Genomic DNA, 54,920 nt, shown 5'->3' on the forward strand with positions numbered 1-54,920 from the left:
AGGTATATAGAGATTAGAAATGCATGTGCAAACATCTTAGTGTCAATTGCATTGAAAATGAATTTTTCGGTATGAAACTGTGTATTTTAATAATGAAATTGAGTTCTTTTTTAAGAGTTAAAACCTCATTTAATTTCATGTCTTATAGGGTTTATACTGAGTACAATATTGTATAACTGTAATAATTCAATTGTAAACCTAAAAATTAGAGCTAATTTTGAAAAGGACGCATCTTAGCTCAGAAAAGTGTTGTTGAATATGTCAATGCTGTTGTAATGAAATGCGTCTTCTAAAAAATTTTTATTATTTTTATTTGATGTGTAAGAGTGTACTGCCTGCATGTGTGAAAGTGCATGCACCCATGTCATGCACTGTGTACAAAGGTCAGAGGAGGATGCCAGATCCCCTGGAACTGGAATTACGGATTGTTGTTAGCCGCCATGTGGGTGCTGGGAATCAAACCTGAGTCCTCTAAAAGAGCAGCCAGTGCATGTCTTCAGCCCCAAGATAAAATTCCTTAAACAATTATTTTCTTTTTCCAAATTTAGACTACACATGACTCCATGCTAGCCTTTTTAAAAAAGCAGATTCCTGGGTGTTAGCACCATTAGATTAGAGCATAAGCTTAAAGATGGGGTTCAAGCACCACATTTTAAAGCAACACCATTCACAATTCTGATGTAGGTGTTTGCAACAACATGTATTTAGAATCACCAATTTATACTAATATATTAATTTAAAAATAATGTGGAATTTAGTTGATATAATACAAAACTTGTGTTTTCAAGCTACTGTCTACTAACCCTAATTATAAGAATTATATCACAAAGTAAAACTAAACACTTAAAAAGTTGTTCAACTCTATTATGCTGAGAAATTAGGTACATTATAAAGTGGCATTCTCTGGTTTGGTGAGTCACTAATGCAAATATTTATTGCATACATATTACATTTGTTCTGAACTGAACATGAAAACAATAGACACAAAGATAGATCCTGTTCAGCGGGGCTTTAGATTCTATTTGGGGAGGCAAAACATAACCACAGAGAAGTAAAGTCATGTTACTTAGAGTGAATAATAAAGAGAAATTTGACAGGTGACTGATGTGGAACAGAAGAAAAGGGGGCTCAGAGACGGAGGAGAGACAGACGTGTGTCTGAGTGATTATAGTCATGGGCTGTCAGAAACACACGATGACTCAGCTATAATTAAACCCAGATGCCTATATAAAATCAGCACTTGATATAAAAGGGAAAAACTCTATTTTCAGTTTTGAAGCTCAAGCTATCCATTCTTATAACATTAAAAATGGAAGAAAATAGAAGCAAACCTTAGCCATAGTAAATAGTTATCAGAAAATGACTAAACTTGAGAAAAGACAAACAAAAAGAATCTAACACTGAGGTACACTGTTAAGAAAAGTGATAAGCAAGATTATTAATTAACTTGTCTTATACTGGAAAAGTGCAGGAATTGAAGGGAGATAAATATGCTGAACCCTGTAGCATAGAACAGGAAAGCTGGGGGCAGGAATGGCACAGTAACCAAGCATGCAAAGGTAGGAGCGTCAGGCAGTGCTGGAAACTGCGGCTAAAAGAACTCTAAACCCTGGAAAAATGGTGTTTGCTCAATGTATCAGCATTGCTGTGGCCATTGTTATGCAATGGAATACTACTCAGCAATAAAAAGGTTGAAATTCTGTCACGTTACAATGTGGATGAACCTTGAAAAGACTATGATAAGTGAAAGATGCTGGAGACCAGAGGTTGCATATTGCCTGATTCTATTTGCATGAAATACCCAGAAGCCTAGGCAGAAATCAGATTGGTGGCTAGGGAGTCCAGGCAATTAGAGCTTGGAGAGAATGGAAAGTATTGTTAGTGTGAAACTTTATTTTGGGGAGATGAGAAGTTTGGAAGTAGATGAAGGGATTGTTTGTACAACTTTACAAGTATTGGAGGCCTCATCAAGTGTTGCCCTGTAAGGTTGGTGCTGCCCGCTGTGTGTGTGTGTGTGTGTGTGTGTGTGTGTGTGTGTGTGTGTGCGCGCTCGTGTGTGTGTGTTGGTACAGGCACATGAATGTGCAGGTCAGAGGACAATCTTGGGTTGTTGGTCCTAGACACCTTCTACCCTTTTGAAACAGGTTTCTTGTGTACCCGTGTAAACACCCTGCTAGCTAGCCTGTGAGGTTCTAGGAATTTTCCTGTGTCTGCCTCCATCTCGCTGCAGGAGAGCTGGGATTACTGGTATGCACCACCCTGTTCAGCTTTACATAGGTTCACATGGTTAAGTGTTTTACCCACTGAGCCATCTCTTCAGCTCCTAAACAAGCTCTTATTGTTCAAGAAAGAATGGGAACTCAAAGTCAGGGCTCTATGTAAAGACTCACTGCTTTAAATACTGTCAGCTAATTCAAAAGATTTAGAATTGTGTCAGAAACTGAAAACATATAGCAGGGCTAAACGCAGTCCATGGTCCCTGATTCTTAAGTTCTGGCATGGCAAATAGTTTTGGTAGTCTATAAGTTCATTTACACCGTTCCATGATTTCACATTTTTAGATATGAATTCAATAAAACTGCAGTTTCTTTTGCCTAAACACACATACACATACATAAGCCACTGTTCAGTTAGTCTGGTTTTCATTTTTGTTTTTGCAAAGGTTTAGGAAATTAAACCCAAGTCCCAGTTACTACTACTGTTGGATCAACCAAACATCTTCTGAATCCCAAGGCAACTTCCCAGAACGTCCATTTTGACTCTCTATAGTCATTGTAAAATCATTTAAATTCTAAGGCAAAGAAGATAAAATCAGAAAAATTGGTACAAAAAATTGCACATTATACACCACAAATGTAGTAATTTTAAAATTATTATTCAATGCTTTGAACTTCCTAAGATTGACAAAAGCCAACTACTTCTGAATCCAGAGTGTTTTCATTACTTTCTGAATTTGAAAAGGAAATAAATGAAGGTGAGTAAATTAAAAGAGTCAAACTCAGCACAGGTGGATGAGACAGCTGTATTTCTGGCTACGGTTATGAAGAAAGCCTTTTCATCAGACATGGCTTGAAACAGAAGAGCGGCCAGCAGGCTAGCAGGCCTCAGTAACTTGGTTAGTCCTCAGAAAGAAATTTTCAAAAGACAGAGTGTCAACAAAGCTACCAACTATTTGGGTTTAGGCTATGGTTTAGGTTTAGGCTATGGCTGAAGGGCTTAGATCTCCCTGAGCACCTCGGCTTTAGATTCCTCTTTGGTAGATGCTACTCCAGGGGTTGTATCAGAGAGGCCTTGGTGTCACAGCCTCTCCTGCAGTGCCACTCACAGAGCCACCCCTGGTCTCCTGTGACTATGGTTTTGTCTTGCCTTATGAGCCAAGTTCTTTGTAGCTCAGCCTGGCTTTGGACTCACAATGCTCTCTATCTTCCACCTCCTTTGGTCTGGGTATTATAGGCCTATATATCACCAGGCCAGGCTACTTCCCTGCTTCTTGGAACATTCCGTTCTCTGGTTTTATGACACTGTGCTGGTTGTCCTGCTGCAGAGATTCTTTTTTTTTTTTTTTTAAATAGAGAAAAGGTCTTCTTGTAGCCCCAGCTGGCCTGGAACTCACTGTATAGACCACCCTGGACTTGAATTCACAGAGATCTGCCTGCCTCTGCCTTCCGAGTGCTTCCCAAGTGCTGGGACTAAAGGCGTGGGCCACCACACCCAGTGGAGAGATTCTGTCTTCTTAAATGACTTCATTTCTTATTTCCTGAAGGCCAATCTCATGATGAGTCTCTGACTTTTCCTCACATACATTTTCCCTTGGAAGCTTCAACTCCATTTTCTTTTTCTTGTTGTTCTTTACATAATGAATGTTAGTCATTTTCAGCCCCATTCCCCTCTCTCATCTTGCTCCCTCTCCTGCTGAAACCCTTCCCAAGTCCTCCGCAATGTTCATGCTTTCTTTTTGTGTGTGACCCACTGAGTTTAATTAGTTTCTTGCCTGAGTGCAGATGAGAAGTTATTTACTAAATCAAGGGCAACATATCAGTGACTACACCACAGTACAAAGTGATAACACCTCCCCCAACAACCCTTGACTGCCAGCAGTCCCTCAGGGTGGCAGTGGGGCCTCGTGGACCCCTCCCCCATCGATGGCGAAACATTAATGTGTCCAAACATGTGAAAGACCTGTGCAGATAACCACATTGGGCACGTTTTCTATTAAGGCCTCCAGCTGTAATACAGTACTGTATTTGTACTCCTATTTAAGGCATGATGGAATAGCTCTCATATTTGAATAGATGGTATCCTCAAATTCAGTGTTAATAAAATGAAGTTGTACTGTGCCTTTGTATAGAAGGATGACCATAGATAACAATAATGTAGATTTCAAAATTTAGGAGGATTTTTACTTTTCTCATCATAAAGACATAATAAATGATTAAGGAAATCGATACACCTATCCTGATTTAAACATGATACAATGAACACATGCAGCAGTATATCACATGGTACCCCAAGATGCGTATGAAGTGGGATTTTGAAGGGGGGGGTTGTTTGAGACAGGATCTCCCAGTAGCTCCTGTTGGCTTGGAACACACTATGTAGTACAAGCTGGCCTCAATCTTACCTGCCTCTGTCTCCCAAGTGCTTGGATTTAAAAGGCCTGTTGCCACCATGCCTGGCTCACCTGTATGAGTTTTGTGTATGAGTTAAAATTTTTAAAAATCAAAGCCACTTCTAATATTGAAGTTTCATGATGCTAGCTTCTGAATTAGTTGGGTTCAGAAGTTGAAAGTGAGGGACAAGAGAAGATAATGGGAATGAAAATTACTAAATTCACTATACAAATGTATGAAACTGTCAGAGAATTTTTTAAAGTGCTCAAAGAAAAAAGAAAAGTCCAAGTATGATTAAAAAAGTAAAGGCAAGAAATGTAAAGAATAGCAAATACGACCTATTTAAAAAGCTAATTCTAGTACAATATAACAAGATTAATGAGTAAAACATCTAAGAAGCTGAAGAGTGAAGAGCTACATATCAGCAGAAAAAGGATGAAAGAAAGCTTCATGAAAGGCCTGCCTGATTTGAGACTTACTAGTTGCTTTCAAAACTTCAAGTTAGTTTAAAAGTCAGCTTTGGAGGCAAGGGTAACAGAAAGAGACAGAACTAAGCAAAAGCATAAAATATAGAAGCAATATGGCTTATAGTAGCAACTTTCAAAAGTTTGGGAGAGATGTAGCAAAACTAATAAGTAAGGATTCCTGAAGAAGAGATACTGTTAGATCAAATGTATTTCATTTTAAGGGCTGAGCCCCTTAGTAAAAGATGACATGTATCAGAATGGGGGAGGGGCTGAGGAAGAAAGGAGTAGTTAAGAGAATGTATTTTCAAGTTGTACAAGCTTTGCAGTATGCTGACACCATTCCCTGAGGAGGAACAGGTTACACATGGCTGTGTACGGCACTCAGTCAGGGATCTGTGTCACACTGGCGAATGTGCAGATACAGAGAGGAAAGAAGAGGTTGAGGGATTTGGAAAAATTGGAAGCAGAGCAGTGTGCAATGGTTAGATTTGTGTTTCTGAGAAGTCACCAGGCTGCAGGGGACACATGCTTAAGGGGATTAGATGAGAAGCACAGTGACAGGAAGCTGGTGTCATAAAGTAAGTGAGAAAGGCCTGGGTAGGGGAGTCAGAGGGAGAAGTCCTCTGTGAAAACACTTGGTCATTTCTGAACTTATCTGCACATTGGAATCATTTGAGAAGCTTCAAAATAACCTTGGGATTTATCTGATCTAGGGTATAGAATCTGGCTTTTGGACTCTTACCTGGACAGTTACAGCGTGGAAGTAATCACTGCTTAAGGGTGTAAAATCAGAAATGTTTCTAACCAATGGAGATAAGAATGTGGGTCAGGGCACCAAGAATGTATGAATCCCAGGTTTCTAGGAAGGAACACCTTGGCAGAGCTGGGCCAGTGACTAAGTGATCAGGACCTCCTAAGGCTCCTGGCCCACAGTAGACACTGTACACATCTGTTGAAAGATTGGCTACATGAACAAGATGAGGCAGAGTACATTTTTGCAAGGGAAGACCAGTATTTTAGCCAGATACACACTGAACTTGAGATAGGAGTTTCTTTCCTAGATCTTGGGCTGATTTTTTTCTAAACCTGCCCTTGTTTCCTGGTACATGTCCTCTGAACCAACCTGCAAGCAGTTCCATGCTGTAAGTCAGTGTCAGATTAATTTAAGATACAGCTTTAATACTGCTTGACTCAAAAAACTAGTCATATTTATTGCTTAGACTGACATTCAAAACTCCTAGCATTCTGTTTTTTTCTTTTTTTCAGGTTTTTTTCACTCGTACCCTATGTAAAGCCAATAAATTTTTGCCTTGTCATAGTTCTCCAAATTGTATTAGGTACCTTAAGGACTCAGCGTCATTAAGCCTATTTTTCAGAAAAGTAAACTGAGGCTTAGAGGGCTTAAGAGACTTGCCCAAGTTCCCCACACTTCTACCAACACAGGTGAGTCTCTGTTGCTGTCCTAAATCTAGCTACCTCCAAGGAGCTGGGCATGACTGTAAGACAACTCTGCAGGCAGCTGTTCCTACATCATGCCCACACTTCTGAAAGTGTCGTGCCACCTACCCTCACTGTCCTTCCTGAAGAAAGTGGTGACGTGCTCCACAAATAAAAGCAGACAGGAGAACCTTAAGGGAGAACAAGGCCTTCAAGATCAGTCCAGTATAGGGTTTTCATTGGGCAGACGAATTGGTGAGCATTTCCTCTATTTTATCAGAGACACCTAAGATTTACATGTGTTGGCATTTTTATCTCAGCCTGCATCTTGGGAGGAAGGCCCTTGGCTGAAAGAACACAAGTTGCAGACAGGTGGTTATTTTGGTAAATCATTAAAATGAAAACATCCCACTCCCACACCCCCTGTGCCACCACCAAGCGACAGTGGCAGCTTCCGTCTCCCTTTGGCCTGCAGGTGGTTCCCAGAGCTATGAGAAGGGTGAGGGAGAAGGGCTCCTTCTTCCAAGTCCAAGTGCAGTTCTGTGAGTAGGGGGATGGGAACATGGAGATGAAAAGAGGCACAGGGTTTCCAGGGAAGAGGAGGGGATGTTCCCTGCTGACTTCTCTACATTATGCATGGCTTTCTCCTGATTAGATGGTTATTATTTTCCCCCTCAATTTTAAGAGGAAAAGCACAATTCCACTACTCATTCTGAAATTTGTTTTCTCCCAGGTACACTGCCATCATTAATAGTAATAGGTAAATATTCACTGTAAAGTAACTTTGTAGTTTTTTTTTCCTCAAGCAAGCATATGAATTTAATTTAGGATATTAATAGTACAGTAAGCACACAATATTTGCTCTGTTTCTTTTTTTGGATTAAGGAAAAAATATTTTTAGTCACAAAATGTGGTGTGCTAGGGTAGTTGCTCTGTACCTGGTTATTCTCCTGGGCTGCCAGGATCATAATAAGCAAGTCCACAGAAGTGCAAGCTTTGAACTGCCAGTCACGGCACTAGTAATTTATTACTTTTTTAGATGAATCACCCTGTCCATATCACTTCAGACTTTTGAGGCCATGGATGGTGTATTTTTGCCATCAAAAGTCAAAGTATATTTTTCTATGAAATTCTAAAGGCTTTCTTTGCGAATGACTAAGAATTTAAAAATTGCTTCTAACTTTGTAGCAACGTATGTATACAAGTTGTCTTAAAGTCCCTTTGATGATCAAAAGCTGACCTATCACCTACCACGGTCTTTGAACCAAAGAAAGTTTGTGCGTGGTACCCTCAGTGTTCTAAACTCATTCCTTTACTCCTCAGCCTGCAAAATGATTACATTCTAAGTTTTGCTTATTTGTAGGTCTCCAGTCTACACCTCAGCTGAATCACTTCTTCCTGAGGGCTTATCCTGACCCCAAAGGCTAAAACTACAAATGCCCCCATAGCTTGAACTTTAGGTAAGTACTGCTTTAACTCTCACCACTGCCAGAATGTAAGCTCTCAGATTGGGTCAGCCTTTTAAATCCAGAATCTAACACAATGCTTAGAATTTGGTAAATGCTAGGCGGCTTCATTCTTTCACCCAAGCCATGAGTATGCTACAGAGACCCCTTCATTGGCCCCTCCTGCAAGCTGCCCTCCTCCACAAGGACACACTCTCCTCTAGTCCTCCCACCACTTCTGTTGCTCCTCCAGTGGCTGTCCTCTGCCTTACCTTATACTTCCCCTGCAATCCATCCTAGCCCATCTTCTTGAAAGTACATGGAGGCACTTGATAAGACATGAATGAATAAAAGAATATCATGCTTCAGGATTTCAATGGGAAATTCTAGTCACCTCTACAGCTTCAATAATTATGTTAGATTAACTAGTAAGGTCTAAGTATCTATCATTAAACTAAATTTCTTACCTGGGCAACTAGCTGTATTTCTACAAGTGCCTTTATGTGGTTATGTTCATAATTAAACTTGGGGTGTCAAGTTAAATAAAGCAGATTATTCATGCACAGATGACTCTGTATGAAAACAAAAGAATTTTTTTTTTTTCGGTCAGAAAAAGAGTCCAAAAGTCTTTTGAAAGGTGAAAAGTGGACAGAGGTGAAATAACTGAGTTAGGAGAGAGCATGGAGGTAATTTTTTCCCCCCTCATCTTTCAGGACATTATGATGGCTGCATTTTTTTCCCTTCTTTTTTAATTGGCTGTGGTTCCTCTGGGCGCCTTTCTATTCTTAATCACATCCAAAGGTTTCTAAATACTGAAATAGATACTTTAAAAAGGGAATGGGGATGTCAGTGGCTCAGTTGGTAATGTGTTTATTGTACAGGCAAAAGGACCTGAGTTTGGATCCCCTGCACCCAGGTAAAGCCAGGCATGGAGGCATAATCCCTGTAGTGTGAGGTGGAAACAGGTGAATCCCAGGTTTCACTAGCCAGGCCAGTTTAAACCAATTGGTAAGCTCCAGGTATAGGGAGAGGCTCTGCCTCAAAAAGTGGAAGACAGCAAAATGCCTCAGAGAGTAAAGGCCTTAGCCACTAAGCCTGGTGACCTGAGTTTGATCCCAGGACCCACACAATCCAAAGAGAGAATAAACTTCCTCAGGATGTCCTCCTACCTCTACACATTCACAATGGTACACACACACACACACACAATTCAAGGAAAAATATAAGGTGGAGAACAATAAACAACCAATATTGAGATTACACACCTGTGCATAATCACACACACACACACACACACACACACACACACACACACAAAAGAAATAAAAATAAAACAAACTGGGCTGGGCGTGGTGGCACATGCCTTTAATCCCAGCATTTGGGAGGCAGACACAGGCAGATCTTTGTGAGTTCGAGGCCAGCCTGGTCTACATAGTGAGCTCCAGGACAGCTGGGGCTATAAGGAGACCCTGTCTCAAAAAAGACAAAAATAAAGAAAATAATAATAATAATAATAATAATAATAATAATAATAATAAACTGAGCCTATGGAACCTGAAAGGACTCTACTCAGCATATGGATACCTGCCCTAGGTACTGAGTGCACAGCTTATGAAGCTAGATGGAAACCCAGGTGGAGACTGTTGGTATAATGAGCTATGACACACAGAAGCATCTTCCCAGGCAGCCAGGCTTCCATCAGCCCAGACACTGGACAGTCTCCTGAGGAAGTGAACAACCTCAGGACAAAAGGCTTTCAAGTGCTGGAGGATCCCCGCCATAACCAGAAAGCCACTGTCAACAAATTTTTCCTCTGCTGACACAACTTCTATCCAGCTTTAGGATCCTTAGATACTACTTTACATCCATAAAGTAAGCCTAAGATATAACATGAATGAAAAATAAAAGTGCCTGGGATTTAAAATATGGTACCATTAAAAATTATTCAAGAGTTAGAATGTCCAATCTCACAGAAAGACATCTCCCTAAGCACACCAGGGTAGAGGACGGGGGAGTAAAGTAGGAAGGAAACACTACTTTTAAGAAGATAATTAGGGGCTGGAGAGTTGGCTCAGTAGTTAAGAGCACTGACTGCTTACAGAGGGCCCAGGTTAAAATCCCAGCTATTTTGACTTTTAAATTATTTAATTACTTTGATAACTTAAATGGAGAATAAAAATAAAGCTAGCTTCTCACCTTGAAATGTGCCCCTTCCTTTCTGCATTTCCTTCCTCTGCTAAAATTATTAACCCCTCAGTTCTACCTTTGATGGAGCTTTCTCAAATTTCTTCTCTCCAGCTCTTCATTACCAATGCTGGCTGTGGTCTCTACCCTTCCATGCCATACTGCTTTCTAAAGCTTTTGTGTCTGCAACCTCTGACAAGTGTTTTCCCAGTGTAGCCTCCTGTCTCCTCTTCTTAGATGCTTGGGGTTGGTAGGTAGGAACCTTCCAGCTAGCCTGCTCCAATTGCTCCTTCCAATGTCATCCTCCTCCTTCAAAACTGCCAGCTGTGTGAAGGTTACTTCACATCACTGTACTAACCACCTCTTACCCTGCTTCACTAAATTTCTAATACCTTGCTCACCATCTTTCTCTCTACTATAACTAGGCATATTCTTGGCAACTTCAATACACATTTTAAAAAATTCGCATACTCTGGCTTCTAGGACTCATTTCCTCAACACCACCAATGTATTCTATCTGGGCCACCCACTACTATGGGTCCTGTCATCACCACCTCCTACCACAAGCTCCTACCTCTCTATCTTCACGTCTTCAAGTGTCACCATCCAACTTTGCAGCATCTCTGTGAACAGGCTTCTCAAGGCCTCACTGTACATTCTTTGTGAACCTGCACGTTTCACTCCCTGAGTAACTGCTCTGCTCCCTTTCTTGTATCTAACTTATCTGTCCAATCCTAATTAAACCTTCCTTTGGCTCTTAAACCCAAGTAGCTAAAATTTTCTCCAGAAATGGAGAAAACTATGACAGAACACTGCTAACCAGTAGTTTGTTTCCTCCTTTTTCTTTTCCTCCAAATTTTAAATTTTGTATTGGCCATGGTGATTGAACACAGTGCCTTGCAAATACCCTTCAAAGATTCTACTAGTATTTTCTTTTTTTTAAAAGTATTTTATTTATTATTTTCATTTTATGTGTATGAGAATATTACCTGCATGTGTGTAAGTACACAACACACAATGCCCATGGAGGAGAGAAGAGGGCATCGAATCCCCTGGAAGTGGAGTTAAGGACTGTTGTTAGCTATCATGTGGGTGTGGGGAATTGAACCCAGGTCTTCTGCAAGAATAGCCAGTGCTCTTAACCAATGAGCTATGTCTCTAGTCCCTACTAGTATTTTCTTACCAGATACTACTACCAGTCACCAGAAGCTTGATATTATGAATCTATTAAAAACACAGAATACATTCCAAATAGAAAACATTTATTTATTTTATTTATTATTTTATTTATTTACTTATTGAGATAGGGTCTCCCTGTAGCCCCAGGTGGCCTGGAATTCTCTATGTAGACCAGGCTGGCCTCAATCTCACAGAGTTCCCCATCTCTGCTTCTTGAGTGCTGGGATTAAAGGCATGCACCAACACCCTTGGTGAAATCACTTTTAAATTAGTAAATCTTCATTTCTTGATCATCTCCTAAGAAAGATACAGATTTCTAAAAATAGGATATAGAATTTAAAATTTTAGGCCAGGTGTGGAGGCAGAGGAAGGTGTATCTCTGTGAGTTCAAGGCCAGCCTGGTCTACATAGTGAATTCTAGGTCAGTGGGGACTACATAGAGACCTTGTCTGAAAACAAAAAACAAAACACAATACAACAAAACAAATCTAAGAGAGAAAAGGCACAGCAGTTAAGAGCATTGACTGCTCTTGCAGAGTACCCAGGTTCAATTCCCAGCACCCACATGATGACTAACAACTACCTATAACTCCAGTTCCAGGGGAATTTGACGCCTTTTCCTGACCTCCACAGGCACTGTACAACACAGGAGGACTTACATAAGCACGCAGGCAGTACATTCATACAAATAAAATGCCTGTGGAGGCCAGAAGAGGGCATCAGATTCCCCTGGAACTGGAGTCATAGATGATGTGTGAGATGACTCAGCTGGTAAAAACACTCGCTGTACAAGCCTGACAACCTGAGTTCAATTCCTAGATCCCACATGGTGGAAGGAGAGATGTGACTCCCACAAGGTGTCTTCTGATCTCCTATTTGTGCTGTAGCACATGTAAGTGCTCTCTCTCTCTCTCTCTCTCTTTCTCTCTCTCTCTCTCTCACACACACACACACACATACACACACACACACACACACACACACACACACTCACACTAAATAAATGTAAAAACAAGAAGAAAAAAATTTAAATATCTTCATGGCAAACTGTACTAAAAAACATTAACAAAGACAAGTTTATTACTCTTGGGTTTCTAACCCATTTAGGTAAGTATGCAATTCAGAAGTAGTTATTTGAACAAATTCATCTTATTATGTTCATAAACCTAAACAAAGCAAATAATATAGAGTACAAAAGAACATAAGAAAAATTGTTGGTTTATTGATATTATAACTAGTTTTGATAAAAACTAAATTACAAACACAATCATTAGCTCAATCTTGAACAGTTTATAAAACTAAAATGCAGAAATTATCTTAAACTCTTAAGGATTTCATACAAAAACTCAAAAATTTGGTATTTCAATAATCACATCAAATGTTGACTTACTGATTGAGAAGTGTAAAAAAAAAAAAAATCTGAGATTAAACTTAGCGGATTCCAGGTTAAGAAAGTATGCTGTTTTCTACATATACTATCTCTGTATTCTGCACAGAGTTCCAAGGCAAAGATTGCCTCTGGCTTTATGAACTGCCAGAGATGGTGTGTGTGGCTGACTTATTACAGGTTTTTTGCTCTTCCTTCCTGATAAGTTCTTTGCTTCTTTGGAAGGGGGCATATGAATTGGCTTCCATGGAATTGGATTACAGAAGGCTGGTTCTGGATAGGAATTCCCACTGTAAAAACCTGTAACCATTAAAAAAATCAGAATAAACAAGAGAAAAAATTCTTAGATCAAAAAATAATCAATTATTTTTAATTTCTCGAAAAATGTTAAAATGTCAACAGGGCAAACACCATTAATCAGATCAACTTACTGAAATCTTTAAGTATTTTCAAAGAAATAACATTGTCCAAATACAGTAAGCATTGCTAACAAACACTAAAAGATAAAACAATTTTGAGAATTCTAGTAATACTGTTATATAAAATAAAATGCCCACAAAAGTTTTACTATGCAAGTTATTATGGAACTCAGACAAAACCTTTATGATCTTCACTCAGAAATGACTAATTGTATATTAATTTCCCCTTATCTGATACTAAAGTTTATTTTTAAAAAAACTTTATACAAAGTCAAGATTCTTGTGTAGAAGCACTGAAATTCTGAATTACTGTCAGATCAGTAAGATTTTACAATATCACAGCAATTCTCATCACTTATTAGTCGTCTTCTACCAATGTATATGAAGTGTTTAAAGAACTGTGATTTCTGACAACTAGTAACTGTGGAGGAAGAACATTTTATAAATGGGCTCTAAGTCCTTTACTCACTGTACAGACAAATTTATTTCACAAATAAATGAGCATTAAAAAAAAATGAAGACTTAAAACACAGCATTTTTCAGAAAAATAGGCTGCTTCTAAGAATTATTTAAATCCAAAAAATTTAATAATCCATTACTTTAGTACTTAACTTCTAATCAATACACCTATTCTCAAAGTTTTAGTTTTGCTAACTGATCATTAGGTTAAAGTAACTGCTTATTACCATTTTTGTAAACAAGAAATAAAAATATAGAAATTTAAAAAAAAAAAAAAAGAACATGCCATGCCAGTGCTCAGTAGCCATAATGGATGACCCTGTGACAAGTAAGAGAGGCCTAATCCTGCCAGCAGGAATGTGTCTTTCAGACACTCCCAGTCTACTTTGACTACAAAGATATGTCAACACACACTTCACCAAGATGGTCAAAACAAAGTCTGGAGTATGTTCTAGTGTGTGAAAAAAACAGAATGGGAGTATTTTTAATAATATATCACTTAAACGAGTGAAGGCAGCTGTCAGCAAGCTAGAGTTTCCAACACAAAGCACAAAGAAAAACATGCATTGCCATTTATAATCAAACCAAGCCTAAGGCCAACTGGGTATGTTTGGTCATAGACTATCTAGTATTCCACCCTTTAAAAGGAATGTGCTTACACTGGAGGCTCTGCCTTAGAGAATGTTAGAAGGGTAAACCAAAATGACCTCCATAAACATATCCTAATTAAGGTTTTATCACACAATAAATGTAAAAAAATTTTTTGGAGTCCTGGGGACTGAGCTCAGAATCTGGCACATGCTAATCTATGTTCTACCACTGAGCTACACTGTCAACCATGAGAATTTTGTTTGCTTATATTAGAAATCATTGCTTTAGCATGTAATTTTGCAGCCTCTTTAATGAACGGCACTGGGAAAACTGGAATTCTACATATAGAAGAATAAAATTAGACCCCTATTTGTCACCTTTAACAAAAATAAATTCAAAATGCATAATAGAGCTTAATAGAAACTTTGAACTGCTAGAAGTAGAACGAGTGAAAGAAATCAAAATATAGACATACGCAGCTCTTTCTGAAAAGACTCCAAAAGCACGGGTAACATGAAATTAAGACGCTTTCCATGGCCCAGGAAACAATCACCAGAGTGAAGAGACAGCCTACCGATAGAGAAAAAAATCTATGGCAACAGAGGATTAATAATCTAGAAACCAAAGAACTGCAAAAATGAAACAAAGAAGAAATCATCCAATCAAAAACTGGGCCAAAGAACTGAACAAGCATTTCTCAAAACAAATATAAATGGCCAATAAATACTTGAAAAAGCTGCAGGGCTATGGTGCAGCATGCTTTCAATCCCAGCATTCCTGAGGCAAAAGCCAGCAAATCTCTGTGAGTTTGAGGCCAGTCTGGTCTATCCAGCAAGTTCCAGACTAGCCAAGGCTACAAATTGAGACCTGTCTCCAAACAAAACAAAGTTAAGAAAAAGAAGTGTTCAACATCCTCAGCCTTAAGGCAAATACAAACTCAAACAACTTTGAGATTCAATCTTACCTTATGTCAGAAAGGCTGTCATCAAGGGGAAAAAATGCCAGCAAGAATGTGGAACAAGTACACTGCTGGTGGTAAGCAAACTGGTGCAGCCACTATGGAAGTCAGCTTGGCGGTTTCTCAAAAAGCTAAAAATAGAACTATCTACTACACTTGGGTCTATACCCAAAGGACATCAGTCAACAGACCATAGAGATACTTGTACATCCATGCTGACTGCTGCACTATTCACAACAGCTGGAACCAGCCGAGATGTTAATGAAAAGATGAATGGAGAATAAAAATATGGTTCATATGCACAGTGGAATTTTTATTCCTGCATAAAGTTATAAGAAACCATATTTTCAGGAAAATGGATAGAACCAGAAATACAAGCTAGACTAAGAAAGTCAAATACCATGTTACCTCTTGTATGTGGAACCTAGATTTAAAATTAAATAGATGGTATGTATGTCTCTATATATGTATATGTTTGTATGTATAGCTCATGAAACTTACAAAAGGGATCATGAGAGGGAAGGAATAGATTTTAAGGAGTGGGGTGAAGAGATGACATGGGACACAAAAGCAGAAGAGGGAAATGGGGTGGGGGGGGAAGGAACCAGTCAGAGGGAAGACAGTACCACGGGGGATTAAAAGGGAGAAAGACAAATTAGAACAAGATATAACAACTTGTATGTATGAAAATGGCATAATGAACCCATTACCCTACATGCTAACTTAAAAAAAAAAATTTAAGTTTCAAGATGGGTGTGTTCGCTCATGCCAGTAATCACAGTACTCATACTGAGGCAGAAGGATTATGAATTCGAGTTTAGCCTAGGCAACATAAGAACCAAAAATAAAGGAATAAGTAAATAAAGCCAAAAATAAATGAATAAATAAATAAAATTTAAGTTTATAGTTTCACAACTATTGCCTTTAAAAACAGATGTATTTTATATGTGAAATGCATAAATGCATGGAGAATAAATTTATAAATCTTCCTTAGCAATGCAGCATATTAAAATTTTCTAGAGAAAATTAATTTGAAAAAAAATAATTTTTACACATTCCTATCAAAAGAAAAAATATCTAGATCTAAATCTAGTTCTAGAAAAATAGATAAGTATTACCTGCTTCTGCAAACCACACCTATGTAGCCATATAACAGGAAGACTAACCTGTGAGCCTCCCATTGGCATAACCATAGCTCTTCACAGCTGGACGAGGTTTATGTTTTGCCTTTTCCAACCATTCCTTAAACTTTTTTTCTGCTATTTCCTTTTTCTCCTGTAATTCTGCTTGCCGTTGCTTTTCTTTTTCCTAAAAATGACAAGACCAAAGAATTTTCTGGGATATTCTGCAACTAAACATTGCCATCAAACCTCACTACATTTGTTCATGTCTGTTTTCCCCCATTTGATTCCTGCCCCAATGACATACTGGCTGTAATATTGAATTATATTTCTGCAATTAGAGAGTACAAGTAAACATGATCAAGGATGTGATATCCAAATGTCTACCACTGAGCAACAGTAAAATATAGAATCTACAAAGATAACCTTCTGTTTTAAAATGACAACAATACAATGTCTACATGAAATCACTGAAAATATATACAAGCATTAAAACAAAAATTTTGAACCTGACAAAAATAACAGGCTTATTTATAATTCTCAAACAAAGAAAAACACAAATACATACTCACTTTGAAGCTTAAATGCAAAATAACAGAAATAAGGAAAGTTCTGTGTATTTTATACTAAAATAGTACCAACTGTCTGAGTATATGTCAATGTTATACATTAACACCAAGGTATGTATTCTGACTGGTCACATCAGTAAAATACCTTCTCTCTTTTCTTCTTCTCACAATCTTCAGCATTTTTTTTCTTTAACCATTCTTGATATTTTTCTTTTGCTTTTTCTTGCAAGTATTCTTTCTCCAGTTTCTTTGCTGCTTTTTCCTCCATTTCTTTATTAATTTTTTGTTCCCTTTCTTTCCTTTCCTTAAATAAAAATGGAGGAATTTTAATTGAAGTATCTGTAATTATCCTTATAGAAAGAAGGCTTGCAAAAGAAAAGAAAAAGAAAGAAGGCTTGTGACATAAAATCATTTTTTGAACTTCAATAATTTCTTAAATTAGTGGTACCAGGGGGCTGGAGAGATGGCTCAACGGTTAAGAACACTGGCTGTTCTTGCAGAAGACCTGGGTTCTAATCCCAGCACCCACATGGCAGCTAACAACTGTCAGTAACTCCAGTCCCACGGGATCCAACAGCTTCTTCTGACCTCCACAGGCATTGCACGACATGGGTACACTTACCTACATGCAGGCAATACACACATACACATAAAATAAAAATAAGTAAAATGTTTACAAAAAATTAGTGGTACCATAGTAGCTGGCACAAAAATATTTGACATACCTATCATTACCTGTTTGATGTTAGTCCACTGACTGGGATATACATTTCATTAGGGCAGTGATAAAGACCCTGCTCATCAAAGCATACTCAGTACTAGAAACTGTGCTGAGTAAACAGTAGGTGCTCAAGAAAGACTTGATGAACTGATACATAAAGACTATAATCTGAGACCGGGTGTGGTGTTGCATACCTGTAGTTCCAGCACTTGGAAGGCAGAGGTAGGTGGAGTTCTGTGAGTTCAAGGCCAGCGTGGTCTACATAATTAGTTCCAGGCCAGCTGAAGCTATAGGGAGACCCTGTTTCAAAAAGAATCCTCCCCCGCCAAAGACTATAATCTGACAAAAAAGCAAAACAAAAACAAGCATGGTGGCATACACCTTTAGTCCCAGCACTCAGCATGCTAAGGCATGCGTATCTCTATGAGATCAAGACCAGTCTGGCTTACAGAGTAAGTTCGAGGGAAACCTTGTCTCAAAAAACAAAACCAAACTAACTCACTAAAGGTTATAATTTGTTGAGTTCTCCTGAATCTTAGTATGGTTTAATGGATATTCCTTACACTCTAAACATGAATCACAGATGAACACATTTGCTAGAAAGTTTGCAAACACAAATACTTGGATAAATCATCACCATCAATAGTTATAGAGGACAAATGCACAATAGGCAAATATTTGTCCCCAGAATTCTTACACAGATCCAAGGTTAGTAGCTTTGCACAGTGGCTCACACCTGTGATCCCAGAATGTAGGAAGCTTACGTAGGAGGATTGCTACGAATTTGATGCCAGCCTGGGCTACATAGTAAGTTTTAGCATATCCTGGGCTACAGAGTGAGATGGGGAGAGAAGGAGTGAGGAGGGGAGGAAAGAAAAGGTTGGCAAATAAAGGTATGAAGGTCAAATCTGGTCCACTAGCCTCTAATATTTTGTTTACATATTTATTGTTTATGTTGCTTCTGTCTTATAATAGCAAAGTTGACAGATTGCAACAGAGACTGTATGGACATAAAGACCTAAAATATCTACTATTTGGACATCTATAAAAATAAATTATGGACCTTTGACACAAAATATAAATCAGTATTTCTTCTTTCTTATTAAAATTATAAACCTCCAGCTTCAGCTAAGTTATAAATAAACTATGACACAGCTAGTTCTTTATATATATGTGCTCTCAATATTAATTCTCATAACCACAACATGAAATAGCTATTATTATCCTGCTTTACAAAGAAAGAACGAACACACAGGATTAGTAATCTGCGTAAGGTTACATAGTGAGTATCAGATCACTAAGTTGATACAGTTATAAAGTAAGATAAAAGGTAAAAACAATTTTATGCCAAAAACTTTAAACAAGTTCAGTAAAATATTAATATATCGCTTCCCAAAACTAATTCAGAATGAAATACAGTCTGAATTATCATCTACTTGTAAAAACAATTCAAAAATTAAAATCTTTCCCACAAAAAAGAAAAAGCGCAAAAAAACAAAAACAACTCTAGCCTCTACTTAAGTAGATTCTATCTGGCAGAGTCTTTATGCATTTAAGGGGGAAATAATTCTAAATAACTACAAATTAGAGAAGAAAAAAATTCAAAATCATTTTAGACCCAAAAATTATTGACACCCAAATCAGACATGGAAATTATAAGAATAAGGTAGGAAAATTGCTCTCATAACAAAAAGCATGAAGTACTTCGTAGTACATTTAATAAGAGATAGACAATACCAACATGAATTAAAAAGTAAAAGTTACTGCTGAGAGAGATTAAATAAGACATATAGGAATAAAAATAAAACTCACAGGGTCTCCTTAAAACTCATAGATTTTTAATTTGACACTAAAAATAGCAATTTTCTCCAAAACTATCTGTGTTTTATGCAAACCCCCAAATAGTGCCAGATATTACCAGTAAGGCATTTTCACAAAGTTGATTAGTTCCAGGTATTATGGAAAACAAAGTAACTAAGATTGAACAGTTGGTTGATTTATATTGTCTAACTCTCAGAACTATAAAGTCACTAATTCTAAAGTCTGATCTTTATACCATATATTAGAATTAAAATACACATACAGGAAAAGCTCATTATAAAATTTCTAGTAGAAAACAATGATTTTTTTTCTTGGAGGTGAACAAGTGGCACAAAAACGATGAACTATATGTAAAAAAAGGGAGTGTGCTAGAATAGAGCTCATTTGACAAAGTTCAAGCCTACCATGCACAAGGCCTCAGGTTCAATCCCTAGCACAGCATAAATTGTGTGTGGAAATTTGCAGTTCCAGTATTTAGTGGAAGCAAGACGACCATAAGTTCTGGGTCAACCTTGGCTTCATAGTGAGTTTAAGGAGCCTGGGCTGTGTAAGAAAAAAAATACATAGTGTTATAAAAAATGTTAATTCTGTTCTTTTTTTATTTTTATTTTATGTGTATGAGTATTATGCCTGCATCGGTGTCAGTGTACCCATGTCACAGTGCCCACAGAGGACAGAAGAGGGTGTTGTATCCCCTGGAACTGGAGTATTGGATGGTTGTTAGCCACCATGTGGGTGCTGGGATTCAAATCCCGATCTTCTACAAGAAAAGCCAGTGCTCTTAAACACCAAGTCATCTCTCCAGTCCCTAAATTCTGTTCTTCAAATAAATATGCCATTAAGAAAAATTAAACGAGGGCTTCTCAGTAAGATGGCATGTTAGAAGCTGCCTCCATGTGACCCAGTGAAAGAGGGAGTCAGAATAAGATGCAGACTCTCTTCCAAAGACAGACAGAAACCAAGAGCTTCAGAAAAACACAAAGGAAATTAAAGATGCCTGAAAAGCATGGGGAAAAAGACAGAGGACATAGTGATAAGTAACTTGAATTTAGCTGCAGCCATGCAGCTCTCTGCTGAAGGAGAGGAAGCAGAAGGCACTGCCAGAAGTTAGGCCAGGTGAAACAAGGCAGTCCTACCCTCCAGGGTAAGTCCATATGTGTAACAAGACTCAATAGATTTTGGTGAGAGAAGAAAATTCCACTGTCTTATTGCAACTTAGGGGGCAGTAGCTGGGCACCATTTTGAAAAAGAACCTACTGGGTCTATGGGCATGCCACCCTGAAGGCCCTTGACCTTAGAAGCTACGCACAATACAAAAACTCACTGTGCCTGAGAACAGGGGACAACCACAGGTCGGGGAGCTTCAAATTAGCCTGCCATAGCCCATGGGTGACAGAAGAACCAGGGGGGCAGTTGTAGAGAACAGATGAGCAAGACACTGACAAGTCAAAGAGTGCAGACTGCAGGAACCTGTCTCTGGAAAGGAAGTGTGTAGAGCAAGATGGCCCTGTCCTTGGTGGGCAGGAGCAGATCACAACTGAGAAGAACCCTGGAGCTTGATAGTTTTGATCCTGGGATAGACTCAACCTTTGTAGCCACAAATGTTCTGTTCACAGCTATGGAGCAGTTAAGTCCCACTCTTAAATTCTAGCAGTGGATTTGATATATACAGTGGATGCCTCAGTAAACACTTAGGAGATCCTGAAAGTAAAAAAGACAAGTCCTTTGCCTGTAGAGGTAATCAGGGGTACTGGTAATCAGGGAGAAGCCATCACCTGCCCAGAACATTAGTGACATCAGGACATAGGATCTGGGGAGACTTGGGAGGGGAAGAGAACTTACCCAGCCCATAGATTGCAAAGTTAAACGTGGTCAGCAGCGAGCTCTGGTAACCAAAGAAGAAAAGCTACTAAAGTGAAGACATCTCTGGAAGATAGGGGACATTAGTCCAAAACAGATACAGAAGCAGAATAAGCCTAAGAAAGGACAAGAGTCCATAGTCCATCTGACCTTCCCATCTCCATCCATTTCATTGCCAGTCTGCAATTTCCAAGATCCCAAAGGAAGCTTCTCTGACACTTTTGTTTTGTTTTGTTTTGTTTTGTTTTGTTTTGTTTTGTTTTGTTTTGAGACAGGGTCTCCCTATAGCTCCAGCTGACCTGGAACTCACTATGTAGACCAGGCTGGCCTTGAACTCAGAGATCTGCCTGCCTCTGCCTCCTGTGTGCTGGGATTAAAGTCATGCACCACCACACACAGCCACTTTAGCCTTTTTTCTCATTATTTTTGATTCTTGATTTATTTACTATACTTTTAAGTATTTTCAAATTATGTTTTTGTTATTATCCTGCATACAGTTAACTATTTGTTTATACATTTTTTTCATTATTGGGCAATATTTTTTCTTTTCCTTAATTATCTTTTTGTGCGTGTACCCTGTGTTTCCTCCTTCTCTAGTTTTGCCTACCTGCTTTACCTAATTTTATCAAATACACTTATGTTTTTATATTTTACTTCTGTGCTTATATTTATCTAATTTTTTTGGAATTTTTTCATTATTGAAAAATATATATTAATAATTTTTGATTTCATAGCACCTTCTACCATACTTCATCATTTTCTTTTATATGCTCACTGGTGATGTACTGGTGGGCTTTAATAGTTTGTGTTTCTATCATTTGTGGTTTGGTGGTGTTGCTGTTACAGAAAGTTTTTTCTTTGCTGAGCAGTACTGGGGACTAAGCCTTCAAGTGCAGGCTGCTCACTGAGATTCCTAATTTAAGCTGAAAGAGATATTCAAACCAACTGATGTGTAAATTGCAACAAAGAAACCCAAGAAACATGAAAAACTGAGACATATGGTGCCCCAAAGATCATAGCTCCCTCATAAATGAATTCAAAGATCCTGAAAGAGTCAAAATGCCACATAAGACTTCCAAAGTTCACTGTCAAAAATGATCAAATAGCAGATTAATTCAACCCAGCATTTGGAAAGTTAGAAACACAGAGGGAAAAGACAGCAAAATAGATATGAAAATCAGAAATATCATCAGCAATATGGAAAAAAAATTCAGAATGGAAAGATGCTCAAAAAACAAACAAAGCAAACACAGCAACACAAAAATAAAAAACACACAAATGAAATGATGAAAATGAAAAACTCAATGAATCAAATAAAAAAACTTAATGGAATGAATCACCGCAGACTAGACCAAGCAAAGCAAAGTATCAGTAATAGAGTACAAGAATATCAAAGTCAGGCTGGAGGAGATGGCCTAGTGGTTAAGAGCACTGGTTGCTCTTGCAGAGGACCGGGGTTCAATTCCCAGCACCCACATAGCTGCTAACAATCATCTATAACTCTAGTTACAGGGGTATCCAACACCCTCTTCTGAGAGTTTCCAGGTGCACTTATACACATGCAGGCAATACACTCAAACACTTAAAAAAAAAAAATCAAAGTCAAGGAAAACCTACATTCACATATAAATGAGGGAAAAAATCATGAATAAGCATGACCATCATATCCCAAAACTTAGGGATACAATCAAGAGACCAAACCTATGAAAATATTCCAAATCTAGAGAAAGAAATGGAACATCTAAACACAAGAGGCATTTAATTTAGAACCCTAAATATACATGACAAGATAAGAACTTCTCTACATTATATGGAGATGCCAAAAATACAAAGTAAAGAAGCAATACTAAAAACTACAAGGTGAGGGGGGGTGCCTGGAGAGATGGCTCAACAGTTAAGAACACTGACTGTTCTTGCAGAAGACTCAGGTTCGAATCCCAGCACCCACATGGCAGCTAACAACTGTCTGTAACTCCAGTTCTAGGGGATCTGATAGCCTCTTCTGTCCTCCGTAGGCTTTGCACGACACAGGTGCACCTACCTACATGCAGACAATACAAGCATACATATAAAATTTAAAAAATATATATTAAAAAATAAAATTACAAGGGAAAAATGACAATTGACCTACAAAGACAATCATCAAAAAATATCAGATCTCTCATCAGCAACCCCAAAAGACAAGAAAGTATGTGAAGATATATTTCAAGCCCTGAAAGTAAATAACTGCCAACCAAGACTGATGTATTCATCAAAAGTATCTTTAAAAATGAAGAAATAAGAAAATTTTAAGACAAACACAAACTAAGGCATTCATGACTACCAAGTGAGCACTGCAGAAGAAACCTATACACTGAAGAAAATCTCAACCACAGGAGCATAGGAAATAAATTTCAGCAAAGGAATGCATGGGCAAAGAAGAGCTCAGAAAGATCCCTTGTGTCCAACACAATAAACCAGCACCAAACAATGGGGTTCCCAATTTATTTTCTATTTTTTAAAAAAGATATAAAGTGTGTGTGTGTGTTTGCTATGTGTACACACGTGTGCATATGTACCTGCGGAGGCAAAAGAGGGCACTGGATCCTTTGGAGCTACAGTTACAGACAGTTGTGATGCTCAGTGTGGGTGCTAAGAACTGAACTTGGGTCCTCTGGAAGAGCAGGAGGTGCTCTTAATTGCTGAGCCATTTCTCCAGCCCCAGAGTTACCAGTTTCATAAAACAAGCACTAATGCACATAAAGGTCAGTCAGATCCTGATACTGTAATAGTCATGATTTCAATATCAGACTCTCATCTCTAGAAAGGTCATCCAAACTAAAAAACCAACAAAGAAACCTCGGTAAAACTATACCACAGACTGTACAGAACACATAAATACAAACTATTCCTTCCAACCAAAACAGAATACATATTATTCTTAGCAGCCCATGAAACCTTCTTTAAAATAGATAATATTTAGGCCATAAATCAATTCTTACCAAATACAAAAGAACTGGAACTATTTACTTGTATCTTATCAGATCATACTAGAATAAAAACCGGTATCAAGCAAGAGGAATTAGCGAAACTACTGAAATACATGGAGACTGATCATTCATTCATGATTAAACATGAGTGGGGTCATTGAAGAGGAGGAAAGCACAACTAGAACCTTTCGGATACACGTAAGTCAGTTGTAAGAGGAAAGTATATAGCCACAAGTGCTTAAAGAACTGGCAAGATCCCAATTAAATAACCTAATGATGCACCTGAAAGCCTTAAAAATCAAGAACAAGCCAAACCCTAAGGCAGTTGCTGTAAGAAATGATAAAGATCAGGACAGGAATTAATGGAATGGAAAAAACAACAACAACAACAAAACAAAACAAACAGCATTAGCAAACCTCTAGTCAAACTAACTAAAAGAAAGAGAAAAATCCACATTTAAACAATTAAGAGTTGATGAACTAGTGAGATGGTTCAGCATCTAAGAGTGTTTGCTTCTCTTCCAGAGGACCAATGATGGGTTCCCAGCACCCATACAGAGTGGCACAATACCACCTGTAACTCTCTCTCCAGGTGATCCAATACACTCTTCTGACTTCCATTGGTACACATACACATAAATAAAAATAAAATGTAAAAAAAAATTTAGAGTTGAAAAAGTGGAGATGAGTATATATTCTAGTGAAATTAGGAAATACTTTGAATACCAATATGAAAAGAGTAGCTAGATGAAATGGATAAATTCCTGACACATTAAGATCACCAAAATTAAATCAAAAGGACAGAAAAAACTTAAATCCACAACAATCAGGCTGAAGTAGTAAGTCTCCTAATAAAAAAAGCCCAGGACTGCACTGCCAAATTATACCAAATTCTGAAAATATTTCTACCAATTTGGGGGTCTAATACCAATCTCCTCAAACTATTTCATAAATTCGAAAGGGAAGGAAAACTACCAAATACTATAAAACCACCATCACCCTGACACCAAAAACCAAATAAGGATACAACAGAAAAAAGGGGAATCATAAACCAATTCCCTGATGATCACAACACAAAATTCTGAATAAAATTCTTACAAACCGAATTCAAGAAAATATTAAGAATATCATGCACCATAACCAACTGCATTTCATTCCAGGGACAAAAAGTTGGTTCAACCTGCACAAAGCAGTAAGTGTAATACAACACAGAGTTAATGGCAGAATTCACATGATCATTTCAATCAATGAAAACAAAACAAATCGGTACAACATCCCTTCTTGATAAAAGCCTTGAGCTCTAGGAATAGAAGGAACATACCTCAACATAATAAAGACTACATGACAAATCTATAGGCAACACTGTACTAAATGGGGGAAACAGAGCATTTTGTCCAAATCTGAAAGACAAGAAGCTTACTCTCACCACTGTCACTCAATATAGTGCTTGAAGACTTGGCCAGAGCAGTAAGACAAAAGAAAAATAAAAAGGATACAAATAAGAAATGAAGAAGTCAAATTATCCCTTAGATGACATGACTGTATACTTACAAGAGCCTAAAGATTCCACCAAAAAAATTTATGGACCTGATGAATGCTTTCATCAAAGTAATAATTTTTTTTTTTAAATCAGTAGCTTTCTGGGGCTGGAGAGATGGCTCAGCAGTTAAGAGGACTGATGCTCTTGGAAAAGATCGGAATTCACTTCATAGCACCATGATGGCTAACAACCAGTTCCAGGGGAATCCAATGCCCTCTTCTAATCTCCTTAGGCATTATACGACATGGGTGCACTTACGTACATGCAGGAAATACACTCATGCACATAAGACAAAAATAATAAAACATTTTTAAAAATCAGTAGTTTTTCTATAGACCAATAATGAACTTGTCTAGAAATGGGAGAAATCCCATTCACGATCGCTTCATTAATAAATGATTAATGAAATACTTTGGCATAACCCTAGCCAAGGAGATAAAAGACCCTACAATGAAAATTTTAAGACACTGAAGAAACTGAAGAGACTAGATGATGGAAAGAACCCCATATTCATGGGTGTCCTAGTTTTTGTCAACTGGACACAGACTTAGATAAACCTAGGAAGAGGGAATATCAACTGGGTAGCTTCCTCCATCAGACTGGCCCAAGGGCGTGTCTGTGGGGCCATCTGACTGCTGATTGATGTGGAAGGGTGAGGCCCTACGTGGACAGGGAGGACCATCCCAGGGCAGGGGGGCCTGGGTTATATAAACCAGATGTGGTGGCTTAAGCCTTTAATCCCAGCACCGGGGAGGCAGAGCTAGGTGAATCGCCGTGCATTTGAGGCCGGCCTGGTCCTCCAGGTTCCTGCCTTGCCCTCTCTCTATGATGGACTGTCACTTGGAACGGTAAGATGAAATAAACCTTTCTCCTCACGTTTTCTGTCAGTGTTTTATCACAGCAACAGAAACCAAACTAGAACAACTGATTGTTAGAATTATTATTATTATTATGAAAATGTCTATATTACCAAAAGCAATCTGCAGATTCAACACAATATATATCAAAATCCCAAAGACACTGTTCACAAAGCTAGAAAAAAAATTCTACAATTTATATGGACAGGGTGGGCTGTAGAGATGGCTCAGCAGTTAAAAGCACTGGCTGCTCTTGCAGAGGACCCAGGTTCAGTTCCCAGCTAACAACTGTCTGTAACCCCAGTTCCAGAGGATACAATGGCCTCTTCTGACCTCTGAGAGCACTGAATGGAATGGGTACACTTACAGACATGCTGCCAATACACTCATACACATAAAATAAAAATAATAAAATATTTTAGAAATTAATATGGCATCACAAAAGACTCCAAGTAGCAAAAGCAATCCTGAGTAGAAATAGCAATCCTGGAAATATCACAACATCTGATCTCAAGTTCTACTGCAGAGCCATAGTAATAATAAAAACACCATGATGATGGGAGAAAAACAGGTATGGAGACAGAGGAATAGAATACAGGACCCAGACCTACAAGAGTCACCTAATTTTTGACAAAAGTGTCAGAAACATACAACAGAGAAAAGATGGCCTCTTCAACAAACGATGCTGGAAAAACTGGAATTCCACATGTAAAATGAAATTAGAACCATATCTCTCACCTTGAACAAAATAAAGTCAATAGATAATAGACTTTAATGTAAGACCTGGAATTTTAAAACTACAAGAAGAAAACAAGTAAAACACTTCAAAATATAGGCACAAGCAAGGACTTAAAAAGACTCCAACAACACAGGAAATAACCCCAAAAATTAACAAAGGGAATTACATGAAATTAAGAAGCTTCTGCATAATCCAGAAATAATCAGCAGAGTGAAGAAACAGCCTATAGAACAGAGGAAAAACCTTTGGCAACCATACATCAGACAGCAGATTCCTAATCTAGAATCTATAAAGAACTGTAAAAACAAGACGCCCAAAGAACAAATCATCTCATCAATAAACAGACTGAGGAATTCAAGAAACAGTTCACAAAAGAAATACGAATGGCCAATTAATACTTGAAAAAGTTATCAACATCCTTAGTCATGAGGTAAATGCAAATTAAAACTGCTTTGAGATCCTATCTTACCTCAGTCAGAATGGTTATCATCAAGAAGACAAATGCTGGCAAGGATGTGGGGCAAGAAGAACCCTCTCATGGCAGAAATATAAACTGGGTGCGGCCCACTACTGGAATTCAGATTGGAGGTTTCTCAAAAACTAGAAACAGAACTATCACATGACCCAGTTGTCCAACTGTTAGGTATATACCTGAAAAACGGAGTTAATATATCATAGAGATACTTGAACATCTGTGTTTATTGTTGTATTCACAACAGCAAGGAAATGCAACTAGTCTAAATGTTAATCAAAAGATGAATGGATAAAGAAAATGTGGTTCATATACACAATGGAATTTTTATTCCAGCATAAAAATAAAATCATGACATTTTCAGGAAAATGGAACTGGAAATTATAAGTTAGATTCAGAAAGACAAATATCACATGTTAATTCTTACATGTGGAATCTAGACTTTAAATAAATGTGTGTGTGTGCATGCATCTACATGATAAAACTAGAAAAGGATCATGAACTGGGAGGAACAAAGCTTAAGGAATCCACAGGACATGAAACAGAAGTGGGGAGTATCCAGAAAAAAGCCAGTCAGTGAGAGCAGACAGGGAGCAGAAGGGAGGACGATTAGGCCAGAGGGACAAATCAGAACAAAGTATATTGATGCTTATGTATGAAATTGCCATAATGAGACCCATTATTTTTTATGCTAGCTTAAAACAATATAAAAACATGAAGCACTAAAAAAATTATAATTAAGTGGGAGGAAATATTTATAACACATTTATCAAGGGACTTGGGGCTTAAATATATAAAGAATTCTAGGGCTGGGGATGTTGCTCGGGGGGAAGCTCTTGCCTAGCACATGTGCTAAATCACCATCATTAGGGAAAAAAACAAAACACCTGCCTTGTGAAATTAATTCAGAGCCAGCTTGGTGACATGCACACCTGTAGTAGAAGCTATTCAGGAAAAATAAGAGAACTGCTTGAGTCTAGGAGTTCAAGGGCTACCTGGGCAGCACAGTGATCTATCTCAAAAAACAAAACACTACCTTTTTATGGAGATAGGGTCTCACTATGTAGATCAACCTTGGCCACCAACTCAAAAAGATCTGCCTGCCTATGCCTCCCAAGTGCTGTGACTAAAACCCATATCCAGTCATGATACTACTTCTTACATCTTTAGGGACAGAGTGGATATAGGAATCAAACTGAGGCCTTTATGCCTGATAAGTACACACTCTGTCAATGAACCAAAAAAAAAAAAAAAGGTTTGTTTTTTTTTTTGAGACTGGTCTCACTATGTAGACCAGGCTGGCCTGGAACTCACAGAGATCCACCCGCCTCTGCCTCTCAAGTACTAGGATTATAGGTGTGCTCCACCATGCCCAGCTTCCAGTTTTTTACATTAATAACAAGTTGCACCTTCCAAAAATGGGTGAAAGATATAAACACAAAACAACAATAACAGCAAAGGCTAACAAGAGATATAGAAATTCAGTGTTATTGACCCAATTGTGACCCTACTCCATTCTTGTGGTGATGCCATAATTCCCAACATAATCACATTTGAGGTAAAAAGACTTTAAGGTCTTAGGGTGGAATTTTAATCCAAGAGTACTGGTACCCTTATAAGAAGAGGAAATGACACAGAGACAAAGCCATGTAAAGAGACAAAAACACAGCCACCTGCAAACCAAGGAGACAGGCCTAAGGACAATCCAAACCTACACACACCTTTGTCTTGATTTCCAGGCTCCAAAAGTGTACAAAAATAAATTTCCATTTTTTCCAGTTTGTAGTAATTTCTTATGGTATCACTGCAAGACTAATAAAGTAAGAAAAGATGCTAAACATCTCAGGACAATAAAACAAACAAACAAATAAAAATAACAATGGCAAACCACTATACATTAACTAGAGAAGTATTTAAATGAAAACAGTTAACTATATCAAGTTTGGCAATTAGAACTATTATACAATGACAGAGGGAATGCAAAATGGTACAAGCACTTAGAAAAGCTCAGTGATTCCCATAAAGTTAAATACAAAGTTCCCATCCAGCCCAGCAATCTAGAAATTAAACATTTACCCAAGACAAAAGAAAACAAACATCCACTTGCAAGTAAGTAACCAGAGAATTTTATTCATAAGACTTCAAACTAAGAGCAACTCAATTATCTATTAGCAATGGACAAATAAGCAATTTATTCTATTCCATAGGATATTCGAACAATAAAAAGGGATTAATAATATATGAAATATAAATTTAAAAACAAAAGAAAATCAACACAAATAGTATAGATTCTATTAGTTTATTTAAATGAAATTCTAGAAAAAGAAAATTGAGTGTACAGAAGAAAGAGATGACTGGTTGCTTTGTTCCTGGGCTAGCATGGGGTGAGGAGTGGGGGATCTGGATACAAATGGGGCAGAGGGGAACTTTCCAGAATGATGAAAACACTCTCAACTGTAGTACTGCTTAGTTGCACTGGCACAGAAGTTTATCAAGCTTCATGAAGTTGAAATAGATACATTTTATTATATGCAAATTACAGCTCAATGAAATTTTTTAAAAACTAGAGGGGGCGGGAATAATAAGGGCTGAATACGTGCAAAGTCAATTATAGGCAAGTATAAAAACATCTATGAAACTCAGTACTTTGTATAAAACATGCTAATAAAAAATGAGTTTAGAGTTAGTGAATACATAAATGCATTTTAAAAGTTAGGCTGTCTGCAGGACGTAAGCTGGAGGGAACAGAATGCCTGTGGCTAGCAGAGGACAGAGTAGGCACTGGGAGACACCCCTCTGCGTGGCTTCAGATTTTCCTAGCACACTGGTTCTATACCAGAGAGCAACAATCAATCTTTTAAAGAAGGAAACAACAGCAATGAGTAGTTAAAAGCTTCTGGCTTTCTCTTTTGGTTCCTCTACAGTGCCTGCCTGGCACAGAGAAAGAGCCGAGTAAACACCTGAAAGTTGGAGTGCTGCCCTGATAACAGTTCCATCAGTCACAGCCTGAGCTGGGCTGCACTGCATCAGAAACCCTTGGAAAATATCACTTGTGTTTTGAGAATTAAAACATATTTTATTCTTAAGTAACTTTAAAAAACTTAAAGGCTTTTTTAAAAAATGTCTATTAACACCGTAAAAACCAAGTCAAGAAAATAAATTAGTGTGACAACACAAATATAAGTTCCAGATGAGCTAAGCCCTTTGTTTCAGAAGGATTTAACAATTTATAGTCATAAGTAAGAAACTAGCTTTCTAATGGATACATAAATTTTTTTCTGTCTGCTTCTTTGATAGAACACTGTGAAAATGACAGGGAGAGTAGCAGCTGAGGGTACAGCTGAAATGTGACTGAAGCTGGAGAAGAGGACCACACACCATGAAATGTAAACAGAGGAGAAGATCCTAGATTCCAGACAGGAAGAGGAGAACCAAGAGAGCAGTTTTCCAAATAGAGGTAAATGTGGGTAAGGCTGAAATAAGAAATTTAATATTTTTAAAGAAAATAAAAAGGGTAATCAATTACTCTTAATAGGTACAAGAGAGCTATAGCATTGTAGGTAAATTCAATTTTTCAGGGTTCACTTTTAAATTATTTTCAACCTTCTGGTTACATCAGGGCAAGCTACTTCCCCTGTGTGCCTCCCCCAGAGAAAGAAAAAGAATTGTTTTCCCTCAAATAATTGGATTAGATCTATTGCCACTAATTAAAACAGCAAATACATCACACACCCGGCAGCAGTGTCTTACATTCTTAGACAATAACAAGTACATATGATTGGCATGGCAAAATTAGCTTAATGGAGTTAGAAGATAAGAGAGGCTTTTAGAAGACAGTGTACCATTCTGCACATATAGAACTATTTTGATTTATAGTTAGAAACTTCTAAAAGGCATCACCCAAAGTTTTGTCATGGACACCACACATTTTGATTTTGGCATTTATTCACAAAGAACACTTTTCTTGTTATATTACGGATGATGCAAACAAACAGAACCCACAAGAATTGACTTTGATGTAAGGAAGAAATTTGTTCACAGACACATCACACTAATTTCCTTCTTATAATTGTGCCTTCTACAACTTATGAAATTATTTACATATTCCTCTTAGGAGGAACTGGGTATTAAATTTAACAATAAGGAAAAAATTATAATTAAACAGATAAAGCTTTGTCCTACAATTTAAACATTTGTCTAAATTCATAAAAACTAGAGTTTAACAATGAAGTCATACCACTATAAACATAAATATTACAATAAAATAGACAAATAACAACAGAGTATTTAAATTGTAAGGCCCTGGGTTCAATCTTAGGGCCCGTTTTTTAATTATGAAAATAATAAAGACAAAAAAAATTGAAAGGTGAGCTGAGACTGTAACTCAGTGGTACAACACTTGCCTAGCATGTATGAGGCCCAGGGCTCAATCCCCACACAACAATAAAAAGATGAGGAAAAAAATTCACCCATCTGTTCATTCATTCAATCAAAAATATGATACGTAAAGCATTGTGCTAAATCTAACAAAGAATAAACATAATGGATAAAAACAATTCATGTTTTCAAGGATCTTAAAAGTGCAAAGGGAGTAAAGGTATGTATATAAGACATCTGGTATTTCTTTTTCTTTTAACGAACTATAGACAGTATATAACAAAGTATCACAACAGTGATATAAATCAAAGAGATTCACAAGAAAGAATCTCGAATATATAAAGGGAACAGCAGAGTGGAGAATATGATGAGATTCCTTCTTGATGAGGTACCATGCATAGGCAGATAATCCTGATCCCAGAAGCCTTGAGTTATTAGAAGAAAATCCCAGTGCTATGTGTATAAGACACCGTCCTGGAGTTGTTGACCAGGAAGGTCCTAAGGCCTCCAAAACCATACGTTATAGCCACTGCCATTGGTTGTCCACCAAAATGGAATGCTATGATCCTACTTCTGAAGATACCACACTCCTTGGTTGCAGAATACAAAGAAACCATACTAGACTGATAGCTTCCTAGCTTTCTCCTTGATGGCTAGCCATCTTCACAGTGCTACAAGTTGCTAGGCAGACAGCTGGGAGAGAAAAGCTGGTCTTCTCCAGCTTCAGATTGTGTGTGTTATAATAACAACTTGCCAAGCAACATGTGCTTACTGATGCAATAGTGGCATGACTGTTACGGGGTAACCAACTTATTTCTGACTGCCTCTGAAGCCTGCTCCGTATGAGGAAGGTCATACCTGCTTCTGTGGACCTGGTCAAAGGTCCATGGAGCTAGGGTGGTTATAAGAACTAGGGTCAAACCCACTACTATTGTCTTGGTAATTTGACATGTTGTCAAATTGCCACTTAAATATTTACATTTATACCCACAGACTAGTGCTGTCCTCAGTTTTCATCAAAGAAGCTTTTCTTTTCAACCAAGGGTAGCTAAGGCAGAGAAAATAAGTGACTGTTAAGTAATCAGCATTAAACAAGACACTCATTATCACCTCCCCTAAGGCTCAGGGAACAGTGAGGAAAATGAAGCAGAAAGAATTTAAGAGTTGAATGACAGGGAAGACACAGCCAAAGTGCTAGAATAATTTCTAGAAAATATCATTGTATCTTAAAAATCACATAAAAGATCAGTGATTAGTGTACTTTCCTAGCACGTGTGAGACCTTGGGTTTAATACTCAGCTCCACAAAAAATAATAAAATTTACTTTTACTGTATTCCATATCTGTGCTTGCTTCAGTAGAAAGCATTTTTTCCCTCTCAAAACTTTCCAGTAAAACCAGCACTGTAAGAGGATGGACAATAGCTACCTTGTGTGAGCTCCTATCATAAAATAAGGGAAACACTGGTAAGAGAAATGCTGACATGGAAGCCTGGCTCAGAGAGCAAAGTGGAGTGTCCTTAGCCTGGAGCTGTGAAATTTCATTCAGAAGACAGTGAGGACATATGAAAAGTAGTTTAATTAGGAAATGACATTAAGACTTCTTCAGCAAGATTAATCCCGCAGACACAGAAGATGAATTTATTCACTCAATAAATATTTCTAGGTTAAGTATCACGTATGGTACTGACCACGCTGCTGAAGAACGGAATAAAAAAGCCCCAATTCCTGACCTTCTTTGAGCTATTCCGCAGTAGAGAAGGAAACGATGACGCTGAAGGATGCAACGAGACTATTGAGAAGTGACTACAAATAGGAGGTATTTAGGAACAAGAATTCTGATTGTGACTGAGGAGACAAAAGCAGCAACAGAAGAAAGGAGTAAGGAGAAATGTTCTATGACGGGACGACGGGCAACAAATAGGTTGTTTCAGATGTTCACTTGACTAGCCCGCCAACCTATAGATGGAAATCCCAGGCCTAAAAATTCAGGTCTAAAGATACAAATTTAGTGACTATAGACAGACACTAGTGGAAGCCACAGGAAGAAAAGTAGAGAGCAAAGGCAGGCAGACAGACGTAACAAGTGTTCATGAGGGCATGGAAAAACAATATCCAAAAACAAAAAAAGCAAATAATACACAGTCCTGGAAAATGAGTGAGGTAGGAAGACAGATGTAAGCAGAGAGCATACTTGTGGTTTTATCTTCTTACCTGTTCATTTTTTTTCTGAACCCATTCCTTGTGCTTTTCTTCAGCAATTATCTTTCTTTTTTCACGTTCTTCCATCTCTTTTCTTTTTTCTAGTTGTTGATTTAATTCCTGTGGATTTTATTTAAACAAAAGGCAACATTTAATAGAATGTCCCAAAACACATATTTGAAAAAAGGCTGAGGTTAAACAAGAATGTAATGTTCTTACAGGGCATATACCACTAGTGGAAATATCTTATTTGAGTAGCTAGTCTAGATTAAAAGAAAGCATTGGTACAAAGTATAAGCCATTTTTTAGAAATATAAATAATTGGTTGGCAGCAAAACACTGGTTTCTTAGACTAAACGTCAGCTAAATTACCCTTATTGAAATCAACTTTCCCACACATAAATTTTGGCATCACTGTAAGCTATTGGCAGGAGCTCAAGAGAATTTTAACTTTTTTTACAGTTATAAAAAGCTTCCAGATTCTTGATGAAGATAAAAGATAAGAATGAAATAATCCTTAAATTAAAATTTTAATTCATAGTTACAGTAACAAAATGTAAAGAAGCTATTTAATTTTCCTTAGAGAAAAAAGATAACCTAACGTTTTCTTCTCTGATTTTACAGCTGCTGAGATGTAAAACAAAACCACATTCACATCCTAGATTATTTAACTGCCTGCCTTGCTGTCACTAGAATCTACATGTCTGGGCATTTCCTCCAGAGAAAGAATGAAGACACTGGGGACAATGTAATCACAAACTGAATGCCACCACTCTTATTACTCATCAGCTACATTATAGCATTAGTTAAGGAACTGTCCCAAGTAGACTTCTCTAGTAATCTACAATCATAATTACTGCTTACTATTTTTCTTTTTTCTCCTTAGATAATAATTATCAGATACTTATGGCATGTTTTCCACTGGTCTACTCTCCTCCCCATCCTTCCTTTTCCCTAAAATATACTGTTCTAGTTTGATTTCTGCTGCTGTGATAAATACCATGACCAAAAACAACTTGGAAGGAAAGGGTTTATTTCATCTTACAGGTTACAGTCCATCATCAAGGGAAGCCAGGGCAAGAGCTCAAGGCAGAAACCTGGAGGCAGGAATTGAAGCAGAGCCCACCAGAGGAACATTGTTTCTGGCTTGCTCCCAGGCTCATGGTCAGCTACCTTTCCTATCATACAGCCCAGGCCCACCTGCCACAGAGGGCTGGACCCTCCCATATTATTCATCAATCAAGACAATTTCACAGACACACCCACAGGTCAATCTGATGAAGAAAATTCCTTAACTAAAGTTCCCTGTTCCCAGGTGACTCTAGTGTGTGTTATTCTAGCCAGTATACCTACATATCTGAGCATGACTGTGAATAAGAATGATTTCCTAACTTCCAGACCAATTTCAGTATCTTCAATGAAGATAAAAATCTGACACCAAGAATGATCTTTCACACTTCAGAATAACAATTGCAGGATATCTGCTTCTAAGATCTCTCATCCTAAAATATTACTACATAGAAGATAGTTACTTTCAGTTACTCAGAAACTCCACTTTTAAACACTACAACCCCTAAAAACAAGTATCGTGGTTTTAAGGATTCTTCACTACTTCTACAGCTGTTATTCCTTGACTACTCACACTCAGTACATTTTTATGAAACGCTTGCTATACAGCTAACAAGAACTGAGGTGGTGTGTATGCATGTGTGTTGTATGTGTGTGGGGGGGGTGTAGTAGGGAGGGAGAAAGAGAGAAATTGAGAAAAAGAGAAAGAGAAATTTACTATGGTTCTGTACTGTAATAGTGAGCACTCTGGACTTTGAGAGATATTTGAAGACAAATCACAGAAGTCTCTAATCTCATTTTCTATATATCAAAAAATTAAGTGCTAGACTGTGCATTTTTCTGTATAGAAACAGGAGAGCAGAGGAAGGAAGAAGGAAAGAAGGATGAGGAAAAACTGTGGACCAGAGTAGTCAGAAATGAGTAGTTGCTTTTAACTTGTTTTAACATCCTTTTTAAAAAGGGCAAGATAGTGGGGTGGAGCGGTTAGAAAATTAGAATGTGGCATCAATTTCCTCTTTAGATTTGGAAAGGGGATTTCTTAAGACAGAGGAAATTGAATACTATGAGGCAATAATACATGGCAAAGGGGATGATTTAGAGCTCTCAATGAAAAGGCTGAGGGTTATGTCTGATGACTTGAAAACTATTCTGAGGAAGACTGACTAGGAAATTACTGCAGTATATGTAATAAGGGAGAGACAGTCTGGATTTGTGTCAGAAAACAAAGGAGAAAAACTATATACACATATGTGTGGATATATACATATGCATATGGGCATATAAGTATCTAGATATAGATCTCATAATTATATAACCAAAATTTTCCAAAACAGTCCTAAATTTTATTTTTAAGAACAGGGAGTTTGGGGGTTGGAGAGATGGCTCAGTGGTTAAGAACACTGAATATTCTTACAGAAGACCTGTGGTCAAATCCCAGCATCTACATGGCAGCTAACAACTAACTGTCCAGAACTCCAGTTCTGAGAGATCTGACAGCCTCTTCTGTCCTCTGCGGGCATTGCACAACACAGGTGCACTTACCTACATGCAGGCAATACACACATACACATAAAAATAATAAATAAAAAACTTAAAAAAAAAAGAACAGGTTGTTCTGGAGAGATGGTCCAGCAGTTAAGAGCACTAGTTGCTCTTGCAAAGGACCTGTGTTCTGGTTCCCAGCACCCACATGGCGACTAACCACCATCTGCAACTACAGTTCCAGGGGATCCCATGCCCCTGTCCTGCCTTTGTCAGCACTGCATGACACAGGTGTACTCAGGCAAAACACTCATACACATAAAATAAAAATAAATTAAAAAGATTTTATTTGTCTTGTTTTGAGACAGGGCCTCCCTATAGCCTCAAGTGGCCTGGAACTTGACCAGTCTGGCCTCAATCTATCTACCTGCCTCTGCTTCCCAAGTGCTGGGATTAAAGGCATGAACCCCCAAGCCCAGCTTCTAGTTTTTTTTAAAGAATAGTTTAGGGATTGGGAAGAGAGCTCAGTCCATAAAGTGCTTGCTGTGGAAAGTATATGGACCCAAATTTGACTTCCTAAAACCATATTTAAAAAGCCACATGTGGTGGCATGTGCTTTTATAACTCCAGAACTGGGGAAGCAGGGACAGGAAGGTTCCTGGGACTCACTGGCCAGTCAGCCTAGCCTAATCATCAAGCATTAGGTCCCAGTGAAAGACTCTGTTCTCGAAAAGTAAAGTCATAATAGCAAGATGGCTCATGGGTAAAGCTCTTGCCAAGTCCAATGACTTGAGTTTGATACCTGGATCATATGGTGGAAGGAGAAAATCGACTCCCAAAAGGTGTCTTCTGACCTGTATATATGCACTGTGGCATGCATGAGCCCACAATTCATACACATACATCATATGCATGCATACATACACACACACAAATGGTAATAAATCTGCATGTCCAAGTTCACTACAGCTCTATTCACAATAGCTAGGAAATGAAATCAGTCTACATGCCTATCAAACAACAAATGGATAATGAATATTTATTACATATACATAATTGTATATGTAGTACATAATTTCATATAGCAATTAAAAATGAAATTTGCAGAAAATGGAACTGGAAAAATTTATACTGAGTGAGGTTAAGCCATGCCCAGAAAGGCAAACATTACATGTTTTCTCTCATATGTGGATCTTAGCTCTGACACTTTCATTTTTGTATGCTTACCTTGGAGTACCTCAGGAACCCAAGAAACTAGAATGGTAATAGTTGGGAGGGTGTTCTAAGTAGGTAAGACAGTACCATATAGGTTAAATGAGAGTGGAGAGGGGATCTGCTGGAGGAGGAAAGGTTCAAACTATGGCAAGCAGCACCTGCACTTCACATGTATCACACACACACACACACACACACACACACACACACACACAAATGATAATTTTTTTTAATTAAAAAACAAAACAAGGGGGACGTCTCCTGAGTAGTTACATCCAAGTTTGACTTCTGTCCTCCCCAAGCATGAAACACACACCCACCCACCCCCACCCCCATCACAAACACTAGTATAAATGTACAAGACATGATTAAATAACCTTACCTTTTAAAGGTTCTTCATAGAACTCAACAATCAAGGAGGGGGTAATCAGGTCTTACATTTCTGTTTTATAGTTGCCAGTTTTTTAGTTAATATTGATATAAGGGTTAAAGAAGAAAAGATCAAGAAGTACCTAAAAAACGCTACCACTGACCTACGCAGGTCTAATCTCAGGGATCTGTTCAAGCAATCTGACCATCCAAAACACAAATCATATTCTGTACATAAAAGTACATGGCCTTTCTTAGAATTTCCTATCCTAACTGACAATCTGTTCATCACCAATGCAGGCCTCTTCCAAGACTCAGCAGGAATCTTCTCTCAAAAGCCCCACACAGTCTTACCACCGAATTTCCACAGGAGCATAGCTATTTTCCCACAGAGTAAACATTTTATGGTAAAATAAAATCTACATGCATTTGTTTTTCAATATATTGTGATTGCTTGTGAAGATTTTTTTTAACAGTTAAAAGCAAAACAAAAGCAAACAAAAGCAGAACTTTCACTATTCTATAAACTGTCCTATTCCTTCATTCAGGACTAATTAATTAAATGGCCAGAGTTAAGACTGCGAGAGAGGAAGAAATGAACAACTATCTGGACTAATCAAAAAATAAGTACCTTTTATAATTCTAAACATGCACTGAGGCAAATATTAAAAATTGACTGTCAAATACTACAGAAAATTAGGGCAGCTGACTAAAGAATTATTCAAAGGAATAAAAATGTAAATAAAATTTAAGCAACCTACAAAACCCATGGATTATAGTTTTCATAATGTTGATGTTCAAAAATGATTATAAATATTTAAAATTCTGTAAATGGCTAATTTTTTATGGGTTAAAATCATTTCAACTCTATTTCATAGTATCTGAAATAAATGTTGATGAGATTAGATTTATGAATGGGGCTAATATTTTTAAGAATCCAACTTACTCTTTAAATTTTCCCATAAATTTTAAAAGAAGAAAATAAGAATGTCAGGATTTGAGAAAAGTGAACTAGAGGGAGCAGGAGGGCTGGGAGAGGGTAATGGGGGTGAATATGGTTAAAGTATATGATATATTTGGACAACAGTGTCATTATGAAACCCATTATTTTGTACAACAAATCAAATATACATTATAAAATAAAAAGTTAAGCTAGGTATGGTCGCCTACTTCTGAAATCCCAGCATTTGGGAGACTGAAGCAGAAAGATCACAAGTTTGGGGCCAGTCTAGATAACACAGCAAGATGGAGGCCAAACTGGGATATAAAGCCCTGTCTCAAAAACATATAATAATAATAATAATAATAATAACAACAACAACAACAATAATAATAATAAATACCCTAACCCATTTATTTCTAAAATACACTTTGATTAATGTAGAAAAGGCACTTATATTGGAAATCAAAAGAATTGGATTCTAGTCCCAACTCTGCCACTAACTGAAGCTTAGCAAAGCTACTTCTCTATACTTTGTTTTTTAGCTTTTAGGGATCTATAAAAGCACAGTTTAAAAAGTCTGTGCTTCTAATGATATAGATTATAAAAACAAATAGCTAATACAATAAATAAGGAAAGCAAGATTTAGGAATTAAAACAAAGAAAGGCATGAAAAAATGTGCAGATTACAACAGCTCAAAATAAGCTGGCAAAAAGCTGCGTAGTCAAACCTGTATGTTATGATAGCCCTGGCATGACTGATACCAAAGATTCATATAAAAATACTTTAATCACTTCAGAGTTAAGTAATCAGGCAACCATAAGAAAAGTTACATTATTTGAAACATGAAAAAGCTTTAATCCTTATAAATAATTATAACCTACTGTATGCTTAATCATTATGGTGGGGACATCATATTATTTTAATTTGTTCTCAAAAACAGTTTTTCCATGGTAATTATCGCTTTTCATACTCAATAGCAACTACCTTATGTTGAGTGCTTTCTACATACTCAGTCACATCCCAGAAGTCACTGAGTCCTAGTAACAATGCTATACGTGGTAAATAGTTTCTTCGCTACCGTTGATAAAGGTACCAAAGCACAGGAGAAGCTGCTCAAAGGGTAAGTTTTGAATATAGAAGTATGGCTCAAAAGATGTGCTTTTCACCACTCCTCTACTGCATCTCTATTATCTGGTTCATGGATGAAGAAACCAAGACCAAAGGAATTTAAACAACTTTTTCAAGTTAACAGCTAAAATTTTAGCCTTTTCTGTTACTCCAGAGGCCAGGCTCTCTTACTACTTTTCTCTAATTTATATAACTTCTTTCTTTGTATACTGACTAAAATGGTCTGATGTGACTACTTTTCTTAACAAGTGACTTGTAGGAGGCTCCAGATAAAGCCAAATACACAAGCAGACTGCTTTACACTATTTTATCAAATCAGACTGTAACACTAAAATCACTTTAATAGGTGTCCTAGTTTGTTTCTTCATTGCTGTGACAAAATGCTCTGACCACTACCAACTTGGGGAGGAAAGGGTTTATTTCATTTTACATCTCATCAGGGAGCCCAAGGTAGGAACTCAGGGCAGGAACCTGGAAGCAGGACCTGGAGCACAGGCCATGAAGGAACTCTGCTTACTGGCTTGCTCCCCTGGCCCCTGCTCAGCTTGCTCTCTTATCCAACACAGGCCCATCCAGGGGTGTCACTACCCACAGTGGGATGGGCCCTCCCACATCACTCAACAATCAAGAAAATGCCCCACAGACATGGCCACAGGCCAGTCCAATGGAGGCAATTCCCCAATTGAGGCTCCCTCAACCCAGGTGTGTCAAGTTCACACCAAAGCTATCCAGCACAATAGGTCAAAACAAGCAAAGGCAAAACACAGTACCAGGTTCTGCACAAAATTGAGATTATTTCAGATACATATGTACACACATATTCATTTTACATGTAACAAAAAATAATAGATTTCTCACTGTGAATAAGTACTTTTCTTTGATTTTTTTCAACTCCCTATGTAGCCAAAGATGACCTTGACCTTCTGATCCTCACCTCCACCTCCCAACCATAGGGATTACAGGCTAGGATTCCAATTGTGTCCCACCACGCCCAATTTATATCATTCTGAGAAAAGAACCCTGAGCTTAATGCATGCTAGGCAAGCACTCTACCAAGCTACATTCCTAGTCATGAATAAAAACAAATTCAACCATTTCATACTTTGATTCATTTAAACTTCACAAAAATTCTGTTACTGTTTTGATTTTAGCCCTCTTGAACACATAAATACAGAAGTACAGAAGTTTAAACAATTTGGCTAATATCACCCAGCAAGTGAAAAGGCTATAACTAGGGCTTTTATTAAACCTTCCTGACCTCAAACCAGTCTTCCAAAACCCTGGGCCATGCTAACAGGAAATAGAGGCTATTCTCAATGTACTTTTAAAAAAAGTATTGCTTATTATTTTAATTTTACTGTATGAGTGTATTGCCTGCATGTAAGTGCACTCCAGCCCCTCCCAGTGTACTTTTAGGAGCTACTGTCAGGGTACTTTTCTAGAAAAGTATCATGTAATAGGAAATAGCAGAACGTATTGGTTTCTATAATCATTTAAATTATGCCAAGTCTCTTGAACATGTGACTGCCCACCTCTTTAGAAATTCAGGGGCTAGAGAGATGGCTCAGTGGTTAAAAGCACTGGCTGCTCTTGCAAAGGACCTGGGTTCAATTCCACCCACATGACAGCTATCAACTGTCCATAACTCCAGTACCAGGGGATCAGGCACCCTCTTCTAACCTCCGTGGGCATCGCACACAATACACTCATACACATAAAATAAAAGTAACAAAAAAAGAAATTCAACACAAAAACAAGTAACTTTAAAACTAATAAGGAAAATTTATTCCCAGGAAGACCATAAAGGTTTTAATTTCCATGATTTTTATGGTAACATGGTTACTAATAGTAAGTTAAGATAAAATGAAATCTCCAAACAGTTAAGCTGTTAATTACATTTTAATACATAATTGATATATTCTAAATATAATTATCAGGCAAAAACTTGGAAAGTATATTGAAAAATTATTATTATTATTGTTATTGTTATTATTATGGTGTTTAAGACAGAGTCTCTTTGTCACTCCAGCTGTCCTGAAACTCAGTATGTAGACCAGGGTGGCCTTGATCTCACAGAGATCCATCTGCCTCTGCCTCCTGAGTGCTAGGAGTAAAGTGTGTGTCACTATGTCTTTATCAAAAAATATTTAATGAGGATTAAGGATATAGTTAACTGGCAAGAGCACCTGCCTAGCTTGTTCAAGGCCCTCAGCTAAACTCTCAGCACCAAGAAGTGTTTTTAAATATATGGAAATATATGAATACGTGACAGGCAGTAAAGTACAGGTTATAAAAGAGCTTAATTTTATTTCATTAAAAAATGAGTATCCTAGGTTTAGAGAGATGGCTTAGCAGTTGAGAGCACTGGCTACTCTTGCAAAGGATCTAGGTTCAGTTCCCAGCACCCACATGGTGGCTAACAACCTTCCATAACTCTAGTTCCAGGGGATTGGATACCCTCTTCTGGCCTCCACAGGCTTTATATGACATGGGTGCACTTACATACATGTGGGCAAAAGTCATACACATAAAATATAAATAAGTAATTTTAAAAAATTGACTATCCTTCAATATCCTTTGGTTTCTGTGTTTAGATATCAAGAATTGAGATAGAAAGGTTGGATAGGGAGTTTAGAGGATGTCAAATTACATACATCTAAAACTGAATTGGTTTTTGAGTTTGGACAGAGAAGTCAAAAAAGGGAATCACAGAGAAATGCCCATAAACAACACCAAAAGAGCAGAGAAACAGGAATTAGCAAAACCAGCAGATTCCATGCCCAGCACAGACTCACTTTAGGGCACACACTCCTTGGGAGATGATAGGTAGGTTTCTGTATCTATTACAGGTTTTCTCTCCTTTCTTAAAATGTTTACTCAGTACCTAGGTAAATTTACCTTAGTTTAACGTACATATGGGAAGGTTCTATTGTACGTGTCTGTACATACATAGCCTTCTGTATTCACTGATCCTACATCTGTGAATTCAATCAAGCATGGATCAAAAATATTCAAGGGAAAAAACTATGCTTGTACTGATCATGTGCACAGGGTTTTTTTTTCTCATTATTCTCTAAACAATACAGCATAAACTATTAACACAGTATTTATATTATAGCAGATAATACAAGCAATCCAGTAATGATTTAAAGTGTGTAAGAAGATATGTGTAGATTAAGTAAATATTATATAAAGCACTTGTGTATTTGGATTTTGGTATCCAAGGGGTTCCTGGAACCCATCCTTTATATCAATGACTTAGTGTATTTTTTTTTTATTATTTACAAAGAAGAAAACCAAGAAGGTTTATATTAAATTAAGTATTAAAATTGGTTATCTTCAGATCAGATGGTAAAATTACAAGAGCTTTTCAGTTTCTTAATAATGCTTAGCTTCATTTTTCAAATACTCTTTCAATGAACACATTGTTTCTATAATATTAAAACAGAGATAGTAACCCATACACACAAATGTATGAACATTATTTTAGGGACAATAATATTAACTTTTTTGAGACCAGGTCCCACTTTTTAACTCTGGTTGGCCTGGAACTCACTATGTAGATCAGGCTGGCCTAGAACTCAGATATCCGCCTGCCTCTGATTCCTAAGTGCTAAGATTAAAGGTATATGCCACCTTGCTGACAACATTAACATTTTAACTGATAAAAGCAGCTCTAAGAAGCAGCTCTACTCTAGGAGCTCAGGATTCAATAAAGAGAACACTGTTGAGTTTTACCTCTAGAACTTTCTGTTGTAGCCGGTCACGTTCTTCTTTTTCTTTGCCAACAAACCACATCTCCCATGGTGTCAGGCTGCTTTCTGGTAAGTGCACCTGTTTCTGTTCTTGGTTATCCTCTGATTCAACTTCACTGATACAAAAGACAGGAAACTGCAGCACTTAGTACAGGAAACACTTTTTTCTTTCTAGTCAAAATCACTTATTTCTGTTTGATTCTTACAAATATATATGAATTACACAAATTGGTATTAAAATTATGAAGCCCAGTCTTTGACTTAGTTCATCCATCCAACTTCCTTTACTTATAAAAGCACATTAAGAAGTCATAGGAGGACCCCAAATTCAATCTATTTGCCTCAACTGAGGCATTTTTTTTTCAGTCTTAAAAAACTTATTTTTTTATTCCTAAAAACCCTATCTGGAGTTTGCTAATTATCATATATAATCTCAATCAGATCCTGGAGCAGACTTTTCTCTTTCCCTCCCTTAAACAATACAAAGGGGAATAAAATCTATATATACACAGAGGGAATGATAAAGCAAATGTGTTAACAATTAAGAATTCTGGGTAAATGGTGAACAAATATTCTGGATTCTCCTTTCAACGTTTTTGGTAAGTTTGGAATTGTTTTAAAATTAAAAGTTACCCCCCCAAAAGGGCACTTCTCTACTTTTTTTTTTTTTTCATTTGTTGTTTGGTTTTGGTTTTGATTGCACCCAGGGCCTGGAGCATTCTAAATATGTGGCATGTACTACCAAGGAACCACACCTACAGCCCTTATGTCCCCGTCTTCCTCAAAATTTAATATTTTGGTTGGTTCCTTTGCCAATTACCTTAGAGCATCTATAATTCTCCAGTCTGGTGACCTCATGTCATAGTCTCCATCTCCACCAAGTATCACAGAAATGGCAGTCTAACTCCTTGGGGCACAAAGAACCAAGTATACCAGTAAATAAAGAACAGAGCAATTTGGCTAGATACACAAACCTCGCAAAAAGTTTAACAATCCAGAGCCATAGAAAGATTACTCAGGATCCAAAACAGCTCTAGAGCCTAGGGTTTTTTAAGTTCATTTATTTATTTTTATTTTATGCATATGAGTGTTTTTGCCTGCATGTATATTAAGTGTACCTGTATCATGCAGTTCCTGCAGGGGCCAGAGAGGGTGTCAGATTCCCTGCAACTGGGAGTTATGGATCAAAGTCAGCATTCCAGCCCCTGCTGGTTTAAAAATTTTTATTATTTAATTATGTGTATGTGTGTGTGGGTGTGTGGGTGTGGTTCATATATGTGCAGTGCCTGCAGAAGGCATCAGATCCCCTGGAGCTGGAATTGTGCTTGTAAGGCACAGATGTGGATGCTGGGAACTATGGTCCTCTGCGAGAGCAGTACATAGTCTTAACTGCTGAGCTATTTCTACATCCCCTTTTCTTTGTTTTTACTTTTTTGCATGGGGAAGGTTTTGTTTGTTTGTTCCGGTACTGGTAATTGAACCCAGTGCCTAAGGGTTGTCAACTATTCTACCAAAGCCTTATCCCTTGACCTTAGACTCTAGTTTATTATATAGACCCAGCTCTTTCTGTCTTTAACATTGTTCCCTCTAGCAAAAAATTGCCTCACCAACTGCTTTATATAACTTTTCTGCCTCCTAAATTCAGTTTACTCGTTTTCCTGTTACTACTATTCATTTACTCATGCCCTTATGAAATGTGTATTCTAGTAGGCAAAAGACACTGCTAATGTATTCTTTATAGACATCTTTCTTTCACAGTCTTGTAGAATGACTTTATTTGGTCCATCTTCCACTATCACTACATTCTCATGATGCCTGTATCAGTAATTTACCTCATATCTTTATCTTGGGTTCCAGATACCAGATATTTATTTCCAACCACGTGACTATCAGAGTCAATTCAAAAGAAATTTAATCATTTTTGAGCATCCATCCTTGGGCCTCCCAAGAAAAAATTTACCTCTTCCCCTACAATCCTTAGTGAAGAGTACCACAGTTCACCCAGTTACTCAAGCCAGAAACCCACATGTGACTCTGCCTGCTTCCTCTTGTATGTTCCTCCCACCTCCGTATAAGCACTGTGTCATGTCAGCTCCACATCCTTCATTTTCTCAAGCCATTCTATTCTCCAACCCTACAACCACTCTTTGAATGTAAATGGCCTCTTCCCTTCCCTTTCAAACCATTCTGAATAACTGTAGCTAGATTCAACTTGCAAACGAATCCTTCTATCATGTCATTCCTCAACACGAAGCTCTTCAGTGGCTCCTTTGCCTACCAATAAAATCCAGGCTCCCGAGCTGAGCCTGACAGCCATGAATCGGCTGCTTATCTTCTTTCAGCAGTGGCTGATTCAGAGTACACTCAGTGAGGCTGAATTCCTGCAGGGAAATTCTTTTCATCTGCCTCTACCTAGGCCAAGATTAAGTTTCAATATGGGAGTAAAACAGCCTGGGGTGGATACTTACTGGCTTTGTCTTGGATACATTTTTTAAAAGATTTGTATTTTATGTGTATGAGTATTTTCCCTGCATATATATAAGTGCATCGCATCCATGCATTGCTCACAGAGACCAGAAGAGGGAGTCAGATCCCCTAGAAGTGGAGTAAGAGAGTTGTGAGCTGCCATGTGGGTGCTGGGAACCAAACCTGGGTCTTCTGGAAGAGCAGAAAGTGCTCTTAGCTACTCAGCCATCTCTCCAGCCCCTTGTGTACATTTTTTTTTAAACATCTTTTTTTTTTTTTTTTTTTTTTTTGGTATTTTTGAAACAGGGTCTTCTTGTAGCTAAAACTCAGAGATCTGCCTGCCTCTGCCTCCCAAGTGCTGGGATTAAAGGTGTGCACCACCTGGCTCATTTTTTTTAAACTTCTTTAAACCTGTGCTCTTACATATAAAACAGAGAGGACTGTAAAAGCTACCTCATACAGAGTGTTGCATGATGCAACTATCTATGACAAAGCACTTAGTATAATCCCAGGCACTCACTAAATTCTTGGTATGTCATTTATTATTATTTTTACTATTACTAACTCATACTCTCCCTTCAAGATTCTGGCATTATCTTTATAGTCTGGGAAACTCTTTATAAAACATCTAGATTAATGGTCTTGGGCTTCCTGTCACTAATCTACCTCTGCCACAGCAATTTCTTCCTAAAAAAAGAAAACAGCTGGGTGTGGTGGCCCATATCTTTAATCCCAGAACTGGATCTCTGTGAGTTCCAAGTCAGCCTTGTCTACACAGTGAGAGCCTGAGGAATGAAGGAAGGTAGGAAGGTAGGGAGGAGAGGAAGGAGGGAGGAAGGAAAGGGAGGGAGAGAAAAGGGAAGGAAAGAAAGAGGTAGAGTAGATCTTGACTAAGGGCCTAAATCTGAAACCTTCATTAAAAGAAGTTAAATTAACATTTTTTAATATAACAACATTTCAAAGGTCTTAACATTTTTAAAAACTGTGTTCAAAATGTGCGTACCCATTCTACACCTCTTTTCATAATCAAGAAAGGCTTGATAAAAGAGCCATTTATGGTCAAGACATTAAGGTATGATTTTCCTAATAGTGACATAAAAACCAGGAAGGAGCTCAACAGATTAACAGTAGGCCCAAAGTATAATATAAGACTCTATTATCTTGTGTGAAGCCACCTCTGAAATTCATCTCAATCCTGACCAAGACATCTTGAAGTCAAAGTATCTTCTATGCATGGCTCTATTTATAATGAAAATATCTAGACCTCACATCCATCATGTTCAGTCAATGCCTGAGTCCATCTGGAAGAAATCTTATCCTGTTACTTTGCCACAGTCACAGCACTTTGCTAGATGAAAGATGGAGAAAGTGCATACCCCTCCATCACCTCCAGCTTTTTCTCCCCTTCACACACAGGATACAAAGCTCCCCAGTGGTTTGAGCATGAGGCTGCCCAATTCCTTATTCGATCACTCTCAAACTGTCCAAGGCACCAACCGAAAGAAGTAGAGGAAGAGTGACATTTTCTAAATACTTAACTATTTTGAAAGTATCAGGTTTTCTAAAGTGATTCAGAGTAATCAGTGCATCTCTGTTCTTTATTAGTACTTAATAAGCACTTGAGGCCTATCACACAAGGCCTGACAAATTATGTATTCTCTTTCCAGACCCAGTCTTAACCCTTTCTTGACTCTGAGTGAAGTATGAAGCAAGACTTTCACCTACATACTCAAAGCTCATCTAGGCTTTAACTGAGACAGAGATGTGTCCAGCTTCTTGCTAGCAGGCTCCATTTGGTTCTTAGAAGCTAATGCAAGTCTCAGTAGCTGAGCTGTGGTTTTGATAGCCATTTATTCCTCAAGCCGTTAAACTATGTCACACTGTTTAAGTCTTTTCATTTGAAAGTATTCCCTGGGGGCTGAAGAGGTGGTTCAGTAATTAGGAGCACTTGCTGTTCTTGCAGAGGACCAGAGTTCTGTTCCCAGCATGCACATGGAGGCTAACAACTGTATGTAACTCCAGTTCCAAGGGATCTGACCTCTGCAGGCATTGCACAACATGGGTGCATTACATACATGCAGGCAATACACTCATACATGTAAAATAAAAATAACAAATAAAAAAAGAGTCAGGCATGGTGGTGCACGCCTTTAATCCCAGCACTTGGGAGGCAGAGACAGGTGGATGTCTGTGAGTTCAAGGCCAGCCTGGTCTACATAGCAAGTTCCAGGTCAGCTGGGGCTACAGGGAGACCCTGTCTCAAAAAGAGCCAAAAAATAAAGAAGAAAAGTATTCACTAAAGCCTTTAAATTATTTTTAAAATGTGTGAGACCCACTCAGTTTTGAAGGCCCCTGTGAAAATGGACTCCTAAAATGCTAACTCAAAATTCCATTAGGTTAATCAGAGAAGGCCTGTTTCTTGTTGCTACAACAGCCTGGAAAAGTGGTTTGCTTGATTATTCCTCCTGGTTTCCATCCTCATCAATGTACAAGTTTCACCTCTCATCCTTAAGAAGCTGTCCATGTATTTGAGTGACTTCATATGGGCCTGTTGATTCACTAATTCTCATATGCATGCCTTATACTGAAGGGGACTCTCTTACTACTTACATAAAAACCATGGGATTTCTCATATGAATGTCCTAGATCTCCTGTCCTGTGCCTAACATACCTTAACAATCAGAAACTTGTAAATGCTTCCTGAAGATGACATCAGGAATATACCTCAGAATGAGCCTGCATTATTAGGTCTGTCTTAGAAATAGTCCTACGAGGAGTTCATGTCCCTGGATAGGACTCCTATATTAAAACTCACCTACCCAGGGCTCTGGGACCATTGCGGAAGAGGGGGCAAAGACTGTCTGCCAGGGGTGATGCATGACCACAAGAAAACAAGAGTCTTCTAGGCTTCTGAGAACTTGCTCATACAAACTTGCAATAATGGTGACAGCGTGCACAAGACCTAGACAAACTCAATCAGACAAAAACCCAGGACAGAACTGGAAAATGGGCACGGAGGCCCCAACCTTAGCTGAAGAATTATTGGCAGCTGCTCACTGCTGGGTAAGGTAAAACTGGTCTCCTTTAAGGGAGTGAATAGGCTTCTTTAAGGCTGAACGGGCTCCAGTGGATGAACTCACACTGAGGGATATCTGGGTACACAAACTTGACTCAATAGGTATTAACTTATATGACAGAATGCATGAGATCCAGGGGTTGAGGGGTTGTAGATAGGGTAGGGGGTCTATTGTATGTATTGTATGAAATGCACAAAAATTCAATTAAAAAATACATTGAAAAAAAATAAATTCATGGGATCTAAATCCATCAGATAAAAAAAAAAGAAAAAAAAAGAAATATTCCTGTAGGGTAGGCCCTTTGGCCCACCTTCTACACCCAATAATAGGTAGACAGTATAGGGAAACGCAAACCTGAGATACTTGAATACTAAACCCAGACCTGCTTATAATTTGGCATATGCTTTTGAGTCAGACATTTTTATCTGCTTTCTAAGACAGTTTTGTTACCTATAAAATGACTGATGTTGGCTTTTGAGGATTTTTGAGACTCCTGAAATACCAGCCAACTTTTGAGTGCTTGCGACTATGTACAGTAAGTTTTCCCGGAGGCTGAGATTGCAATGGTCACAGCCTGGGGGTGGAGGGAGGACTAAGAATCATGGGAAATCAATGGTCCTTTGTAAGAATTTGCCCAGCACCTCAGGATGCTGGTGCTTCCCAGCCTCGAAGGAAGCTGCGGTTGTTGGGCCGCAGAGGGCTATAGGCAGGGTATCTAGGGAAATCTTGACGTGAGCCTTGAGGGCCAGGGCCTCGGGTTTACCTGGAGCGCCCCTCCATTCCTTTCCCGCACACCACCTTGGCCTCTGAGTCACGGGCATCTTCGTCCACCGCTTCTTCATCCTCCCCGTCACTGTCGTCCTCGTCAAACGGGAAGCTAGGGTGGCCCAGGGGTGACAACAGCGACAGGGTGGAGTTGCTGCGGCTCAGAGTCGGCCGCGACGAACACTCGGATGTCAACACCTCCTCCAGCCCCGGCTCCCGGGCGTCCAACATGAGGTCGGGGAAGGAAGCGGAGGAGGGCCGGGACCTGGGCCTACAGCGCGCGAGGTAGCGAGTGCACAGAGCGGGGGAGGCGGCCAGCCAAGACCCAGCCGCCTCCATCAGGCCCGCCAAGTTCAAACTGCCCGAGCTGGACCTGCGGCGCGCTCTCCCAGAAGGCAGCGCGCGCACTGGCGGGCCAATCCGTGCCAGCACCGGCCCGCGTTGTCATAGCGACGCGTGGAGGCGGCGAGGGTTTTGTCCCGGCTTGTGCAGCCAGGCTCCCTTGGCCCGGGCCGCCGCGACTGGAAGGTTCCTACTGTCCCAGAGTTCTACAGAGCGCCTAGCTTCCCTTCCAGAGGTCGGGTGCTGGCGCCCTACGGACTACTTTGTTTATAGTGGTGCAGTAGACCATTTGGTACATGAACTATGTCGGTGTCACCGAGTTAGACAGATCCTATTAAATAAAGGAAAGCGGCAGAAGCTGCTGTGACTACTAGTCTCTCACATGAGGTCAGGATTATAAAAGTTTAACAATCGTGATTTTTTAAATGTTTTATTCTTTTTATCACCAGGGTGTATTATATGATAGGAAAGAGAACATTATCCAAGTTTACAACTTGTCCAAGAATCTCTTTGGGGACGGTTACTCTATTGGCATAATCTCATTTGCCTGGCACCTCAACACTAAGCATTTGAACTTTGTGAAGCCTTTGTGCTCACACTCCAGCATGGCCTAATAAGTACTAGCGCAGACGAGGCTCCAACTCTAAACTCATTATCTTACACTGAAAACACAACTGCTTCCACAGGCAGTTTATGAGGAATTCAGCAGAATGCTTTTTTTAGGGACTAAGGATATGGATAAAGGTCACAAGGGAGAGGTGGCAGACGCTAAAGCTAGGTGTGATAGTCATGCTCAAAAACTGCATACATTGGTAAACACAGCTTTTGTCTAGTTCATAATGTGTATTACTGCTACAAATATCACAAAGTGAAAAATGACTATGCCTAAAAGGCACAAACCTTTACTGCCAAAGATTTTTAAAATCTTTATACCTGCAGAATTTTCATAGGACAGTTAGATATGGTAAAAATAATAGCAACCAAAAGACAGGTAAGGCTGTAGTTTATATTCCAAGTGACAGTGGGGCTATAGCTCTGGTATGGCACTATTTTGTTTAAATTTTAGGAATAAACAAACTGGAAGGCATTTGGAATACAACTGAGTAATAAAAGTGGTTTACTGAAATTATTTTCATGCTTTACCCCAGTAATTCATTATTGGCATATTTGGTTGAAATATTTTATTAGAACACACCCTATAATCAATAACACAAAGATGCTGGACTACTTTAGGGCTTCAGAGGGACACAGGGCTTGAGACACAGACAAAAACCAAATAGTAAGGGAAAAACAGGTTTAGGGGAAAGGGACCTGGCTTGAAGTGGTGGTTTCCCTCTTAATAAATTTCCATAAATAAGCTTTTTTGATCAGTATTTTTCTAAAAAAAATATTATTTTTTATTATGTGTATCAGTGTGTTGTCTGTATGTAGGTAGGTACACCTGTGTCATGCAATGCCCAGGGAGTTCAGAAGAGGGCCCTAGAACTGGGGTTATGGACAACTAGGTGTCATGTGGGTGCTGGGAATTGAATCCTGGTCCTCTGCAAAAGCAGAAGTGCTCCTAACTGCTGGCCATCTTTCCAGTTCCTGATCATTTATAATCTTAATTTAGTCCTTTCTAAATAGGAAAATAATCTACCTCATCATCCTATTCTTTCATTAATCCTCAAATCTACCTGAGAAACTGACAGAATGGTAAACACTTTCCTGCTTCAACTCCCTTGTGAGCATTTAAAATGCCATATACTCCGCCCCCCCGCTGTTTTCATAAAATGTCCTTGATGCTGTAGGGTCATCATTATGATCACCAGTTGCATTATGATCACCAGTTGCATTACACTTTAGCAGTACTGGAGTCTCAAAGTCTACAAGGCAGTTAACATAGGTACTCGTATGTGAATGTAATCGAGTGCTGTGGTCTATTTTTACAGTACCTTTTGACCAAGAAGGCATAATCAAGATGAGTTAGAATTATATATAAATGTACAAATTCACTTTACTTTCCCCTTAAGTTATAAGGTATTGACTTAGTAATGTCTTTTCTTAGAACTTATTTATTTTTACTTTAATTTTTAAATTTTTTCTTGGCTCAGAAACCTGTAAGAGTACTTTTGCTTAAAAATCTGTATCTAGGGGCTGGAGAGATGGCTCAGCAGTTAAGAGCACTAGCTGCTATTGCAGAGGACCTGGGTTTGGTTCCCAGCACCCACATAGGGGCTCACAATCATTTGTAACTCCAGTTCCAGGGGAATCTGACCCCCCTATTCTGACCTCCTCGGCCACTGCACACACAGGTGCACTTACATACATGCAGTGTATGTAAAATACACATAAAATGACATATATTTTAAAAATCTACATCTATATTACAAAAATGTCTTTACCAGGCAGCCTTATAGCAATATATTATACAGTTTCAAACATTGATCTACATATATTGAAGTAGTAACAGATGAACTGATATGATGTCTTAGCTTGTCCCAAAATAATCCAAGCAGCAGAGGGATAGAATAGGGTTAGTGAATGTGGTGAACATAAAACAAGATTTGTGTGCTGTGGACTATTGTCAGAGTAGTAGTAGAGACTTTGTGAAAGATGTGGAGGACAGGTAATTATACTGTGCTGTTACAGAAATTTCAAACATACATAAAGTTTCACAAACACACACCCAGTACTATATCCAGAATTAAGAGGAATATGTCTGGGAGGGGGATGATTCAGTCAGTAAAGTGCCTACCTTCCAAGCATGAGGGCCTGAATTCAGCTCCCAACACTACATAAAAATGCTGGCTGTGGTGGCATAAGCTTGAACGAGGCAGTCTAGCTGACCAGCCAGTGTAGCCTAATTGGTGAGGTTCAGACCCATGAGAGAACCTGCCTCAAAGGAGGTGAAGTCTCCCTGAGGATGACATCCTCAGGCATGCACACCCCTGTACACATACCCACACTCACAAAATAAAGAGGGGTCAGGGTAGGGGAGGGAAGAATTGAATTCTGGTTGGGGTCATAAATTTTCTGTGGTTCAGTGATTCACTAAAATTTCATTAAACCAATTGTCTCCTCATTTGAAAAATGAGGGCGAAATGAGGGCTTGACTAAGCATTTAGGCAAGTGACTACATTTAATACCATGCAGGCTTTTTTTCAGAAGCATTTCATTACAACAGCATTGACATATTCAATAACAATTTTCTGAGCTAAGATGTATCTTTTTCAAAATTGGCGGTAAATTTTTAGTTTTACAGTTGAATTGTTACAGTTATACAATATTGTACTTAGTATAAACCCTATAAGACACAAAATTGAATGAGGTTTTAAACTTTAAAAAAGATTTCCATTTCATTATTAGACAATACTTTCATACAGAAAAATTTATTTTCCATGCAATTGACATTAAGATGTTTGCACATCTGAGCTCCTTGGCATCTGAGCATGGATATAAAGTCATCAGTTAGATTCAGTGCTAATGTATTTCACATCTACTAATTATTTCTATTATTTTTTTTATCATTTTTTAATGTTTAATAACTTCATGATTAGAAGCAGCATTTCACTACAGATTTAACATATTCAGTAACATACTCCAGAGCAATAGTACATCTCTTTCACAAGTGGGTGAAAGTTTCTAGGTTCACAGTTGAATTAATATAGTTATATATTATGGAACTCAGTATAAGCCCCATAAGACATAAAATTGGATGAGTTTTTAACCTTTAAAAAAGATCTCCATTTCATTTTAGAATATATTGTTCCTTGCAGAAAGATTCATTGTTTTTGCTACGAACACTGAGATGTTGGCACATGCATCTCTAATCTGTATGTATTTGATTATTACTAGTCATAATTGGTGGCACTTGGACCCTTGGCGCCTGTGTATGTCTATAGTAATCGGGTAGATTTCAGTGGTAATGTTTATCACCTCTACTAA

General features: G+C 38.2%; 1 protein-coding gene across 1 annotated transcript; it reads right to left on the reverse strand.

The window, feature by feature from the left end:
- Nucleotides 1-12,457: 12,457 nt before the first annotated feature.
- Nucleotides 12,458-51,042, reverse strand: Ccdc34 (coiled-coil domain containing 34). The gene is made up of 6 exons (XM_008841719.3): nt 50,650-51,042; nt 44,327-44,459; nt 34,395-34,502; nt 16,972-17,130; nt 16,303-16,444; nt 12,458-13,009 (listed from the first exon to the last, which is right to left on the reverse strand). The coding sequence occupies exons 1-6, from the start codon at nt 50,988-50,990 to the stop codon at nt 12,798-12,800; spliced, it is 1,095 nt and encodes a 364-aa protein (XP_008839941.1). The 5' UTR covers nt 50,991-51,042; the 3' UTR covers nt 12,458-12,797.
- Between the last annotated feature and the right edge of the window lie 3,878 nt (nt 51,043-54,920).

The sequence above is a fragment of the Nannospalax galili genome, unplaced genomic scaffold, assembly GCF_000622305.1.
Source record: "Nannospalax galili isolate Female #2095 unplaced genomic scaffold, S.galili_v1.0 scaffold481, whole genome shotgun sequence".
NCBI classification, from domain to species: domain Eukaryota; kingdom Metazoa; phylum Chordata; class Mammalia; order Rodentia; family Spalacidae; genus Nannospalax; species Nannospalax galili.

Coding starts and splice junctions, on each gene's coding strand:
- Ccdc34 (XM_008841719.3), bottom strand. CDS start 50,990: ATGGAGGCGGCTGGGTCTTGGCTGGCCGCCTCCCCCGCTCTGTGCACT. Junction 16,445..16,971: donor AGAAGAAGAAAAGAGAGAAG/GTATTTTACTGA, acceptor TGTCATTTTTAG/GAAAAAGAAAAGCAACGGCA. Junction 13,010..16,302: donor TGCCAATGGGAGGCTCACAG/GTTAGTCTTCCT, acceptor TAATGGTTACAG/GTTTTTACAGTGGGAATTCC.